Raw genomic sequence first — 71,529 nt, 5'->3', positions numbered from 1 at the left:
TATTTTATTAATAGCCAACCATCCCTACATTCAAATTATATTAATAAATGTCAACTATCGCCATCTGTGACTGTTTAATATGGATTGTAATGATCTTTGTGTTGGTTCAAAATAAGTTTGAAGGAAAGGGTCTGAAACGGTTCAACCGAATGACTTTCGATGAAACTTCAATTGACGATTTTTGCTTAGGATATAGACTCAATTGATGATTAATGATTAACTAAAATATCTGATTAATGATTTTAATAGTTTAAGGTCCTAATTGATTTTAAAGTAAATAATTATAAATTCCTTGTGTTTTTACTCAATACACTAACTCCTTAGTCCTTATGCTTGGATCAATGGTTAAACTATACTAAATAAATTTTAAAATACCAAAATTACCTTTTACTTTATGTTTTAATAATAAAACATCAATTTTTCCTATTTTATATTTTCTCTTTTTTCCTACATAATCAAAATCTCTCCAATATAAAATCCAATATAAAAAAAAATATTGGTTTTTAAAATTATTAAAATAAGAGTAAGATTGTAAAAAGTTTTTACAATTCTAATAAATTTTAAGAATAAGGAAAAAATATATGGTTTTTAAAAATTTTATAATAATATTTAATTTTAGTTTAAAGATATTATATTAAAATATAAAGAAAAAAGTAATTATAATTTAAGAAAATTAATAATACATTTTTTCAAGTATATTAATTTCGGTGTATATATAGTTCAAAAACTTCATTAAAATTAATTAGAATAATTTTAAACTAAAAGATAATTTTTTATATATATAACTAGGAGTAATTTTGGACTTTCATTTACAAAAACAAATAGAATGACTAAAAAATTAATTAAGATAAAACTTAAAGACATTATAATAATATGATAGACTTACTAGTGTGTTAAGTAAAAACATAAGGACATTATAATTATTTAATCTTGATTTTAATCTCTTAGTTTGAGGAGTCAAATGAGTATTATACCTTCATAAATCAAGGTGAATAATTTATTTCTTAATCGTTAGGGTCTGTGGTTTAATTAAGAGTTTATTTTTGGCAAAAAGTATAATTAAGCCCTTGAACTTTACATGTTTTAAGGATCAGGCCCCTAATCAATTATTTTTCTACATTAAGGCTTTGGTCATTGATTTTGTTATGGACTTGGCCCTTTAACTTTTCCGTCGAGAAATCGAGTTTAGAAAAATATACTAGAAATTAATTTCTATAATTTCTATAATTTCGTTTTAGTTTTTAATTTTTATCTCTCCTAATCAAGAAATTCTTATTTTTATTTTTCCATATCAAATAGCCAAATCACCCTAACGATGTATGCAGTCCAAACTCGATGAAAAAGTTAAATAAGGACTTAATCCATAATAGAATCAATGATAAAGGACATTATGAGGGCTCAATGTAGAAAAATAAATAATGAAAGTTAATCTTTAAAACAGTTAAAGTTTATGGGCTTAATTACGCTTTGTTCCTTTAGAGTATGGATTTTTTTATTAAGATTCTGTTGTTTATGAATTAGGATCTAGCATTTATATAAATTATGTCTTTATGTTTTTCTTATACTCCAATGCATCAAAAATGACATTACTTTATCATGTTGAGGCCAATTTTTTTTGGCATGTCTTAAGCAAGAGAATGAAAAAACTGAAGACATTAAATATGTAAAACTGAAAATTGAAGATAACGATCAAATTTTTACCCTTTGTATCTTCGATATATAGGGATCTATATCTGCCTGTCTCCGACCACGACCACAAGGCTACATTCAGCCCCTCTAGGTGTCGTTTGATAAAACTGAAAATTAAGGGCCCGTTTGTTTTACCTACTGTTTGTTGTTGCTATTTGCTGTTTCTGTTTGCTGGTTGCTGTTGAAAAAAAGCTGCTTTTCCAAAAAGCAGAGATTCTTTGTTTTTGTAAAAGGCTGCTTTTCAAGTGTAAAAGGCAAACAGGATGTCATTAACCAAACACTTAATGCTGCTTTTCAACTATAAAAGGCAAACATGAGAAGTCTAACCAAACACCTAAAACTCTGTCTTTTAAAATGAAAAGGCAAACAGGAGGTGAAAAGTAGGTAAACAAACACCCCCTAAGTACTGAAAAAATAAGTACTGAATTTTAAGTGTTAAATATTATAGGTGCTGAAATTATTAAATGATATAAGTGTTTGATAACTATTAAAAATAAGTGCCGAACATTAAATTATTAGTTGATAATGTTTAACTTAAAATTTTAAGTTAAATATTTTGACTTATCAAAATAATTGATATGTAGCTTAATTGAATAATTTAAGTGGTTAATAAAAAAAGCCATTATCAAACACATTTAAATTAAATAAGTGTTTAATTTATTAATTTAAGTGATTTTTATTGTTATGAAACGGGACTTTAGCTTCTTCTTTTTCTTTCTTTCTTTATCCTTCTCTTTTTTTTTTCCGATTTACCCCTCTTCCTTTTTTTTTTGGTCGAAGTTACCCCCTCTTTCTTTACAGGTTTCGAAAAGTTTAGGACCCCCTCTTGCTTTAAATATCTAACTAAATTACTCTTTTTTTTTTTTGGTTTTTGGTCAAAAAGCATAATCAAATCTTCAACTTTATCTGTTTTAAAGATTAAGGGCTCGTTTGTTTTACCTACTGTTTGCTGTTGCTGTTTGCTGTTTGCTGTTACGGTTTACTGTTTGCTGTTTGCTTTTTGAAAAAGCTGCTTTTTCAAAAAGCAGAGATTCTCTGCTTTTGTAAAATGCTGATTTTCAGGTGTGAAAGGCAAACAGGAGGTCACTAACCAAACACCTAATGCTGCTTTTCAGATTTAAAAGACAAACAGGAGATAACTAACCAAACACCTAAAACTCTCCCTTTTGAAATGAAAAGGCAAACAGGAGCGTGAAAAGTAGCAACCAAACGGGCCCTAAGTCTTTGATGAATTACTTTTTCATATTGAGTCATTGATCATTGATTTTGTTATGGATCTGACTTTTATTGAATTTTAGGAAAAGTATAAAAATAAACCTTGTGGTTACATCTGTTTTTGATCGGCACCCTTGTGGTTTAAAAGTTTTTAAAATGGTACCTTGAGGTTCATTCCGTTAGCAACACACATGCCAAATTGACTAACGGTGTTAAAAGTCAAATGGAAAAGAGTTAATTTGGTCCTTACATTTATTTATTTTATAAATTAACCTCATTATTATCTAATTATCACAAACAAACCTCAAAATAAAAAATAAAAATCAAATACACATTCTTCTCAATTTTTTTTAATTTTTTATTTTTTTCTCTCTTCTCTCTCATCTTTATTAATTTCTCTCTCTAAAATCAATTTATTAAAAAAACAAAAAAAACCAAGGCAGAGCTGGAAGCGGAACCAGAACTGGAAGTGGAAGTTCCGTTCACTCCAAATCTACTTCCTCTTCTGATTCTAGCTCGAGAGGAGGAAGTTGTGGCGGTGTTTTTTCCTCCTCCGCTGATGCAGAATCGAGAAATTCTAGATGGATATATTCGATTAAAATGTTTATAATCAGCAGAAGCCAAAGAGTGAAGGAAGATTAGTAAAACTAAGCTCAGAGCGAAGAAAATCTAAGGCGAATTAAAGAAAGTGAAGCAACCAATTTCACCAGGAGGCCGCATTGCGAGTTTTCTGAATTCAATTTTCAGTTCTAGTAATGGGAAGAAAGTGAAAATGTGTTCAATTGGAGCTATGGATGATGTGACTACTACTGAGAGAAAATCGAAATCAAATTCTGCTTGTTCTTCAGTGACATCATTTTCACGTTCTTCTTTAAGCAAAACTCCTCCGTCTAGTAACAATGGCGGAAAAAGATCAGTTCCATATTTTATCCAGTTAGTGTGATTGTTGATGAATATTCAAGGCCTTGTGGACATAAATCTATCTACGAAGATGATCCAGGATTGATGCCATTTCATGTACCTCAAAAGATTGGGAGGAATTCAAAAGATGTTGTTAATGGTGAAAGATATATCAGACATTATGAGAAGAAGAAGATTAGTGAATTTGGTTTCAAGGGATTTCATAGTCATGTTGATGAAACTGAGGATAGTGATGAAGACGAAGACGGTAAAAGTTGTTCAAGTTCTGATGTTTTTGTTTTAGCATTTAGTTTTTTTTTTTAATTCAATTAATTTTAGAGAGAGAAATTAATAAAGATGAGAGAGTAGAGAGAGAAAAATTAAAAATTAAAAAGAAATTTTATCAAAAAAAAAATTAAAAAGAAATTGAGAAGATGGTATATTTGATTTTTATTTTTAATTTTGAGGTTTGTTTGTGATAATTAGATAATAAAGGGGTTAATTTATAAAAATAAATAAATACAAGGACCAAATTAACTCTTTTCTCTTTGACTTTTAACACCGTTAGTCAATTTCGTCTGTGTTTGCTAACGGAATGAACCTCAAGGTACCAGTTTATAAACTTTTAAACCACAAGGGTACCGATCGAAAACAGGTGTAACCACAAGGATTATTTTTATACTTTTCCCTTGAATTTTTTCATCGAGTTTGGAAAATGAAAAGATCGATTTGGCGATTCTAATGCTGAAAATCGCAAAATGGGAGAGGAGAAGATCGAGCTTAGAATAACTTATTGGAAATTGATTTCTGTAATTTGCTTTTACTTTCTACTCACTATTTATTCTAGTCAATAAACTCTTATTTTTTATTTGTCCACGTCAATAGGCCAAATCGCCCTAACAATATGTGCCGCCCAAACTCAACAAAAAAGTTCAATAAGAGTATAATCCATCACACAATCAATGATTAATGGCTCAATGTAGAAAATTAATTGATTATGGACTTGATTCTTAAAACATATAAAGTTGACAGATTTAATTATCCTTTTTATTTTTTTAAGGTATATTTTTTTTTTTTTTGGTAAGAAAGGAAAGGAAAAAAAACAAAACCAACAAAAAACCTACACCGGGATCAGTCTAGGAAGGCTGACCCCAATCCTATCCTCTAGGAGAGAAGGCAAAAGAAAAGAAGGAGGAACAGAGAGGGTAGAAACACCTAACATTCTCCCATGCCCAGCAGCTGCTAAGCGATCCGCCACGCGGTTTTGCTCCCTAAAAATATGGGAGAAATTAAGATACTCAAAGGCAGGACGAAGCCTCAAAATAGCTTTGATGAGATTCTGGCTCTTCAGACAAACAGCCTGGCTATCTGAAATCCTGTTAATAGCCTCCAGATTATCAGATTCCACCGAGAGCTTTTTAACACCCATGCGAATGGCGAGTTTAATACCTGACAAGATACCCCAGAGCTCCGCAGAAAAGGAGGAGCCCGTCCCCAAGTTATGGGTAAACCCCGCCATCCAATTGCCACCAGCATCCCGAAGAACTCCTCCAGCAGCAATTCTGCCATTGTTAAGGCAGGAGCCATCAGTATTCAACTTAGCAAACCCTTCTCTAGGCTTACTCCAGCCAACTAGCAGGATCTCTTTATCCGGGGAGGGGCGAACAAGGAATCTCTTTCAAAGCTTTGAGTAATAACAAAGAGCTTCTTCGAGAAGAAAAACAGTAAATCAGGAATAAGGACAGCCTTACCCGCAAATAATTCTTCATTCCTCCACTTCCAGATTTGGTGACAAGTAATAGCAAAGAGGATGGCATCGTGCTCCATGTTGGCCAGCAAGTTCCCCTTGGCTCCTTGAGAGAACCAGTCCCTTTCAGAAAAGGCCATGAAGGAAGGGAGGATGTGATGAGGGAGGATCCCTTCCCAGATCTTCTTACTATTTGGGCAATCCCTCAAGGCATGGCACAAGGTTTCCACATTGCCTCTGCATCTACTACAGGCACTAGACTCAGTCAAGTGCCTTCTGTGCCTATCCGCATTCGTAAGGAGCCTGTCTTTGATACCCAGCCAAAGGAAGCTCTTGATACGGTAAGGGATCTTGAGGGACCATATGGACTTCCAAATCTCCAAGGGAGGATCAGCCCTATTAGGGGTAAAAGCTTCATAGGCCGATTTACAAGAATAAGTACCATTATTCGTCAAGGCCCAGCAATGTCTATCCTTATCCTCCTCTTGATTGCTAATCTTCACTCCTCTAATGTTAAGATGGGTCTCCAGACTAAAGAAAGAGTCGAACTTTGACCAGATCCAGTCTCCCCCCGAGTCCACCACATCAGCAATTTTCCAGGAAAGGAGATCAGCCGACGGAGGGGCATTACACACATCAATCAGCGGTTTATCACCAATCCAGGTGTCATACCAGAAGCTAATAGATCTACCATTACCCACCTCCAGGCCAATCCCCGTACATAATTCAGCAAACACGGCACTGAGCCCTTTCCAGAGGAAGGAACAGCTAACAACCCTCTCCTTCGGGCCACCAAAGATTCTATCTTTCCGATACTTCCCGCACAAGAGACGGACCCAAAGGGAGGAGGGGCATTGCCACATTCTCCAAAGAAGTTTCATTAACAGGACTTTATTATTGTCCTTTGCCTGCCTAATACCAAGACCCCCCCTGTTTTTAGGCTGGCAAGCTTCCTTCCACGGGACCAGGTGAACCTTTCTCCCATCTCCAGACTCACCCCACAGGAAACGCCGATTTATCTTATCCAGGTCACTATGGACAGGCTCAGGAAGCTTACAGGCATGCATGATGTGGTTCGGAGCAGCGCAGTTAACTGACTGGATCAAGGTAAGGCGACCTGCAAGGGAAAGAGAATTAGCTTTCCAGCTAGCACACAAACCATTAGTTTTGTCCAAAATATCCTTGAAAGAGGCTTTGGAAACCCTGTCACTGTGAAGAGGAACCCCAAGATACTTCCCCAAAGAGTTCGTCAGAGGTATGCCAGAGAGCTCACTCAGTCTTCTGCACAAGCTATTGTCCATATTTTTGGAACAAAGCATACGGGACTTTTGGATGTTAACCTTCTGGCCAGAAGCCTCGCAAAAACAATCAAGGATATCCATAACTGTTTTAATTTGCTCCTCATTACCCTCAACGAAAAGCATGACATCATCAGCAAAGAGTAAATGGGTAATAGGGGGGCAATGTCTGTTGATAGAAACAGGGTGGAGAGTCCCTTTGCACACCGCCTCTTGGATCAGGTGAGACAGTCTTTCCATGGCAATAACAAAGAGGAAGGGACTCATAGGATCTCCTTGACGAATTCCTCTGGAGGGAGAAAACTCATCCGACATGTCCCCATTGATCATGACCTGGAAAACAGGAGAGGATATACACTTCTCAATCAAAATCCTCCAGTTCTCCGGGATGCCAGCTTTGGCTAAACTATCTAGAAGAAAGCTCCAGTTCAATCTATCATAGGCTTTCTCCAGATCCAGTTTGAGGGCCACAATCCCTTTCTTACCTTTCTTAATCTTCATAGAATGGACAACCTCTTGGGCAATAACAACGTTATCCATCAATTGTCTACCAGGAACAAAGCTCCCTTGGTTCTGGCTAATTATATCCGGAAGGATCTTCCGGATTCTATTAGCCACAATCTTAGTAATAGCTTTATACAAAACATTACAAAGACTGATGGGTCTCATCTGGAGGAAGGAGGAAGGCTTAACAACCTTAGGAATCAAGACAATGAGGGTTTTATTAACCGACCTGATATCGTTAGAGCCACCAAAAACACCTAACACAAAACTGTATATGCCCTCCTTAACAGTATCCCAGTGTTTATGATAGAAACTAGCGGGGATACCATCAATCCCAGGAGCCTTAGTGGACCCTATGCTAGAGAAGGCCAGATCAATCTCTTTAAGGTCAATAGGATGGAAAGCATCTTTAATAGCCTCCTCCCCCAAACGAGGAAAGGAAATACCAGAGTGGGCACTCTCCAAGTCCACAGCTTCCTCTCTAAACAGGTCCTTGTAGAAATCAAGGGCTGAGCGACGAATGTCTTCCTCCTCAAAAATCCACTCGCCACTAGCGTCCTTGATAGCATCAATCCTATTCCTCTGTCTCCTAATGATCGTAGAGAGATGAAAAAACCTGGTATTCCGATCCCCGTCTTGAATCCAGGCCTTCTTAGACTTCTGGAACCAAAGAAGCTCTTCCTGTCTAAGCACAGCTTCCAACTCGTTCTAGAGAGCTCTAAGGTGACCATTTAAGCTATGGTCGAAACGAGCCTCCAAGCAACGCTGAACGCCTTCCATCCTCCTCAAGAGTTTATTCTTCCTCCTGATAATATGGCCAAAGATGTCTTTATTCCAAACAACCACCTTCCTTCTAAATTCCTCAGCAGCGAGGAGAACATCAGAGTGGGGATGCCAATTGGTTTTCACGAAATTCCTAAAGTCGGGATGAGAATCCCAAGCCACAAGATATCTAAAGGGTCTGTTACCTTTCAGCCGGTTACTTTTGACCAAATTAATGAGGATAGGGCAATGGTCAGAGTGACGGAAGGGGAGATTCAGCACCTTGACCTCAGGAAACCTACAGATAGCCGCAACATTAGCATACACCTTATCCAACCTCACAAACAAGCTATTTCTTTTCCAGGTAAATTTGTGGCCAGCAGCACCCAGGTCTGAAAGCCCACACAGATCCATACTACGCTTGTGGTTAAGGCACCGGTTCACATAATGATTACCCCCTCCTCTCTGATCACTTAAAAGGGCAATATCATTAAAATCCCCGGCCACCAACCAAGCCTCCACCATGTTAGAGCTAATAGAATGAAGGATCTCCCACAACCTTGTACGATTAGAAAGAACAGGATCGGCATAAACAAAGGTAACAAAGAAAGGTTTATTACCAGGGTAGCACACCTTACTATGAATGAACTGACAGTCCATACTAACAATATCAATATTAACAAGACCTGGCTTCCAAAAGAGCCAAATCCCCCCAGCCCGGCCAGTAGCCTCCGATCTGACACAATTCCAATTCTTAAACTTTCTAACCACCTCGTCTGCTTTGGCTCCACTGACCTTGGTCTCTAGAAGAACAAAACAGGAGGGGTTAAACTGTTTAATAAGATCATTAACATGAATGCGGGTTGCCTTGCTCGCCGCACCTCTAACATTCCAAACAAAGAAATCCATCAGAAAGGAAGACTACTAACACAAGCCCAAACCCTAGATCAGGTATTTATTCGGGGCTCCTGAGAGCCTAGAGGAAGTCCCAGAAGGTCCCCTTTTAGCCCAAGAGTCTAACCCATTAAGGTTCTTCTTAGGTTTCACTTTAAGTTTCTTCATGTTCATCTTACTCACTCCTATAGCTTTTCCAATAGGAGCATCCACAGGAGGATTCAGAGAAACAGCCTTACTACTCGACCCTTCCCCTGTAGAAAGGTGAGACTGGAAGCTCCCTTTATCCTTAGCATCAGAGACAAAGAGGGGATTAATAGATTTACCCCGACTAGAAATAGGCTCGACTGATTCCAGACCAGGCATGCTCAAATCAATCTGTTCATTGGAAGGGTCCGATTCCCGACCTTCCTCCAGGGACAAGACACCGAACCTAGACCCCGAGCCAGAAGCTGAGACCACACCAGCCTCACTCCTCTTCTTGATATCCGGGGGTCTGACCTTGATCTCAGGGGCAATCTGGAGCGTAGTCATCTTCCGACTAATATCTGGCGGATGAATAGAACTAACATTAGCACTTGGCTTCCTTCTCACTGACCTCTTGGCCAGCATCCATGGCCCAAAACTCCTTTCTTCCCCTTGACTTTTCTCAGCTCCACCTATGATAGGTTGCATCAACTCCTCTGCCTCCTTCCTCTTCTTAGGACATCCCTCAAATGTATGGCCAAACATACCACATTCAAAACAGATATTATGTATACCTTCATATTCAATATGAAAAACCTTATTCTGAATACAGAATTGAGAAAGAAGAGGCTTAGCAAGATCAATATCAATACAGACCCTGACAAACTTGCCTCTTACTGCCCCAATGGTAGTCTTATCGACATGGTGGACCTTACCAACCAGGCTACCAATCTTGTTCAGGAATCTATCACTATAGTATTCAAGAGGAATGTCTGGGAACCTAACCCAAGTAAGGATTCTGTTAACAGAGCAGTCATGGGGGTCAAAATTTGGGACCCAAGGTCTCAGAGCCAAAACATGATTGGAGATAATATACGGTCCACCATTGACCACCGCATTGTAATCCTCAGCCCTTGTGAATCTAATGACATAATAGTCATTATCAAGGTCAGTGATGGTAACCTTCCCTTTCTTAGCCCATTGAGCCTAAATCCTCTGGGCAAAGTAGTTGAAACTGATTCTTTTCCCCAAAACAGTGACAATTAATGCCAATTTCCACTTGGATCTCATGACCCGCTTGTCTTCTGAGGAAAGACGGATGCTAGGACACAAAGGGTTCTCAGGCTGACCATCCTCAGAATTGGAATCGGAGAGAAAATCCCCATCATCGTTCTCAAAAGTATCCTCCTCCATCATGGGTTCCTCCTCCACCACCCCTAACAACTTATCCCTCCAGGAGGGAGCTCCCCCATCCTTTTGATAACCTTGGGCATGCTGGCCCTGAGTAACCCGAGTGCCTAGGGATGAAACACCTTCCATAGTTTGTCCCGGAAGTAAAAGACTTAAGTCCCCCGGCACAAATGCCTGCGCGGCCTGCGCTGCCTGCGTGGCCTGCGCGGTAAGCACGGCCTGCGCGGCCAGCGCGGCCTGCGCAAGCCGCAAAGAATACCCTGCTTGTGCGGCCGGCACTCCCAGAGCACCAAGCGCAGGACGCGTCCCCCCCATCACAACGTTCTGCTCAACCCCACGGTCCACAGCCGAAAACATCGGACCTTCTCCTTCCCCAACGCCAGACGCGGCAGCCGCAGAACCCTCCCTTCCTTGATCCAGATCGGCCACCCCAACCACTGAAACAGGCACCGAATTAACCAGATCTGCCTCCCCACCATCAGCCCACTCCGATCTACTACGATCCCTGGACCGATTCCTCGGTCTTTCGTTACTCCGCCGTCTACCCCGAGGAGATCCTTCTGATCTCCCATCATCAGCCGCCCAAGCCTCCTCCTGTACCAGATCTGCACCCAGCCCGCGCCCCGCAACCGGACTCGCCAGATCCAACACCGGCCTTCCGCCCGCCTTCACCGACCAATCCACCCTTCCCTTCGCAGTCGCCTTCGTCATCGCCACAGAGAGAGAGAGAGAGAAAAGGAAAAAGACTCGTATTTGGAGGAGTCTATTTTATTAGATATAACTAATTGAGAGAGAGAGAGAGAGAAAAAAAAAATTGAGTTATAAAATTGATCCTGTGTTTTAGAGAGAGAAGAGAGATCTGAAAGAGAGGAGATAGATCTAAAAGAGAGAAAAAGATCTAAAAGAGAGAAATAGATCTGAGAGAGAGAATATAGATCTCAAAATTCTCCATCTTCATAAAAATTCTTCACCATGACAACAGATCTGAGAGAGAGAAGATAGATCTGAAAAAGAGAAGATAGATCTAAAAGAGAGAGAAAGATCTAAAAGAGAAGAGATAGATCTCAAAACTCTCAATCTTCATAAAAATTCTTCACCATGACAACAGATCTGAAAGATCTGAAAGAGAGGAGATAGATCTAAAAGAGAGAAATTTTTTAAGGTATATATGTATTCGTGGTATTTTTATTTTATTTTTTAAATACATATATATATTACTGGATTATTTTTTAAATACATATGTATATTACTGGATTATTTTACACTACTATTATCCACACACAAAAAATATTAAACGAATTTTAAATTTTTTTTCATAATCTTTTTATTTTTAAATGAATTTTTGTGGTAGTGCCAAATTAGATTTATATAAGTTAAAAGCAATATATCAGTGCTTTAATCAACTTCACAACACTAATTGATGAAATTCACTTTAACAACTTAAATAGGAAAATGAAAAAAAGATAAGGTACATGTTTTTTACTCTTTTAGAGCAAAACTTAAATTATCAAAGTGTTACCGATTTATAATACTACCAAATTCTATAAACTTTGAGACTAAATTAGCTATCTTCTAATAACCTTAAACCTATTTTGTACATTATCGCTAAGCAAACATTTATAATCATCACATATTATAATTACGTTTTAAGAATTTAGTTTATATAGTTAATCTGATTACTCGATTCAAGACTCGTCATGCACCGTTTAGATGGATTCTCTCTCAATTATAAAGTACATCATATACATAAAGTACTCAATTCATTCTCTTTACTCATCTAAGCTCACCTACTTTCTCGTAACCCTTCTCATTACTGACTTAGGCAACGGAGCGGGGTTGTTGGTCCCTCGGTCCCTTTTTGACTCTTTTCCATCTTATTTCAGGCATTTGAATGATTCCCAAAGCTCATTCCAAATTATAACACATCAACTGGTACAAATGACAACCCCTTTGATCCTTTTATGGTTACCACGGAGATGGATCATCAAATGGAGTCTTCCTTTGGTTCATTGGATTCACATTAACGAATGTTCATGGACATAACCAAACAACTTCTCTACAACATGGGATCTCTCCATGAGTCCATGAACATTCTCAGGGCCGAACATGCCACAAAGATAGCAGTCGTCGAGGCACAGTTGCAAGAGGCTAGAGAAGTTAACTAGCGCCTAAGTAGGCTACAGAAGCTAATTGGCATCTAATTGGCTTAATACCTCAAAGATGCATCACCATCACTTCGACGAATCTAGATCCTCAAAGTGTAAAAAAATTATCCGGCAAAACTCTATTGATCTTATCATAGAAATCAAAATGAAAGATGACACTCACACTACAGGTCCAAGATCTAACGATTGACGGAGATGGGAGATGATTAAACTTCTTTGGTCATGGAAGAAATGTATAACCTCATCCGTAGGGAGCTCTAAATAGTTATGGTGGACGACATTATTGATTCCAAGATCCTCGAGGTAACAGATACTAAGGACACCACTTTGTGTAGATATTACATCTCAACCTATACCCAGAGGGTTCAAGTATCCTGTTACAAGCATGGAGTTTTCTGACCTCAATTATGCATCAATTGTTAACATTGAGCTATCACTTTATTCGAGAAAGACACACACCTCCGAGTAGAAAGCAAAGTTTTAAAGAGTCAAACGAGAACCAAATGATTAAAAAATAACTTTTAACTAGGGGAAGGATGATCGACCTTTGTCAAAGAAAATCATCCTTCACATGAGATCGACCCTTAGAGAAAAATGGCCGCGTTGAACGAAAAATCAGGGGCCATGTCACCATGTGAATACTAATTGGCCTTCACTGGAATCCCAACAAAGGTTGATCGGCCTTTGATCCTAGAAATATGGGGTTTTGACAAGCAACTATAGCTTGTCCAATCCCCACTTCTATTCTGTAAGAGGGATGCGATGATTTTCAGTAAAACGGGGGTTTTAGAGCAGAGATCGATCTCACTCATTACTCCCAATTTTTCAAAAAAGATAGAGACAGAAAGGAAAGATCAAAATAAAGAAAAAGAAAAGTCCTTAAGAGAGAGAGGGGGAAGTTCTTGAACTTCTAACAATTAATCTCACTCATTCAAACAACCAAATCATCTTCTAAGTTCACCAACATACACATAAGGCTGGGTTTGCTAAGATAACATCTCTAAACTAATGAAATAAGTTTGAACTCACCAAAAGAGTCATTTTATTCTTGTTCGAGTTCAAGGAGCTTGCTTGAAGATTTAGAGGAAGGGAATCACCCAAAATCTAGCTCGTTCTAAGCTCTAGATACACGTTACAAAGGTAACCAACTGATAGGCCAAACGATCCCATGCATTTAGTTGTGTCTTATTGTGTAAAAAGTAGGGGTGCACGTGGTCGGTTAACCAGTCCATTAAGGTTAATTCGGCCAATTAAGCATTTTTATCGGTTTTTTGAAAACACTAATCATACACTAGTCCACTAAATTCGGTTAACCACTAATCGGTTAACCAATTATTTCGGTCAGTTAACCTTTTATTTCGGTTTCTAACCATTAGTAAATAAAATAATAATAATAAAACTTCTAATTTTAATTGCGAGTGGAACGAAGGGTCAATGACGAGTTGAAGAGATTAACGACAGAGAGGGAGATGTGTGTGCATTATGTACGTATGGACTATGGATTGCACACTGCATGTTTCCCTTACATCAACTCTTTAAGGCGTTAAATTATTATATTTTTTGAACTAGAATTCTTATCATCCGTACTTTACCAACTAAGCCCTATCCATTTATATTAATTTCACTAATTATCTACTTTATGACAAATTTGATAGTACACGAGATTTAGATGAAATATTCCATCGTTGAGTCTTAATCACCGAAAATCATTACTGTTTCTTATTAAATTTTTTGCTATTGATCCTTATATTTATTTTAAGTCGGATAATGTATAAATATAAATATAAATAAATATATTTTTATATATTCAATTGAATTCGGTCGGTTTCGGTTAACCGCGGTTTTTAGAATATGAAAACTGTAACCGTAACCATTAACCACTATTTTTAAAACCACTATTTTTTAAAATTAAAAACCGTACACTAGTCCATCGGTTTTGGTTAACCTTATTTTCGGTTTGGTTTTTCGATTTTACGGATTTTTGTGTGCACTCCTAGTAAAAAGCTTGTTATTTCTCTTAGTTTTCTGAACGCGAAAGACGACCAACCTTGTCTAGGGAAGACAAAAGTCGATTGTCCTTCAATCGAGCAAAGTCAAAATAGGGAAGGAGACGAAAGACGATCGGCCTAAAAGAGGGTTTCCTCGTGTCGATTGACTTTGGGCATCAGTTTTCATGTAAAAAAATATAGATTCGTGTATCCGTATGTCTAAAGGAAGTCGAACTACCCAAACCCTAGAATTCAAAGGTAGCACAATGTCCTTTAGTTCATTTACTCCGTAGGAAACCAAAACGTTTGAAAATCAATTCATGAAAATGAAAATGTAAAAGTAAACTCCCCATTAAAAGTGGAGGTCGATCGACCTCCATAGGAAACTCAAAAGAGGTCGATCGACCTTTAATCTCGGGAAGGTTTTCTTTTGATGCTTAAGTATATAAGTTTTCATTTTATGTTGATAAATCTCATGTCTCTCGTTTGGACCCTATGATAATGGACACGAATTCATCATGAAAATGGATTCATAGGACCTGACATATCTTAAGGACTAATAAATGGACGAATCAAACGTAAAATGAACAAAGGTCCCCATAGATGTGCCATTAACGCACTCTCAAAAATGAGGGACATAATTAAATCTAATAAATCAATGAATGATTCGAAAAAATGATGGATATAACCGAACAGTTGGGTCCACCATTTCGGTCACCATTCGATAATTCGGACTAGCGGTAAACCCATTATTGGGGATTAGTTTTCTATAATACGTGTTAGTTGGATATTTTGAGTATTTTAAATACCCAAAATGAGTTGATTGAGGTGAGTCGTTAATCATTGATAGTCATTTGATTGTTGAGATTAGGGATCAACTTTTTATATTAAATTTCGATCGGTCCTTCGAATGCCAATATTCGAAACGAGTTGATTGACATTTATTATGACACTTCGAAAATATCTCTTAACAATTAATTGGTTACCAAATTAATGTTAATCATGATCCTTAGCATTCCCCATATCGTTCCTATTCCATACATTCCACATTTGTCTTTCTTAAGTCCATGTTTGAATATTGTACATGTCGAGTCCGACGTCCCAAAAGTATCGAAAATGGGCTTTGAAGCTCGTAGCCCTAACTATTATTATTTTGCATGCTTTATATATATATATATATATATATATATATATATATATATATATCCCATATTTATTCATTCATTATAAATATGTAATTAATTTCTTTATTTACCGTTTTTATTATGCCAACATCCATATTAATCAATCATTTACAGTATTCTTCAGAATCAATCAAGCATTAAAGTTTAAGCATTAAATTTACTAATAGTTTCATTCATCCCCTTTGGAACTAATCTCACATTACAAAGGAGCAACGGTTTCCTCTTCACCATATGTGGTTTTCTCACTTGTGATTTCACCTCCATAATTTTCTCTCTCCTTCCCTTCCATCGGGCGGTCAACTTTTGTCGCAACCTTTTTTCCTTTTCCTCTATCTCACCCACCCAGTATCTATGAAGGTCGAATCCTTGAGGACGATGCCAATAAACCCACTTTTCTTCCCGCTTGCTTCACCAGACATGCTCAACAACCGATGCAACCACACTATCCGAAAGCATGCCCAAAATGAAACCAAAATTTTCTAATAGTAGTGTTTAAGGACTTACCTCACTCTCTTCGCGGTAACACTCTCTAAAGCATCAGACAACAACAGTACTCATGCCCAACAACCTGATGTGGATTGACTAGAGAGTTTTTTCCCTTTTAAAAACAAAGGTGGAAAGATGAAGAGTCACACTCATTATTACCACTTATAGGAACTAGTCCCACGTGCCAGTCTAAAACAACCGTCATTTCCTGCTTCTTAAATGATGCACGCCCTATACAACACACATTTCATCATCCGATAGCCATCAATGACAACATCACATACAACATGACACTTCCACGTGTTACTTTCTCGAAAAGCACAAGGATAGGACATGACATCTCAACAACGTTATCCAATGCGCTTTGATTTTCTTTCCGGCCTCACATCTAATGGTTTGGACGCTACCGTTGGAGGGACTAATTGATGGGGATATATGGACATATGGTCCAAATCCAACCCTTTCTGTCGTACAATAGGAAGGCCCAACAGAGGAAAGGCCAACTTAACCAAAGTGTCCAATGATATTTTAGTAATTAGATCTGTTGTGCAACCTATATAAACATGAAGACCTCGTTAATGATAAATGGATCTAATCTCTTTTTCTCTCTTGCTTCGTTAGTTGTTTATCTCTTCTCAGTATTGTCTTCACCATCAGAGTATTCTCAGACTAGACCGACAGAAAAATAGTGATCGGAAATCCAATAACTCTACTAGAAATCATTGGGAACAAAAATCCAACTCCTACTATACATACTTAGGCCTTGTTTGATAACTGAAAAAAGCACTTAAATTAATATATTCAACCCTTAAATTAAATAAGTGTGTTTGATAACCACTTTTTATAAACCATTTAAATTATTAAATTAAGTTAAATTTCACTTAAAAGGATAAGTAAAAAATTTTAACTTAAAATTTGTGCTTAACACGGTAAGCTATAGGTAGTTGATTGTTCTTCAACCAATTTACTATCCTACCCTACAATTAAACGTGTTCCACTTTCCTTTTCCTAATATTTTTTTTTATATAGTTTCATTTCATTTGAGTTTATAATATTTTGTCCATTTTTTTTTAGAATGATTGGATAAATATTAAAGGATAAAATTATATATATATAAGGGTAAATAATTTATTAGTCCCTATTTGTTTACGTAACATGCCGTTTAGTCATTCTATTTTAAAAAACACATTATAAAGTACATATATTTTGTCAATATTAACAATTTGGTCCATTTGTTTATTTTCTTTTAGATTTTTAACCGAACATATCTTAGCTTTCAGGACAACCATATTATTAATATGTTATTTTCCGTCTATCTGTTTATGCCAGATAGAAGGACCAAAGAGTTAACCATAACAAAAGATAGGGATCTTATAATATGTTTCTCAAAATAGGAGGATTAAACAGTATGTTAGGTAAAAGATAGAGGACCAATAAATTATTTACCCTATATATAAAAGGATAAAGTTGTCCAATTTAGTATTTTATATTTTCTCCGTATTAAAGTTATCAAACAGATTGATAATATTCAGCACTTAATTTTCAATATAAACCAAACAGTTTGACAGATTAACACTTTCAGTTTTTATAATGTTCAGCACTTAAAATTCAGCACTTAATTTTCAGTTTTATCAAAAAGCACCTTAACGAACTTATAGGTTTCAATTTGAAATTTTTAAATAAAGTCGCATGATTGGCGCATTATTTTAAGTGATTTTGTGATTCCCTATATTTGGCATGTAGCAGTACCACCATTCATGTGCATTTTCTGCAGCAAGAAATATGTTGTCAATTCTTCAAAAAAAAAAAAAAAAAAAAAAAATGTTGTCAAAACGACGTAGTTTGAAGCCCGTCAAGACGAAAAAGCGTAACTCCTGGGAACACGTGGCTCCCAAACCTACAGTTTCGGCTCCGAAGCAAAAACCGAGCCTACGCCTCTTGCTATTCTCAGTTTCCGCTCTCGACTTCACTGTCAGTAGCAAACTACTTTTCTAATCTTCCCTTTTCTTCTCCTTCAATTCAGAGGATTCAGGAAAAAAAAATTGAAAGATGATGCACGGACAATCGGACTCCGATTTAACGAGCCTAGCGCCATCGTCTCCTCGATCTCCGAAGCGTCCCGTCTACTACGTTCTCAGCCCGTCGCGTGACTCTCACGATGAAGACAAGTCATCATCGATTCACCCTACGCCGGCTTTCAACAGCCCCATGGAATCTCCCTCACACCCTTCCTATGGCCGCCATTCCAGGGCGTCCTCCGGTAGCAGGGTTTCCGGCACGTATGGCTCTTCTGCGGCGTCCTCGACGAATATCGGGAGGAAAGGAAGGAGCAAGAGGCACGATAAGGGATGGCGTGAGTGTAATGTGATCGAAGAAGAAGGAGATTACGATGAAATGTACAGAAGTAAGGGATTCCGACGGAGGTGTCAGATTATGATCGGGATTTTTGGTTTCGTCGCTATTTTTTCGGTTTTCTGTTTGATAATTTGGGGGGCTAGCAGGCCTTTTAAACCGGAGATCAGAGTCAAGGTAATCCGATCTATATTAATATTTTATTACTACTATTATTATTAAATTATTAATTGAATAATTAAATAATTTGTTGGAGACTCTGTTCATCTAATACTGTTTGGATCTATAAAACACTTCCGTGAAAATAAAAACTGAATCTTTTTTTTTTTTTTTTTGCCGTTGTGCAGAGCCTGACTGTGCATAATTTGTATTTTGGGCAAGGATCAGATATGACAGGAGTTCCAACCAAAATGATAACTACGAATTGTTCAATGAAGATGAATGTATACAACCCTGCTACTTTCTTTGGTATTCATGTCAGTTCAGTTCCTGTGAAACTCATGTTCTCTGAGATCATGGTTGCTAGTGGTGAGGTATGATCAAATTTTTAGTGATGGTTTTGGTTATTGGGTTTAGAAATAAGGTTCAAATTAGCTTCTAACGTTTTTGTTGGGAAGTACACATATATTCTTACCTTAAGATCTGACAAAAAAAATTTAGAATAATACCCATAAAATGAAACTGTTATCTAAACCCAAGGCTGGAGGTAAGAAGGCACAAGGCATCCTCCGCCGTCGAGACCACCCTTTATCGGAGTAGTGAAGTCCTTGTCCACTCTCCACCTTTATTTGGGGATGTTGATTGCATCATAGTAGATGTAGAGTTGGCTATTGTTTTTAGCCATAGCATCCCTGGTCGATGAAGAGTTGTGTATTGTTTTTAGCTCTAGTCCAAGTTAAAACAATCGCATTTTGGTCTTGATAGGGATAAAAAAACAAAGTCAGCCCATATAGTGGACTACTATGGAGAGACTAGGATGAGATTTTTTACACTCCAAGACTAACTTCACCACCGTTTGGATTCAAAATTGTTCTACGAGGATAACCATATCTATATATATATACTTTCATTTGAATTTTATAGCATCTATAAGATAGTCTTTGGCCTGTTTGGTAAAGAGCGTTTTGGGATAAAAAGAGCGGTTTTGACCAATTTTAGAGGTTTGACCACTGAAACCGCTGATTGGAGTGTTTGGTGGAGAGAGGTTTGGGAGAGAGTTTTAGGATGAAAACGCTAATTTAGAAAAAGCTCTTAAAAGGAGTTTTTTCAATTAGCGTTTTGGAATATTAAAATTAATGGACTTCTTTAGCCCTAATAGATTGACTCCCTCTTCTCCTGCGCCAAAATTAATATCATTATTCGTCTTTTTGCACAAACCGCTATTATCAATCAGCTAATTTTTACCAAACAGGTCTACACAAACAGCTAATCAAATCAGCTAATGTAATCAGCTAACAGCTAATTCCCAAACAGGGCCTTTGTTATGCTTTTAAGTTAAATTTTAAGAAGTTTGCGGTAAAATTTAACTCAAGAGTGTTTCAATTTCGTCTTCATTATTGAGGAGCCTCCCCTTCTTATTCCACATTATTTAATTTTTATTAATAATTTATAATTTATTAGTATTTATCATTTTATTATTGACGAATATAACGATATATAATAATTTTAATGATAAAATAAATAAATAAATAAATAAGAAGTGGTTACGAGGATTATTGTTGGAGTTTGTTTTACCTACTGTTTGCTGATCTTATTTACTATTTGCTGTTGGAAACACCTAACATGAGGTCAATAACCAAACATCTAAAACTTTCCCTTTTGAAGTGAAACGATAAAAAAAAGTATGCAAATGAGTTACCAAACACGCGAGTCAATTGTTTACGACTAAAAGGCTCTTAAAGATTCTAAAGGACACCATTATATGCTAGGCTCCTAACACAAGTCCTGATATTTATATTAGGCAAAAGCATTATGAGGTTTTTTTGTTCATTAAACTTTTAATTTTTTATTTATTATTTAGATATATTAAGTCTTTAATCTTTTATTTTTGGTTATATAAAGCCTCTAATGACTAAAAAAGTCAGTTTTCAACATAAAACTCAGTTAACAAAGTGTAAAAATCTTATTGAATTGATATCGAGAAATTTTTAAGTTTTACAGTTTGAAAGCAATTTTAGATAGGTGCCTTCTATGGTTACTTTGTTTTTGACAAAGTACCATTACTTGGTGTGTTTTCACCATTAGATGATGGAGCATAAAATTAATCCAATGGTGAAAACACACAAAGTAAGGCTTACTTTGTTAAAAACAAAGTAAGCATAGTCTTTACCATTTTAGATAATATATAATGTAACTATAAAGAAACTGTAAAAATCTTATTTCGAATTGTAATTTCGATTAAATAAATAATGTCTTTTTTTTTATTGAGTTAGATGTTTACAACTAATTAATTTGACAAACCATAATTTAATGTGTCTAAATAAAAGATTAAATGCTTAATGAACTAAAAAATGAAAGGTTAGGAGTTTCAAAATGTTTTTTGCCTTCATATTATATTTGTATATTATATAAGCATAGAAATTATATAAATAAGCCTTAATATGTCGTGAAACTTTTTATATGATCAAATATTTTGATTCCCTCTTGAATTTTGGAGATACCATATTACTCTTCCGACTTAAAGTAACTTATTGACTTCTCAATTCATTAACCTAACAAATATTCTTTAAAGTGAACTATTGATTTTCTGAACTTGTTTAAAGTGTTCAATTTGACCAAATTCTCCAATTACTGTCATGGAGGACTTTTGAGGAGAGGGGAGTTCATGAAGTTAATAAGGCATTTCAAAGTTGAGGAGGAACAATCCAATTATTTGATTAAGTACAAATATCTCGGATGCATCAACTCTTTCAACTTAGTTAACTATATCACTTTAAACAAGTCAAAACTAAATGTCATCTCCAGATTTTACGAACTAATCTATTTATTTGGTCAATCTTTTTTGTGTGTGGTTGCAGTTGAAGAAGTACTATCAATCAAGAAAAAGCCACAAGACAGTGAGAGTGAAACTGGAAGGAATCAAAGTACCCCTGTATGGCGCAGGTGCAAGCTTAGTAATGTCAGATAAGAAAGGAGTTCCAGTGAGGTTACTTTTTGATGTGCGGTCAAAAGGATATGTTGTTGGGAAATTGGTCAAATCAAAGCATTTAAGGCATGTGTCTTGCTCTTTATCCATTGATTCTCGTACTAATAAACCTATCAGACTCAGAAAGCATTCATGTACTTATGAATGATTATCAGGCCTTGTCCCCATATTGAAGATAGGGTTGTTATTTTATCTATCTGGGTATGTTTTTGCAGAGATTTTGCTCCCTATTAGAAAGGGTGTTACTATCTGTTTTTTGAGGTTTGATTTTGGAAAATCAGGTATTGAATTGATACCCAGAAATAAATTTCCTTATGTATCATTTTATATTAAAGAAATCAGTATGCTGCTCCCTTCAGTTTTTTATTACATGCCTTTATTTAAACCAGAAAAGAGATTTAGTATAAATGTAATTTTATATTTGAACTATAATCACCATAAGAAATAGAGTTTTATGAAAGGAGTAGAATGGATCAATCATTTTAATATTTTAATTGATGTTTTATTTGTTTTGATAAAAAAAAGTTTAAAGCGAAATATAAGAAAAACAAAGAGTACTTACTAGTTAGTAACAATTTCATGAATTGTGATAATGCAAAAATAATTTCCTCATAGCCAATTCCAACGGAATGTTATATTATAATCGTATTATGTAATTTACATACTCCAAATGATTATATAATATAGATGCAACAAAATGATTATTGTGTCAAACAGCTCAAAGTGACACTAAGTTTTCTCTATAAATCGGGTTGTCACAGAAATTCAAACCCCCAATTACACAACCATAAGAATGGCAATCACTCAGTTAAAAGCCAAATTCGAAAATTCAATTTTCCCATCAAATCACAAGTAACTTTGTAAACTTACCACTAAATTGCTTTATAATTCACTTGAGATTTAGCTCCAATTCTGTTTTACAATACATGGCAAGTTCTATTTTTGGTCAAGACCATTAAAAAGTGGCCAACAATTTGATCTTCCTACAATAGCAGCTCCTCAATTTTTTTGCACAAAAAAATGGTGACAAAGAGTAAAGAATAATTAAGCTCCTCAAAATAGTGGAGAGGAAGGGCACTGTACCAAAAGGAGACAACAGCATCTCAGGCTAATGAACTTAGTACAGTTAGCTATTCAGATACTGGTTTGCTCTCTTGCTTGTCAACAGCACAGCCAGTTTCAACAACTGTTCCACCGATCCTGTTCGGCGGCCAATACCGAAAAATCGATCTTCCTAATATATTCTTTGCCGGAAGGGGACCCCTAAATCACCCATAACAACATTTTAGAGCTTAAAAAGAAACTTTGACCACAAAGATGAAGATATTGAAGTGAAAACGTTACCACACGTGTGAATCGTAGCTGTTATTGCGATTATCACCCATCACAAAAACTGAGTTCTCTGGTACACGCTGCACCGAAAAGTGAGTAATATTTTAGAGTCTCAAATTTCAGTCATTTTCTAAGTAGATTCATAGCTGTTTTCAAGTACTTGAGGGCAATCCATTGGTCAAAAGTCCGGGACCTTCGTCTGGGTATAAATAAAACTTAAAACAAACGCACAAGATGATAAATGTTAAGTTGATACTTACAACCGGCGTCATATCATAAGAAGGTGGTTCAAGGATAAAATTTTCATTCCGCACGACTCCATTCACCATAAGCTTTCCACCACGAACCTGCAGTCAAGCAACGACATGCATTTCTACACCAAATCATCAAACTATTCCAGCCTAAAAGAGTGCTGAACTAACAAACAGTTTCCTGTGCCTTAGTATGTCTTTCAAATTTTTAGGCAGAGTTGGTCACTGGAATCGAAAAAATGCATTGACTGAACAGAAGAGCGTTTATTTAGCAAGCTCACCTCCACGACATCACCTTCCTTGGCGACTATTCGTTTTATGAAGACATCATTATCGGTATATCCAACTTCCTGAAGAACTGGAGGGCTTTTGAAGATCACTATATCGTTGGCACAAGGCTTTCTGAAATAGTACGACACCTGAAAATTTTGAGTCATATATCTGTTATACGTCACACTTCTACATTAGAATAAATTATTCAATCAAGCCACACACATAAAACAAATCATGATTTCAGAGCATTGAAACGAATAAGGGTAACATTAACAAAAAGGAAGAACCACCTCAAAACTGATACGAATTCAATCTGCTGTCGAAATTTCAATGAAACTGCAACTAATTGCACAACTTGGTACCAGTTTTTAGGTCTTATAGTTTACCTTTTATGTTCAAATTATTTTGGAAATTGGTCGGTAACAATTTCATAGGCATTTAACCATTTTATACAGCAGTAATACAATGCATAAGTATATCAGTTGATATCCAATCGATGCTATATATTACTTACTGCCTGCACTTTTCGGACGACATTTACCTTATCCAACAACAAATTTACAATTGAAAAAAAAGCCTCCATCTTTAAGGTGCAATCAGACATAGAAAACCATATCAAGTAAGCTTCATGTACTAACTAATCACACTTTCATCATTCCTCTATGGCTCAATCCTATGTTGCACAGACACGGACATGAAAATGGACATGGAAACGGACATGGGAAACGTTATTTCTAAAACATAACCTTCATACAATAGCCTACAAACGGAAATGGACACGGACACGAAACTCAGAAACGCTACTAACTAGAAGTGTCCGTGCAACATAGGCGCAATCATTACATAATTAGAGTATCTTTAATGCTTATACTCTACAATTACTCAATATCATGCCACAACATCAGTATAGTGAACAACATTTCATTAAAGATGCTCTTAGTGCATATACAATCTTGACTTAGGGCTGTCAATTTCTAACACAATGACACGATTTATAAAGACAATCTGCTTGATACGACTCTGTATATGACAAAACAATCCATTTTGACACCCTACTTATGAATATCATATCTTAAATTCCTACCCACCAAAAAGCTAAGAAGGTGGAAAATGTTGAATAGACATAAATCTTACATAAACCTAACCCAATAAACAATTAACTCCACCACAGTTAGAACACAACTGAAAACAGGAAGCAAAATCACCTTCTCTGCAACAACTCGATCACCCACATCAAAAGTAGGATACATAGACAATGAAGGAATGAATCTAGGCTCAGCTATAAAAGTCCGAAACGCCAGCGAAACAGCAAGAGCAGCAAAAACAGTTTTTGCATCGTCAGAAGTTAAATAAATCCAGTCTGGCAATATCCCCCCTTTCTCCACCTCCTCATCATCGTCATCCCCACCTCCACCTCCACCACCTCCGCCACCACCACCAGCACCCGAATCAACCTTAGTCTTTGTCTCCTCACCGGAATCCTTAGTACCATAGCAATTAGTATTTCGAAATCCCGCGGCAAGGTTTTGGAATTGGGGCCGATTGAGATTGAAGTAATGGCGTTTAGTGGAGGAACTAAATTGGGAAGTTGAGGATCGATTCCGGCAAAAACTGATGATGGTAAAGTTAGGGGGTTTGGATAAGGGTGAGATGAAATTAGGTTTTCCGCAGGGCGAGGAACAGAGAGGGAAAATGGCAGTAGGTTTGCAGTGAAAATTGGGGTTTTGAAGAGGAGGAGGAGTGAGAGGAGGTAGAAGTTGCAGAGATGTCATATCTTAAGGGTTGGATTCAAAAAGCAGCAAAGGTTTTTCATTTTCTTGTTTTCTCTTTCGCGGTAATAATTAGACTGCATCAAATCCTCCATTCTGTTCTGTCGTTTCGTTCGGAAGTTCCTCCAGTGTGAAACTGCAGGTCGTATAGTGAGATTTTGGGTCTAAACGACTGCGTGTTTCGATGTTTATATCATAGGGTTGTCAAGGTAGCAAGATTCTCCGTTAGTGCTGGGGCGCGGAGAATCCCCGAAAAAGCTCCTTATGGAACATAAATGGATCATTATTTTTCTCAAAATTAGAACGAAAATAGAGATGGAGAATGTTTTCCCTACCTTTTGTGAATATGATCTTCATAGGAATCCCGATTTATTTATAGTGCAACTTTGACGTTCAGTCGTTCATTCGAATTCTTTAACCCGCTTCAAACTCTTAGAGAAGGGTATACACAGTTTTGTCGAGCATGAGATGAAACGTCCAAAGGTGTTGATGGAGTATTTGGACATCGTTTATCTTTTTTGGCACACTAAGATCAATGATACCTTGGATTTTGTCTAGGTTAGCTTCTATCCCTCTTTGCGAGATCATGAACCCTAAGAATTTGTCGAAACTAATACCAAAGGTGCATTTTGTTGGGTCAAGCTTGAGCTAATACTCTTTTGGTGTTTTCAAGATCGTTTCCAAGTATGAAGTATGCTCCTCCACATTTTTTCTCTTGGCAATCATGTCGTTTAAGTAAATCGCGATCTTATCACCGGTGGGATCTTTAAGGATCTTATTAACCAATATCTAGTACGTGACGCCTGTATTTTTAGGCCAAAAGGCATGACCTTTGTAACAGTAAGTTCCTTCAGTTGTGATAAAGTTTGTTTTTTCTATGTCACCAGTAGCCATAGGTATATGGTGATATCTAGTAATAAATAAATGGCATAATGTGTTGTTCAGTCAATCAACATATATATGCAGGGCATCAGATATGAATCATTTAGACAAACTTTGCTGAGGTATATGAAGTCAATATATGGCCTCCACTTGCCATTGACCTTTTTTCATTAAGACAATGTTGACCAACCATGGGGCATAACATAATACTTTGATGTGGCCGCAATTTAACAACTTATCAACTTCCACCTTGATTACTTTCTTCCTATTGGGCCCATGGTTTCTCTTCTACTATCTTATTGGTTTTGCATTTGGGTACACATCAAATAAGTGAGTTATGACATCTAAGGAAATTCCAATGACATTCATTGGGCACCAAGAAAAGGCTTGGATGTTTATCTTCAATGTTTCCACTACATCCATTTTCACTGTTGCCAGAAGTTATACTACAATTTTGACTGACTTTCCTGCGGCTAACCATACTGTTTCTATTTCTTCTACTAGTTCCACCTATTATCTCCACTCTTTCATAACTTCAAAACCAGCAGGTTTCATTTAAAGTGAGGTCATATATGTTTCCTTAGTAATTACCTTATTGCCCTGGGCAATTGTCATTCCATTTTTCGTAAGGATCTTCCATGTCAGGTGGTAGATTTCCGACTGATTCTGACAATAAAGGTCGTCCTATAATGGCGTTGTATAACACGATCGTATCTACAACAAAGAAATCTAATGCAATCTTCCACTTTAGATGACCACATCTCACTTCTATGTTAAGTTTGATGTTGCCGAGTAGAGGGACTATGTGATCACTAATACCTACTAGTAGAGCTAAAGTGGGATTAGCATGTCCAACTCTAACCATAGAGCCTCATAAGCCTTTTAGGTGATGATATTCACCGAGTTACCTTGTCAATAAATACCCTTCGGACAGTAAAGTTTTCAATGAGTACCTCAATGATTAAAGGATCCTTGTGTTTTTGTTTTGGCACATTCTTCAACTTACTGAATGAGAATTCTGAGATCAATTCATACAACCTCTATTGATCTTCATAAGCCCTCTTTGTTTTTACCGACCTATCTCCTTGAGGTCTTCCGACAATTACATTAATAACTCCTCGAGGAATACGATATGAGGTGTGCTGCTTCTTTTGCTGCAAAGTTGGTGTCTTGAAGTTTTTTCCAAAAAATGATTAAACATTCCCATCTCCGCCATTTTGTGCAACTCGATTTCCAATTGTCTGCGATCTTTTATATCATGGCATTCACTTTTTTGAAACTCATAGTATGCTCCATTGCTCTGATATCCTAAACATTTTATCTCTAAGGGGTAGTCAATGTGTTTCTTGTTCTTTTCTACCATACAACACCTTTTTTCCTGGGAGCATTAAGTGGTGCAAAGTTGCACTCAAGTTACTCTTTTGGCCTCTTACGATCTCAATCTCAATCTCATTGGTGTTGCTACTTTGACTGATTTTTCGGACCGATGAGATATCTACAATGGAGCTTTTTCAACAATGGGATAAGTTTGTGTCCACCCCATTTGACAAGATCCATAGCCTCTTGTATTAGCTATCAAAAAGATTTGAGCTATCGTGTTCTTAGTTCTTGGGACAAAGCTTTACTTCGACAATTTCATGCCATAGCGTACACGCCTATATCAACACTCAGGTGTCAAGTTTGGATTGTGATTTTTTGGAATCACTCGACCCACTCTCGAAGGGTTTATATGGTTCTTGTACCACGTAGTTGAGATCTTGGTTTGTCTTAATTTATGGTATCGAATTGATGAAGTAGAGGGAATTCATTTGCCATTTGGTTGAAGTTTTGGATTGATCTAGCTGGCAACTGTTTATACCATTAATGAGCTACCTCCTTTATGGTCATGAGGAAGATATGACACATAATAGCATCAACGTCTGTTGTAATTTCTAATGCAGTATAAAATTCTTCACATAAACGGTTGGATCTCCAACCCCATTTTACTTTTCCAAAGAAGGATATTTGAATCCTTGATGCATCAGTTTGCCCCAAAATATGCACATAAACTAGGGAGCTAGTGTCTGTTACCTCCGACATTCGAGCGTCAATCCCTACATCTGCTATGGCATTCGAGCGTCGATCACAAGTTTCTTTCCATCCTCTTTATCTAAATAGGCCTTTTCGGTAAATCGAACGTCAATCTTTAGGAGATCTTGATTCATTAGTATTTTCTGCCTTTATTTATCTCGAGATTTGGACCTAGTAGAGTTGATTCGTGTTTTTTTTCCTACCTTGTGGAGATTCATATTCGTTAAAATAACTCCAGGCTCCACGTTTATTTGGAGGAGATATTGGTATTCCGGAACGTTTCTAGGGCCTGCAAGTATTTGAAGAAGGCCAGATTCTTTCTTGAACCTCTATAAGATATTTCCATATGCTCTCATTGTGGGACATTGCATGTGGCCTAGAGTGATTTCTTCGGTGCTTACAAAGGCTTCACTACTTTTCCGTGGACCTTTTTTTTAGCTGGTAGCCGACAATCTGGAAAATGTCTCTCCCACAAGGACAACTTGAACAATGTGATGTCAAGTAGACATGCTGCAAAGTTCTGGACGTTCGCCTACTTGATGACTTTTTTCACCTCGTCTAGCATTTCTTCTAATCTCACAACTGTGACACCGTTTATGTTCATAACCATTTGAAAAGCTCATATGGATGAGTTGCTTAGTGATTTTTTCCATGGAATATCAGCTCACGGGATCGAACAGACTTAAGAATTCATTAAGGCGCTTATCGAGCTCAATGGTGACCCTAAAGAAATCCAAGAGGATATTCACTAACATCCACGCTGGGTTCCTGGGTAGGACGTCAGGATGATGGATCCACCGTCTTTTCAAAGTGATCCATGAATACAGTTTGTTAGATCCACGCTCACTGCACCAATTCGATACGAGTAAATCTTAGAATTGTTCCCTAACGTCAACTGAGATTCCTTTAATATCTGAGATAAGATAAAAAAAGATCAATGAGGGATTGGGGACTGGAGAGCCTATTCTGATGCTAAAGTTAAAAGAGTTTAGGAAATATGAACAGTGAGCTATTAAGTTTAAATTGCATAGCATCTGTGTATGTACCTTAGTTGTGTGATATCTCATTCTATTTATAAGGTGTTAGGGGTAAATCTGGTAGTCGGTTGGAATGTTTTCCTATATCTGTCTCTAAACACATGTCAACCTCTGATTGGCGAATGTCTATCATGAAGGAAAATAGGCAAACGTTTGGCAGCGGAAATATAAAATTTTTAACCTATTTCCATTAACCCAAGATCCGTTAGTCGTTATTTCATATAAAGAGGGATAGAAGGAAATACCTTTGGAGTTTTATCTACCGTTGACATCGTAGTGCCCACAACTCTTACTCCGAGTTCCCGAGCACAAAACAAAAACACAATTCAAAATCAAATTAGAACTCAACCGTATAAAACAACCAAAATAGATTGTCTCTAATTAATCAACACAAGATCAAGGATAAAGAGAAAGAGATGAAATCAATTGAATCAGTAGGAAGCGGTGGATTATTTCGTCCTCAACTAAGGGGTTCGAAATTCTCTCTCTTCGGTTGCACAAGGGTTGGCCGAAATTCACTTAGTAGGGGGTATAAATAACCTCTTGTATCTAAAACCTAGTTAGATAGAATTAGGTTACTTAATAAGAGTTCTATTCGGAATAATACTCTTATTATCATTATCTATAATTATATCTAAATATAAAGATAATAATAACTTATTTAGTAGGATAATAATTAGAAGTAATATAATCAAAATAAACCTCCTAGTTGAATTATCCTACAATTAATTTAATTCACAATTATAATCTAATTAAAATTGTTTAAGAATCAAATTAATCATTCATGTAATTTCATACATGAAATTCGCCCCCCCCCCCCCCCTCATTTACTGGGCCTTAGTGGACTTAATTGGGCTTCCATTAATTAATTAACATCTGTTTCTCTTTTGGGCTCCAAGTCTTATGTGTGACCCATTAGGTTCTTATTGCTTCTAGCCGTATACAATTATTAAATTAATTTCTCAAGAATTATATTTAATCTTTGCATAACGGAATGAGTGCGCGAAATGTGATTAGCAAATCCGAAACATTCCCCCAGAGCTATAAGAAGACATGTTGATTCTGTCGTTGACCTTTCCGTATTAGTTACAGTATAATTCGATCCTTTATCAACTACATCCTTGAACTGAATCTTATGACTATGGATAATGTCAAGTCACATATAGCGAGTAAACTCCAATTAGATAGGTTAAGTGAAATCTGTATTTCAAGTCTTAAGCTATCACCTTGCAAGGATTTAGAGTCAAGTCTTCCACAAGCGATCCTTGGACGTATCTCCCATTTATCGGGAGTGACAAATGCTTAATCCAATGTATAACTATCCTGCAATTACTTCCTGTGACACCCAACGTCTGCCGTTCACACCCCAGAGTCATCTCTGTTATGGATCGTGTTACAACAGGATCAAAGCATCACATTCCATAATCTAGAATCACTAATTAACATTCCTTTGAGTCTTAGGACTACTTATACCTATTAATACCAATGAGATGAACATATGACAAGGATGAATCTACCCATCCTGTTATCTCAAGTCGGGTCCCCAATCCTAATGAACTCCCTTTCATTGGATCCATGCAACTGTCCAGATTATCTGTATATCTGAAGCTTGTGAGATCAGCTCTCTGTCTTGACAGAAGACATTGTTACATGCAAGTCTCAACAGTGATATGTCAATCCTAAACATATTACTTGACTTGGGGTGGTTTTAAGTTTATTAGTTTATTATAAAGTTTCGTCTCACTTCATTCTTGTATGAACACTTTATAATCACTTTAAACAAACTTAGGGATTTCCTTTTATCATACTTATTTAGTTCTTTAAAAGAGGTTGCCTTTATACAGTTATGAAACCATATCTTATTAAAACAAATGACATAAAGAACACTTCATTTATATTTAGTTCATATCCTAGAACAATTGTCTATAGGACACTAAACCCCAACATATCATAATAAGGGCAATTTGTATCTTACTAAAATTGTCTCTCTTGATTCTAGGCACGAAATCACTGACCTAATTCAGAGTGATTTCAGAGTTCTTCTTCCGTTGGTCCATATATCTTGGCGTTTTTCACATTCTAGTTAGTTCGACCCAGAGGCTCTCCATACGACAAGAGTATTTATTTCTTCTGATGAAGACATGTGTACAACTTCTTATATTTTCCTGATATCACGAGTGAATCTATACTTTCTTAAAAATGACAAACAAATTTAGACTTTATCCTTAAAAAAAAACTACCAAATGTGTATTCACATTCATAAACATATATATTTGGGTCCTTTGATAAAAGGTCCAATTGGGTGCTTTCTCTTCAAATGAATAAATTAAGAAAGCATCCATATACTAGATTCTATGTGAAATTAATTTGTTAGGAGATTGGATTGAGATCGACTATTGATTAAACAAATTTGATATGTGGAATGAAAATTACTAGCCTAACTCATAACACAATATTTATGTGGTTCGACCAATAATACCTACATCTATGGGAGAGGAGGAATATTTTATTGAAGCAACCAATAATTGTTGATTTTTTTTGAATAAAATTATATATTTATTTAAAATACCAATAAATACTTTCTTTCATGAACAATTGTGTCTGTCGTGAATAGTCGTGTTCGTACGTAAACAGTCATGTCTGTCCGTATACAGTCGTGTTCGTTCGTGAAAAGACATATCCTTTGAGTTCTATTTATATAGAATGGATTGTCAAATTCATAAGTGGTTGAAAAGTTGTTGAAAAGGTTGTTGATAAAAAATATTCTCTGAAATTTTTCCTACTCTCTATCTGTCCATAGTGTCTTGTTTTTCTACTCCGGTGATAACGAGTCTATACACGGTTTGAGTTCGCATGCGTAATCTGTTGTATTCTGGGAGACGATCGTTAATAGCGACGACATCTGTCTTAAGAAAACTGTTAATACATGTCTCAGATTTGTCTAACTCTTTCCTTTTAATTTCTAGTTTTATTGTTCATGTGTTTTTCTGTGTTTGTTTTATTTTTTGGTTAATCACATTCTATATTTTTAAGACAGGCGTAATTGTTTGTCTAACAATAATTACAAGTGAATTAATGAAACTTAGAAACTCTATAGGAATTTCTTTGAAATCCTACCCAAGTGCATGGTTTGTTGAAACTCTCTCTCTATAGTTACTCTCTACAATAATATTCTCCTCAACTCTATCATCATCACCTCAACACCATATGCTTATTTATAGAACACTAAAATTTGGTAATCAAGTCTAATGCTCAACTTGATGAACCAATTTAACAAGCTTGGCCACCAAAACAACTTGATGTACAAGATAAATTATTTAAATTAATAGTTGAAACTAATATAATTAAAAAAAACCTAATTAATCAAAATTAAAAAGAAAAGCAAAAAAAAATAACAAGAAAAAAAAAGATTTATTTAGAAATGTTGAGAATCGAAATTTTAGTATAATTTCCATCTATTGGATCTTACCGATCAAAATATTATAATTTTTAATTTGTTTTACATCAATCATTTGAGAATAAAATGGTATCCATCCCATTTTTCATTGATCGGATTCATCCACCTAAAGCACTACTCCGCCACGACGGAACTTCTCTCATAAAAGCTTCTTTTTCTTCTCCAAGTAAGAGTGATGTCGTTGGAATTGTAAAACAGTAGACACCAATTCCCACATACCAATCTCCGGCCAAAGCGCAACCGGAGAATACAACACACTATAACTCGTTTGCCAAAGCAAAAAATTGCTGAGTCTTGTCTCACCGGATGTCCGAATCACCACATCAGGATCGGGCCCTACCTTCATATGCATATGTTTCTCTACATCTAATGGCTTAATTCCACACTTGAATTCTTCACACTCTACTTTTTCTCTGCAACATTCTTCAACGGCATATCTGTCAGAGATCATAATAAAAGCTATTATTAAGCATTAATTATAGGTTTAAACTTTTGGATCAAATGGTTTCTAGACATGGTATCAGTGCTTCGTAGACTAGGTGGTCAAGAGTTCAAATCTGGAAAGTCCCATTTATTAAAAAGAATTTCAACACATAGTAAGATGAGTATTTGTTCAGGGCCGAACTACAAGTGCCATGGAGGGTCCATCGACCCGTCTCCATAGAAAAAAATATCAAAAACTTCATTTATCGATGGAAATTTTCGTGTGAAAACATAAATTTTTTGTAGTTCCACAATATAGTAAATTTAGCGTCATCGTAGGAATTAATGAAGGAACTTTCATCGCTGATTTTAACCCTAAAAAATATGTGGTTCTTACTAAAAAAAATCTCATTGACTCCGAATATTTGACTCTAGTTCCACCACAAGCTGTATTGTGCACTCTTTAAGTAGTATGTCAGAAATTATAATAAAAACTATTATTGAATAGCTTAAGCTTTTAGCTAAATGATTTACTATAATACCTTATCTCATCGCAAGAAGTATATGCAACACAAATGAGAAGCACAAATCTACTATTCTTGGCAGTAGCTTTCATAGCCTTTTCAGCTGCAACTCGAACCCCTTCACTTAGTAGTTTCAAATTACCAATTACATACACTCTAATACCATATTCGTTCACTAATATGTCTTCCTTGCTAAACCCTTCCAACTTCTCCATCATCAAATCCATTATAAGCTTAACCTCTTCGGGCGATCTTTTCAAATTATCAATGCTAAAGGCATAAATCGTTATGTACTTTATGCCGAGTTCCCAACAATATTTGAGCATGTTCATAAGAGCTGAAGAGCCGGCTCTGTAGCCTTCACCGGGAGATAAATTCATCTTCTTCGCATACCTTCTATTTCCGTCCATTATGAAGGCGAGATGATTTGGAATCGGACCTTTGGATAATATGCGAAACACACATGCTCTTAAGAAAGTGTATAGACTCCCATATTGTACTTTGCTTGTCCTATCACTTTGTGCTTGAAACATGTTCTGTTGTCACCAAAATAGTTCGTTAATTAGATGTGCATAGCTATAAGTTTGAGCTTCAAGAAATACGAGGAATGTGTTATTTTTCGTTATAGAGTAAAATACTAATGACAAATGGATAAATTATTTATAAATTTAGGCTATCTGTTAATTATTTAAAAAGTTATCAAACAATCATACAATCAAACATATAGATATATGAGTTTTTTTTATATCATTGCCAGCAACTTGTAGCAGACCACATTGTGATTTAAGATCGATAGTTTTCGCTACTATAAGTTATAAAGACAATAGTGTCCTTTGTCTGCAACTTATAGTTGCGAACAACAAAAATCAATGGATTTTTTATTTGATTTCGCTATTATAAGTAGTGAAAACAATGTAATTCGCAAATGGATTAGAATCCTTTTAATACATCTCAACCATTCGTTAAAAAAATATATCTCAACCTTTAATTACGAAATAAATAGTTAAGATTTAATTATTTATTAAATTAATAGTTAATTTTGATAATTTAATAATTAAATTTTACTTATTAATTTTATAATTAATAGTTGAAATGATAATACCAACTTGAGTGGATTTTAATCCCAACTTATAACTGCACCAACAATAAAATAATACTTTATGTTCATCGGATTTTGTGATTGGTACATTAGTACACTTCTTTTTAACTGTCTTAAAATCGTAAATAATTTAATAAATACTTTAGATTTATAAATAATTTATCCATCTATCATAAACCGGTTTTTTACCAAAAGAAATTATATACATTTTTTTGAAGGCAATTATATACATTTTTCAAGGTTAGGAAACCGAACCATAAATATTAACCTTAGATTATGTTGAATGTTGACTTTAATAACACGAAATATTCACGTTAGTAAATAACTAAGTACTACTAGTATTATATTAAATATATTTATAGGGAAAAGTGATGAGTCTTAACTGTGACTATACCCCGATCAGGATTATCTCAACGAAGATATCTGTGGTTTAGACAAAACAAAAAAAAAAACTAATATTATGGAACTCCATTTTAATTAGTAAGTGTATAAACAATATATGATAAGAAAAAATAGGAGAGATAGGGAAATACCAGATATGAATGGAGAGCCAACAAGAGGAGGGAGGAGAGTGGAAGATGTATGAAGGAAGATTGGACTTATTTTAAATAGAGATGAAATAATTTTTAAAATTAGTAATCATTCAAAGAAAAGAAAGATAGGTAGGCTTACATACTTTTATAGTTAGATTGGGAGTCACATCCAATCCCATAAATTATTTTTAGGTTTCATTTCATTTATCTTTATTCCTTTTTAAGTTCATTATCAATATAAATAATTACCTATTGATAACCTGTCGGCCCGAAAGGATTTATGTAGTGCCTAAAAGCAACTTAGGATCCGTTTGTTTCACATGCTTCTGTTTACTGTTACTGATAGGTAGCAGATATTAGTTGATTTTTCTATAAAAAGCAGTTGTTTCGAATTTTTATTAAACGCTTTTTTGTCTCCTGTTTAGACTTAAAAGGCAAAAAACAGTTCTGAAAATTGAAAACAAACGGAAAATAGAGTAAATTGTAATAGATGCGTGTATTGTGAGTCTTATTTTATTTATAGGATACCCAAGGGTAAAGTTATCCGTCAATGTTAGAACCTCTCCTTAATTTTCACAGAGACCATGTGTCAACTTATGAGTGGTGGACATAGTTTAGATAGTTAGTGATATACCTGGATTGAGATTCTTTAATCTTAGGCATAACTGAAAGATCCTGATCCGAAGAGGATTCGGGAAGCATCTCATTGGTTCACTTGTCTTACGTAATGTGTATTCATTTTTAGTTTAATCTGATGGTCTTCCTTGCTCTGGATGACCCTATTGATTTAGGATGAGGACACGATATCACCCATCAAGGGTGGACTTAATGGTAAAGAAGTCTCTTTGTGGGGTTAATTGTACCAATAGTCATTGAAATTTGGAATTAGTTTTAAAAAAGTCACTGAACTTTATTTTATTTCAATAAATCAATGATAGTTCCTTTTTTATTTTAATAAAATAATCACTATTTTAAACAGAAAAAATCACTTAAATAGTGAAATTACAGTAGTATTAAAAATTATTAACTTTTACGTATGATATAACAGTCATTTGACAACAAAAATGAAAATTACGTTTGTTATTTATTTGATTCAACTGTTATATCGTAGCAAAAAAAAAAATATATAACATATTGTTTATTTTGGTCGTCACGTGCTATATATATATATATTATAGATAATATAGTTTTTTCTAACTTAGTTGTCATGTGCTATACATATGACTGTCATGTTATATGTAACAAAGTTTTTTCTAACATAAACGTAATACTTTTTTTCAGTAAAATTTTCTATCTAAATTAATTGAAATGATTTTATTAAAATAAAAATAAAATTTAATTATTTTATTGAAATAAATAAAATTTAATAACTTTTGAAAATTCATCTCAAATAAAACAATTATGTCTCGTATATAAGTGGACTTAAATGTGATTCTTACGGTTGTTATTGAAGTTAAAAAAATAATATAAAAGTCATCTTGTAAATTTTTAGTTGGTCTTAAAGTCTTCTCTCGATTTGCACTGAATGAGTTCTTATATTAAACATCCGGTTTTTTTTTTTTTATGTTACTTAGAAGATCACAATTTACATTTAAACATATGATAAAATAATAAGACTTCTTATGATATATATGAATCCATATTACATATGACAAATGTGGTGAAGCTCTTAGCCTAGTGGTTGAGAGCTTATCTATGCCTTGGGAGGTCATGGGTTTGAATCACATCCGGATCTGGTGGAGATTTTTCTTTCTTTTTTAATGTAAGCGAATTTTTTTTGAAAAAAAAAATTATATATTACATTTGACAAACTATATATAGAATGATATGAAAAACCGAGTGGTTTTAATAATTTCTTGTACCTAAGAGACTCTATTCCTCTTAAATATTTTATAACAAAAAAGGAAAAAACAAATAATTAAACATGATTCCAGTACTTAATAATGACACTGAAAATTCAATTAATGGTGTGATGAAAAGTTTCCAGTACTATAGTGATCAACCAATAGATGGAAAGTGATGAATAATTGTTGGCATTCTTACTTAAAACGTGTCATATAATTAATTAAATATGTTTAAACATTTTTAGAAAAACTCCACATGGTTTTATAATTTTCCGTGTTTTCATAGTATTTTTTACATTTTTCTCGTTTTTTCGTTTTCCATTTTCACCGTTTTTTCTATTTTCTCATTTTCTTATTTTTCATGTTTTTTTTTTGTTTTTAGGTTTTCTAGTTTTTGCGTTTTTGAGAATGATGAGAAGTGAGATTTAACAAATGAGAGGTTAGATGAAACTTTAAAGATAGAAATTAGGATTACTTGTTGGATGTAATGAGAATTCAATCCATTTTTTTTTTATGTAATGGGGATTACAATAGTTGTTAAACAAAATTTAATCTATAGATTTCTCATTCCATTACAACAAAGTTTTAAAGTGCAACCAAACATGGTAATGACCCTTCAATGTAATGAGCATTCCATTACAAAGCCCATTACATCTTACCAAACGGGCCCTAAGTGATAACTTAATTTTTATATTACGAGAAGAGGATGGATATAATTATAAGGGTGGATTCAATCGTAAGAAAATGATTGTTGTATTATTTCTATTTGGATTCAATTCCCTGAACACCTTCGGCTTGATCCAACAAACATATAATTTTTTTTATAAATCTCTTTACTTTTCGTTGGCTCTGAACGAGAATACTCTTCTAGGGATGAGAATATGTAAGATATCCGTGGATAATACCAATCTTAAACTTTTCCCGTTATTTTTTTAATCACTCAAGTTATCAAGAAATTAAAACACATTAGAAATAAAAATTCATTTTGATACTATGATAATCTTCGTTTTTTCCCTCCATTTAGTGTCCACATTGGTAACTTTCAAGAGAATAAAAATTTATGTGTCCATATACCACAAGCATTGGGTACCATGAGGAGTAATCTCATACACCTCTTGTACTCGTCACTAATAAATTTTTAGACCCCATAAACATCTCATACCTTTTTACGTAGGATTTAGATAATTTATTAGAATCGACTAGTGTCAATTACCCATAAAGCCCATACTTGTTGCCAACCGTAATCACAAAAAAAAAAAAAACTTTAAGCTACTGAATAACATAAGATATTGAAAGAGGATTTAGGACATATGAGTTAGTTTACACAAAATTAGATATGTAATTATAAGAATAAGATATTTACAGAATCAAACTAATTTTGACTATATCTATCTGCAAATAGGAATAGGGTTGTCTACAGACATAAATTGCCCTTCTCCTTTGGGGATCCGCCCTGATGGGGGCATGGAATCCCCAAAAAAATCTCCACGAGGCGGGATGTAGATCTTTTTGTACCTAAAACTAGATCAAGGATGAAGATGGGGAAGGTCTCCCCGCCCCATGCAGATCCGATCCCTAAAATTATTAATAAATTATATATATTTCATTAAATGATTATATTTTTTGCCGATTTATAAACGAAGACAGAATGAAGAGTCCTCAAAATATTTCGGGTACGGGGATGGACGAACCATTCCCCACCCCGTCTCGTTTAGAATCCTAGAAAGGAGCACACAATTCATTAGCATTCTTTTAAGTCCATATTCCTCAACAAGAATCAGCATTCTTTTAGTTCTTTCTCATAATGAAATCAATTTCATTACTTTGATGAAAGGTATAGGCATAAGAGTATTATATACTACAACAATTACAGTATCTACAACCTGAAGAAGAACTTCTAAGTTCATTTCCATGCCAAGAAAACTTCCGAATTCTCGCTTTTTCCCCCCGTGTTATGTACGAATCAGCAGAACAACATTTCCTCATCAGTATATGGAAATGATCCTACATGAGTTTACAAACTTCCCCCATGTTCCAACGCAACATTTTTGCTGCTTTCTGCATACAATCAATGGTTGTTTCCTGTACAAGCTCGTTCCGTTGAGGAATATGGAGTAATCACTGGTTCTGTACATCATCTGGCTACTGATTTTAACAGAAGATGATCCATTTTGCTTTGTTAGAGTTTCTCCAGGTATCTGCAAAGTCTTCGAGTAAGAAGCACTAAGATTCCGGTCTTTATATGTTCTCCCCAAGTTTTCTGCTCGAGTCTCGGCTGTCTTATGGTCAGCAGGGACTACTTGATCTTCTTCTTCCTCTTCGGTTTCTATAATCCGCTTGGCTTCGCTCACTAAACCAATGGCACGCCAGGCGTCTGCCACAAGCTGGATAGTGCTTTTCTCGAGGAAAACTCCACTTTCTTCCATCACTTGCAGCAACTCTTCTGCTTTCCATGGCTGCTTTGCTTCTGCATAGCCCCATATCAGGGTCTCAAAAGTTTTCAAATTGGGGGAAATACTGATTTCAGACATTTTCTGGTAAATCTTGATTGCATTCTCCATTTTTCCTGCACTGCACCATCCACTGATGATGGTGGTGCAGATTACAACATTTGGGAGAACACCTGACTGGCCCATGGAAGTCAGGACTAACTCAGCATTCTCGGGTTCTCCAGCTCGAACATACCCTTTCGCGAGAATGCTATATGCATGGATATCAGGCTCTATTCCGGACTTTATCATGTCATCAAAAATCTCTTGGCATTTGTCCATAAGCCCCGCCGAGCTCCACGCATTCATGATTGTGCTGAATGTAACAACATCTGGCTTCACCCCATATTCTTCCATCAAAGTCAATGCCTGCGATAACTCCGAAATTAATACATTAAACTCACTCTAATTCATAATGATTCTGACTTAAGGTTTACATCAAACTTACCTCATCGACGCCATCGCTATCGGTGATGTCAAGAAATCCTTTGATAAGAGAATTGAAGATAATAAGATTAGGATGCACTCCAAGCTCCTTCATTCTGTAAACAAACCTCAAGGCTTCAACCATATTGCCTTCTTTGCAATATCCATTAACCACTATACCACAAGTTCGCTCATTAGGCGAAACTTTCCTGTTCTGCATTTCCGTTATCATTTCTTCGGCCATATTTGTCTCGCCTTCCTGAGCATAAGCGCTAGCAAGTATGTTAAATGTGACAACATCAGGTTGCACACCGGATTCAACCATCTTATGCACAACTTTCCATGCTTCCCAAATGTTTTTCTTGTTGCACCATGCTCGAACTAGGATATTGTACGTCCTGTCATTAGGTTTCACATTTCCATCCGTTGACATTAAATCCAGTAACTTTGATGCTTCTTCAGGCTGACCGGCATTACTATATCCTTTAATGAGAGTATTAAAGGTGCTAGTTGTGGGCTTACATCCACTGTTCTTCATCTTCCGAAAGATTTTCATGGCTTCTTTTACATTTCCGGATTCGGAGAAAGCGTTAATTATGGCATTGAATAGTATGGAATCAGGCTTCATGCCATCTTCTTCTACTTTGGAGACGAGTAAACGAATGGACTTAAAATGCTTCTGCTTAGTCAAGGCAGCTACAAGAGCTGTGTATGTGATAAGAGTTGGCTTGTGTCCGTCTTCCGTTAAACTGTTGAAAATGAGACGGGCTTCATGAGGTTTACCTTTTTCAATCAAAACATTCATCAGTTTCGTTCTAGAACGAACTGTTCGACAACTGTTGTTTACTGAACAGACAGGGCAGTGAGATTGAACTCGTGAATCCACGGATGATGAAACTAGTGGAATTCGGTCCTTTTTGGGCAAACGTGTTTCCTGTCAAGCTCAAAACGATCTGATTAGCTGATGAAAATACTTGAACATAATTCAATAGAACAAACTACCAGTTATAACTATAGAGGAAGTTAGGATATTTAGAAAATGCAATCAATCAAATTGCATACATAATTATGATAACATTTTAACAATTAGTACGTCCAAAATTGCATCAAAAGCCGGTCCTAAATTGCTTGGCAAAGAACAATTCAAGTACTTAAAAACAAGTTATGAGTTCAAACTTTGTAACAGAAACAATCAAACAATGGATTGCATCAAAATGTAATTGATTCTCCAATTCAAAGAACAAGAAGGTGTTATTGTACCATAACTGCTGATGCCTTAACCAGTTTTCTGCTTGTGCTTGTTCCATCTTGCTGCTTTCCCATGATTGCAATATGAACCCTCTTCCAGCCGAAATTCAGATCCAAAGTCAAGCTACCACACCACACATAGAACCTAAAATTATGCACCAAAATCACCAATTTTAGACCAAATAATCAAACAGAAGACTTAGGTGCAACAAGTATTTCACTAAACGTCTACAATGAGCATCATCATGACATATTGGAGCAACAGCATTCTTTAAAAGTGTTAATATCAGTCAGTCAGTCCAGGGGAAAACAACAGCAACATTATCTACCGTTTTCAATCAAATAAACCTTTGAGAAACCACAAAATTAACTGGAAAACTGTTAGGAACTGATTGGTATTGATTATAATAAGCTTGACATACAGAACAACCAAATTAGATATGCAATCACAAGACTAAAAGGTTTACATGATTCAGCTATTTTTTTACTACATCCACAGCATGGATGAGCACATAATTCATTAGTAATCGACATACAACAATAAGAAAATCACATACTTTCTAAAGTCCCTAACTCTCTAAAAAGGGCAGCCCAGTGCACTACACGTCCTCGCTAAGTAAGGATCTGGGTAGAGGTGTCCCACCACAAGTGTGTATTGGAGCAAGCCTTCCCCTGCCAATTTTTGGGCCGCTCCTAAGACTCGAACCCATGTCCTCTCGGTCACATAACAACATCGTCTATGGTTGCACTCAAAGTCCCTAACTCTCCAACTCTCAAAATCCCATGAGACTCGATTATACCCAAAATCCTCACATCTATGCATATCTCAAGACCACAAGATCCAAAATAAATAAATAAATATGCAAACAACTCTTACTTATTACTTGTATATGTAATATACAAGTTATCCTAAGCACAAGCTGAAAATGACATATACTTGAGTAGCTTTACAAATTAGCACCAAAACATGTATTTAAGGCCACATTCTGCTGTAATTCAAAATAAGAAAACAGCAAGCAAGATTAAGAAAAAGCCATCCATCTTCGCAACAGTTGCCATTCTCATGAGATTTAGCAATCAATGAAAATGCCCAAAGCCCTCTCAATTGCGGGATTTTGAAGCAAATTATGTAGTAACATTAAAATGCTTGGTCACTTACAGTTAGTTCATTGAAGGAGGAGAGGAGTTGAAAAACTGAATTGAGTAGAAGGTGTTGAAATGGGGGAATTGGAAGAGAGAGGGATGGAGAAATGGGTGTTCCTTGGACATGATTGGTGAGAAACTTGTACATGAAGCACTGAAATCTCAAGGAATCAAAGTTGATGTCGTTTAGTGGGTTAGGAGTCTGTGTTGAGGCAGCCATTGGCGATTCTTATCCACAAATATTATCAGAAAACTGATTTTAGATTTGGCTATTCAATTTGGAAACAAAAATAAATTCTGTTAAGAGGACGAGAACATGCCACGCATACTTTCTTTTTCAAAAAAAGTTAGTGCATTACTTCTTGGTCTAAATACATCTATTATTGTGCTTGTTGTTCAACTCTTAACTTAATTTTTAAAAAATTTAAATCACGATATATTCTTATTTAATTACATTCAATAATTTGTATATTTTTAAAAGGATTTATTGGATATAGAGAATGAGATCGATTATAAGAAACTAACTTTTCCTAGCATCTTTTGGGATGATAATATGTCTTGTAACGTAGCCTCTTTAGAATACCAAAAAGTGTTTGTGATTTTTTGACTTACCAAGCTGCTTTAATTTTTAACTAAGCCGCCATTTACGGATGATGATTAAAGGGTTTAATACATTACATAGTCAAGATAAGGAAAATATAGAATGTTTCTATTTTTTTGCATTGCTCTTGCATTCTGTTTTTTTACATGGTATAAAATTGATACATTAGTAAGGGACTTATTTCTTACACTCAATTTCAATGGCAAACCCAATGTGAATTACACATGTACTAAGAGGATATCAAATGTAAATGTATTAGCTTACCTGTGCAAATGTAATGCAAATGAAAGAATATGAACAAACTCAAGCAAAAAAATCGTCATTGAACATACCAATGTATAGTGCAATATTTACAAAGAGTCAAATGGATTCCATGAAAGAACCAATGCTTAGGATCTTCTATATTGGAAATTCACAAGAAGAGGTAAATCAAATATGTATCTTCTTGATATTTATACGTTTGGGGCTGAGACCCTCATGTGCATGAACTTCTTTTAGAATTTTAAGCTACATTTCAGTTGAGGATGGACTATCATTACTTGAAGTTTGAAGCTGCTTTATTTTCTTTGATGATACTTTACCTTTCTTTCAAACCCATATTGTCCTAAAATTTGTAATTTGGGTAGAAAACCAACCTTATATCCTTTTGGCTAGGAATTAGGATACTAATCTAAGGCAACACAGGTAAATGATAGGGGAATATGATTGTTGTTTGAGATGTTGTGACCCTTAATGTTTCCATAGTAGATCAATACTCGTCAAGATGTTGACGAGCTTTAAGCTCTCCATCGAATTTGTATTCTAGACTACTCAAAGCTTTTGAAATACTTAGATCGTCTCGTTTCCCCTTTTTTGGAGTCTTCATAGTGTGATGATTCATGAATTACTTAAACTCATTTACCAACTTCGCAAAGGGGTTTAACCTTCCTCGGTGCTTCAATGGTGAATCAACTTGTGACAAAGTCGTTATTTGGTGTCCTCGATGTTGGTCTCTTTGCCTCATCAAATTTTATATTCATTTTCCTAATTAAGCTAACATTTGTTTGGGTCGGTCCTTCGTCAAGAGCCTCACCAACATTGTGGCTAAGTGCTTGAGAGAACTAATTCGAGAGTACAAAGATCAATTAGGGCTTTTTGGAAATCAGATGGTGCAGTCATGGGTAAAGATACAAGCATATATTATTATATCGTGTATGTAGCATGTAACGTGTATGGAGTAAATTTCATCAATGGTGTACAACTTTTACCCCATTTCACACTGTTATCATACTTTTGTGTAATGTGTCTCCGGTTAGGATTCTGGTCACTTGAAAACACAATAATCGTCAAAAAAGGGGTCGAAGACCGTCGAATCCTTTATAATGCTAAAGTCAGTTGATAACTGAGAATATCAAAGACTGAATGAAATATATCAGAGTTATTAAGAAATGAGATACATGGATTATGAGAATACTTCTTCTATTTATATAGATAATTAGAATTGCTTCTTTAGACACATGGCAACTTATGATAGGTCAATGGACTATATCTTTATGTGCCAACATATTTATGAAAGTGAGGAGCGTACGTTTAAAGTCCATTGTCTTGATTGGTCCACGTGTCTCTTGTAAATGCCCCTCTGAAGACTATGTCCGGTCACATTAAGATGACTAAAGCTCTGATCTTAATTCGAGCTTTGGTCAAGACTTATCCTCTTCTTTAATCTTTAAGTCATGTTGGGTTTTCTTTACATAAACCCAAATAACTTAATACCATAACACACACACTATGGTGTGCAATTTTCAATTTGTCTCACTAATGTGTACGAGCTTATAGATGACCTCCCACTTTGGTGTATGGCCGGTTAAAATGATCGATCAACGTGAAATCAACACGCCATGTCACCAGTTTGACCGGTTAAAAAGTAAAATATTGACCCACTAAAAAATTTGGCACCTCTCCTCCATCAATGACATTAGTTCTCATTCCTCTAATTTTATTAATTTTTGGGTCTTTATCTCCTTCAAATCTCGTTCTATGATTGAGTGTGTTGTTATGATTTGTTGGATTATTTGGGTTACTAGGAATGACATTATATGGAACCAACAATTTTCTACAACTTCTATCTTACTTAATAATGTTGTTCATTTTCTTGCAAAGTGGAAAGCCGCTCAAATTGCTTGTAAGCCTCATCTTCCTCCTGAGTCGTGAGATCTTCATTGGTCTCCGCCAGCTCCCAGTTGCTTAAAACTCAATGTCGATGTCACGAAATTTTTGAAGAGACTGGTACAGGTGGATTCAGGTGTGTCCTTAAAGGCTCTTTGGCTGAATTTATAGTTGCCGCCAATGGTTTAATTGAAGAAACATTTGATGTTGCTCTAGTAAGTACTACCTATCAGCGAAACACTAAGTTGGATAAAGGATAAAGGTTGGAACAATGTTGAAATAGAATCAAATTCTCAAATTGTTATTCAGTCTATGGCTCACACATTAAAGGCTTTATCACATTTTCATATCATAATCAACGATTGTATTTACGTGGTTAACGAACTTGTTAATAGTTCTGTTCGATTTGTTAAGAGATTGGCAAACGGTTCAGCTCAACTTTTAGCTAGAACTGTTTTTAATGTCTCTAATAGGGGTAAATGGTTTTCTAGGGTAAATTACATATGTGGTGTACAATCTTTGTCATATTTCACACTTTGGTGTACAACCTTCAATTTTTCATAAAAAAAATGAACAACATTTTGGTGACCTCCCACTAAAGTGTACAACCGGTAATTGTGACCGGTCAACGCGTCACGTCAGCAATTTGACCTCCATAAAAGTCAAAATTACTGACGTGATGCGTTGATTTCGCGTTGACCAGTCATCATTATTGGTTGTACACTTTAATGAGAGGTTGCCAAAATGTTGTACACCTTTGTGTACAAAATTGAAGGTTAAATGTCACGGGGCAAGGTCTGAGCCAGGCCAAAACCCCTAATGGCGCCTCGACATTCCACAAGTCTCGGCCAGCCAACTCCTACCGAAGGATCCCGTTAATACATCTGTCAGTATTCCATCCCGGCGGAACACTCATGTGAAATAAGACCATAGTTGTAGAGCATGGATGTAATTTACCCGGGTTTTCTATCCTTCCTCTCTCATTTGTAGTGCTCTTGTTCATTCTTATTACAAAAAAATTTAAGTTAAATCTAAATCTAAAATATTATTCTTTTAATAATATAGTATATAATTTATATATTTGTCATGGAAAAAAGAATGGAAAACAATAATTTCTAGTATTTATAAAATGAATGAGATACCCAGGTCAGGTCAGACACAGAGAGCTGCAGCCAAATTGGTCACCATTCCTCATAAAGAAATGGCTTCCTAGAACACCGTTTTCTTTCCATCTCTCCCTTTCTTTCTTTCTTTCTTCCTTTGTGATAAGATGCTGAAGCTCTGGAAATGGTACCAGCACTGTTTATCTTCTCATCCAGTGAAGACTCAGATCATTAGCTCCGGAATTCTTTGGGGCATTGGCGATGTTGGTGCTCAATACATCACTCACTCTACCGCCGTCAATCGTCTTAAGAAACCTGTAAGCTCAGTCTCCGGCATTATACTCACCTTTCGCATTCTTTTATGGATTGGGCATCCTTTAATATTCTTGATTTAATTCAAACCTATTTTCAATTTTGTCTTTGGGATTATTGAATTTGTGCTGTTTTGAAGATTTTGCGGATACAGTTTATACCCAATCCATTTCTTGGTTTTGGATATGCCTTCGTTATCATTTCTTTATTGAACTTTTTAGCTTATTTTCTTTTTTCTCCCACTTGTAATAGCCGGAAAGGTTTTCCTTTATTGAGAATCTTCTTTCTGTTTGATTTTTCTTTAGGTATTATTAGTTTTTATTCGCATTTGCGTGTGGATGGCTTCCATTTACTTGAGGTCTTTCATCTATGAACTGCAATTAGATTGAAACTCAGCACTGCAAATGATACATTAGTTGATTGCTAGCTCTTTTTTCTTTAATGCCCATTTTCTGTATGTCTATTTGAGCAATGGGATTCGATGGTGAAAGAAGTGATTATGATTTTCGAATTGCTAGCTTTAGCAACAGTGACACCATTTTCCTGATGATTGTATTTAGGGATTGTTTGACTGCTTGCTATTGTGAGTCTTCCTTTGTTATATAGCATTGTCATTCATTCGCACAACTTGGATTATGTTATCTATATATTTCATGCAATTATATATGAAATAAACGTGCCAAGAATGATTGCGTTATGTTGTAAAAAATTGCCACCCCTAGACCTATTTGAAACGTCGAGTCTGCAACTGCACCTCTATTAAAACACTAAAAATTCGTAATTTGTTGTCATAATGAGTTAGTGCCCATTTGACGTTTATGTGCAATTATGCATATGTTGCTTGATAGTCCAGTACAAATTAATATTTAATACTATGTGCAGAAAAAATATTTGCCCGAAGTCACAGGGGGATTGTAATGCTGATGTGTTATGTACAGTTGGCTGGATGTTCCAGGGCTGATTTATATCATGTGTGGAAAATAATATCCAAGGGTGCATTTCTTGGGGTCTACTTCTTTGAATGAAATCTGCTAGGCAGTTTCAATAGTGTAGTTCTGCTAAAACTGTGAAGTTTTGAGAGAAACTAATTGCCCCTACTTCGAGCCTGCTTTTTGTGCTTGTAATGTCTACCAGTCCCTTAATCTTTATTTATAGCCATGAAGTTACTAGGATAGTTTATAAATAGTTACCCTTTTTCGGTTCAAACACTGAAGCCATGGCTGCACTCCTAGCTATTCAAAGAAGAGTTCCTTCCTGTTTTACCCTGCTTGCTTCTTCATCTTCTTTGTATTTTAGTTTCAATCCTACAGAAAAAAATATATCAAAGATGTACATATATATGTTGCGGCCTATAGAAAATATCTGGATCATGTCTCTAAACACATTCCTGTCAATGTAACCATACGATTAGATTTCTCTAGTTGATCAAATGAAAGAATAATGACCTTTTTCTCATTTGCATGTATTTTTATTGTGTTATCTTTATCTTTTTATCTCAACCATCACATTTTTCTATTTCGGATGTTGTGCTATTCAGTATTTTGCTCTGTGAACTGAAGTTATAAGCACTTTTTGTACCGACCAGTTTCTTTCAACCACTAATACTCCTTCCTACTTTTTTCTTGAAGCAGGATGTAGAAACCGAATTCAAAGTCAACTGGAAACGTGCAGCTATCACTGGTCTTTTTGGTTTCGGATTTGTTGGTCCAGTTGGGCACTTTTGGTTCGTATTTCCCTTGTTACTTTCTTTTCATCTTGATCTTTGTTCTGCTGCTGCATCCTTTGTCTTTTAGGGATCATATTTACTAGAGTGCATTTTTTCGTTAGGGAGCTAGAGTAGTAGCATAGGCATGAAAATGCTATTAGATCCAATTAATTCGATGCTTGATGTTGTGATTCTGTATAGCTGTGAAGCCATTGCCACCTTGTTGCAATAGAGAGTAGCGATTTTCAATTGTAGTCTTGGTTGGATCAGTGGTGGAGCCAGAAACAAATATTTGGGGGTCAATAGACCAAAATATGTAAAAATTGCAGATTTTTTTTGGAACTAAGTATCAGGACGGATAATTCCGTTGTAGATACCGTCTCTGATGCCAAACCCGTGCAGATTCTAAATAGAGTGAAATTACCGACGACCGTGTGACCCCCGGATGGGTCATTTTCCCCCCTTCACTTGCAAGTTTACTATGCTCTGGCCTTGACAGACTCTTTGCTTCATAGTCCATCAAACAGAAGCTGAATTATATTTTTTTATCGGTCTTGAAGTATCATCATTTAGGCAAATTATTTTCATGCTATGTTCTTGAGGACAAACAGTTGAGAACAAAAATGAATAGGATATGTTTTGCAGAATAACACACTAAACTTGAGAATTGAGATGCCTGTATCTGAATCAAGCTTTCCTGACTTGTACTTTTTTCTTTTTCGCTTGCAGGTATGAAGGCTTAGACAAGCTCATAAGGTTGAGACTTAAAATGCCACCAAAGTCTATACGATTTGTCGCTACGAAAGTGGCAGCTGATGGCATAATATTTGGGCCCATAGATTTGTTTGTGTTCTTCACATATATGGGATTTTCCACGGGAAAGAGTGTCGATCAGGTGAAGGAAGACGTGAAGAGGGACTTCCTCCCCGCATTGATATTGGAGGGTGGAGTATGGCCAATAGTTCAGATTGCAAATTTCCGATATGTGCCAGTAAGGTACCAGCTCCTCTATGTCAATATGTTCTGCTTGTTAGACAGTGCTTTCTTGTCGTGGGTCGAGCAACAAAACGATGCTCCTTGGAAGCGATGGTTTACATCTTTTCGGTCATTAAAGGAAGAAGACGATGAGGAAAGATTGTGAAATCGCCTCAGTTTCCAAATTGACAAGATTGAAAGGAATATCAGTAAAGAATTACAGAAAACTCTAAGTGTCAACAGGGTTTTAGAAGATGAGATTAGATTTAGGGGGGTGAATTAATTGCTTTCTACTTGTAGATTGTTGGTTTAAATTTTTGACCCAAATGTAATGAAACACACAGCATCAAGCCCCTGATTTGGCAGCCTATCTTTTGTGTCTCTGAAACTAGACTAAATCCTCCGGTCTCGCCATTGTTGCCACTATAGATGATTTGAAAGTGGATTTGTTCCAAGAGTTCTCAACTTTTTTGGAATTTGTGAATATTAGTGCATGTTTGATTTTGTTCTTTTACTTCAAAGAGTAGATATAGAGCATTTTATTTGATTAGTATTGAGAAATATCTAATGATAGCTATTTTGAAAATAAATCAGTCAATATCTATCAACAACAATAAACAATAACATAAACAATAACGGTCAGTCTCTTGCCTTTTCTCTTTTATACATTAAACTCGTGCATGTAATTAGTAGGTTAGGTTGATGTTAGGTTGGAGTCGATCGGATCTCCAAAATTACTTTTATGATCCATCAATCCAATCTTTAAAGATCCGATCTCCACAATTACTTTAACGATCATCGGACGGACAGGATAGATTACACATGATCTTTTAACTTTTTTACCTTCTTTAGGATCTTTGAATTTCAAAACTAAATATAAAAGTTTTGAACTTTTTTTTTTTTTTTGAATTGAAACTCATACTTTATATAACTGAGGCATTAATATCCTCATCAATTACACTTATTAGCCATTCCGGCAAATAAAAAAATGAATGAAAACTAGCATTGGAACGAGCATGCATAGCTACTTTGTGTGCAGCTCTATTCGCTAGTCGCGGAACAAAAGACACAGTAAACGTCTTGTTACTTAATAATTCTTTGCAATCTTCGATTATGTCTCCAAACTTTGATAAATCTGACTCATTTGCATTAACTCCTCTAACCACAAGCTGGGCATCCATTTCAAATTCAACATTATCAAGTTCCACCTCTAATGCCCAGATTAATCCTGACCTCAACGCCAACGCTTCTACAACCCGAGCTGAATGAATTCCTCTTACTACTCCACTCGCTCCTGCCATAAACAACCCTTCTTCCGATCTGACCACTGCCCCCCATCCGCATTGCCCCGAGTCTGCAAAAATTGCCCCATCCAAGTTGCATTTTAGTCTGCCATTGCTCGGCCTTTGCCAACGTCTTTTCTGTTGCTGAATCGACTCCCCTAAACACATAAAAGTTTTGAACTTTGCATTTACTAACATGCAAATCCCTTGAACCATTATTTGCATTTACCAACAGACAAATCCCTTAAACCATTAACTACTTGGAATGTAATCCTTCATTGTAGAGTTCGTAGAAGTAATATTCTAAGCAACTTTAATTCTTAAACTTTTTGGTTTTGATATCATTTAAATGTTGTTTGGTTAGAAGAGAGAAATTGAAAACGTGGTATATACATGTAAGAGCATGTAATATATAAATGAAGGAATACATAATTTACTTTTTGAAAAATTGGGCTCTGTTCTGTACATCTAATTATAATGAAATTACAGGGCATAGCTACATAAATGAACTATAACCTCCCCCAAGGGGTACTCTTGGCTTGAATACACAAGATACCTTCAAACAGTGGCAAATATTAAAGCCGATGCTCTGAAACAAATTAAGAAAAAAGGATTAGTAAACTCACATCAAAATTGTATTAACAATATCAGAAAAGAAATTGGTAAAATGAAAGCAATCCAATTTGCAGGGAATACCATTGTTTGGTTTGTTTCAATATGAAAGGATAACTGGAAGAGCAGTGAACTTACAGGGATGCTCAGTAACCGTCCTCGATGATCTACTAGAACAGGTAAGCTTCTTCTTGCAGCAACCGGAATAGATTTCAATGTCGTCAGAGATCTTTCTGCTGAAAATCTCAAATAATCGAAATACAGGTTTTTCTTCTCAGTTTTTGGCTCCATTTCATAAATTATTTCCTCATCTAAATCATTCAAACTTGGACATTTTGACAACTTAGCAAGATATAGCCAATCAGATTCGATCATAGGCCTCACTTCAGCGCCCATGTCGCGATCGAATTTACAAAACAAAGAACAATGATCCGAATTCGCCCTTCTAGAATCCCCTTCATAATAAGTTTTCTCCAGATCAGTTGTGTCATATTCCCATTTAACTAAAAATCTGTTTATGAAAAAGCATGTCTGCCCAGGTCGGATTGTTTGCCTCAAAGATGCAATGATAGATTGGACCTCATTCTTTGACTCACAGTCAACACCATCTTTGAGTTTGGCCTTGAAATGTTCGAGTTCTTCCTTCTGTAAGGAAAGAACATTCCTATACGTCGATTCACTGATAATATTGAGCCTTTTGGCTTCAGTTAGGACTGATTCAGATGTAGATTCTAAAAAATATACTTCTGATGGATCTGGAGAAAAGTGATCTGAACATGATTTTGCATCAGCTATAATTTTCTCCAATTCACATGGGACATACTGTCTTTGCTCTTGATCAGAATCTATGCAAGTCAATTCCATTTTTGAAGGCATAGGACAATCAACAGAGCAGCAAACAACTACTTTAGTTCCCCTAGATCCGGGTGCTGGACAAAGGTAACATCCAGCAGCAGTGAGGGAGGTCTGCAGAATTGTCAAAAGAGGAGTTATTACTGACATAAATTACCAATACCTAACAAATATGGAAGCAGATTCCTTTAAGTTAAAATATTTTTTTATGGAAATGTGATATTTCCAAAATAGTGTCAGCCTAAAGCAAGGAAGCAGTTTTATAAAAATATGAAGCAAAAAAGGAAATCAGGTTTCCTTCTTTTCTTATAGATTTTTCCCTTCCAAAGAATTTTGGTTCGAAACAAAGTCAATTCCAAGTTTGTCCAGTTAATCAGGGTCCTGTTGATGGAAGAACAAGATGTATTCGTTTCTACTCTTCCTTCCTCATCCCGAGTTCATATTAAAACAGATAAACACAGAGAAAAAGGAACCAATAAAATTTAGTCCTGCTCAGCTTAGACACATTCATGCCTGCCCTTAAATGTTCTACCACTGTACATTAAAAACTTCAACAATTGCAAGTTTTCAACAGAGAGAAACAATTGTGGAGAAAACAGATGTACCTTGCACGGGAATCTACGAAGATAGTCCAACAACAATTTGGAAGTAGTGCCTCTTACTGGCCTGTGCCTTTGAGAAACAAACTGAATGAAAATAGGATTATAAGTTCTACCAAATGATTGTAGATCTGAATGTTATTCAAAAAATTAATCAGACCTGTTACAAGACCAAAAAAGTCCGGTAATACCTGTAAGATCAAGGTGACAAACTTTGCCAGGCATACGTCCATAATTTTTGATGGATTAAGAATCTCTAAATCAATGATAGCATATCCATGCTGCTGAAGCAATTAATGCAGGCACCCACCCATTCAAAAAGGAAGGATGAGAAGCACAAAGTGTTAAGCAAGTTATTAAAACCAGGGAATATTTAAGGGGTAAATTTCATGAATGGTGTACAACCTTTGCCTCATTTCACACTTTGGTGTACAACCTTCAATTTGTCTCACTAATATGTATGACCTTATAGGTGACCTCCCACTATGGTGTACAGCAGGTAAAAATGACCGGTCAACGTCTGGTCAACGCGCCACCTCAGCCATTTGACTGGTCAAAAAATCAAAAATTGACCTACCACATATGTAATTACTAAATTGACTTGGATTTTCTTCCTAAACCCACCATTAACGTGGATTATCTTCTTCTGTCTTACTTTTTTCCCACTTTGCTGTTATTCTCAATTTAAAAAAAATGGGTGATTAATTAATTAATTAATTAATTAATGTATGAGTGATCTGAATTTGTGAATTGCAGGTGGGTTCAAATTAATGAAATAAAGAATTTTGGAATTCATGTTTGAAGAAGAAACTTATGAAACAAAACTATAATCCTTTGTCTTACTTCAAATTTCAATCCAGTGCAGCAAAATTCAACCATGGCTGTCCATCGCTCAAGGCTCTTTCTTTTTGCAGCTTTTGATCCTCTCTATATAAACAATAACAAAACACTCTTTGAACCTTGTCTCTTCAAATTATGCATAACCCATCTTTCTCATCTACTCTCCTTGATCAGATCTATCGTTCTATCTCTGAATCTGACTCTAATAACCATCAAGATCCCAAATTCTACACAAACACAATGCCTAATAAAACCAAGGTTCCTGGGAACGAAGTTCTACAATCTATTGGCCGATATTGCACCAAATGTAGGCGAGAGGGTTTTGGGTCACGGGAAATGGTCATGGCTTACCGATCTAGGCACCTGAATGTCGAATTTCCAGATTTCAAGTTTTGATTAAGCAAAACCACACCTTTGGCAAAAGAAAATCAATCCTTTAAATCTTCCTTTTGTGTTTAATGATTAAAGTTAGAGAGAGAAGGTTCAAAGAGAGAAATGAAAAGCTAGAGAGAGAAACTATTTACAGAAAATAAATGAAGGAAAGAGTATATTTTTCTATTTTGCAAGGAAACCCATTAAAGGGTATTTTAGTAATTGTAAATGTGGTGTATTTAATTTAAGTTGAAAAATGGTGAGGTGGCGCGTTGACCAGACGTTGACCGGTCATTTTTACCTGCTGTACACCATAGTGGGAGGTCACCTATAAGGTCGTACATATTAGTGAGACAAATTGAAGGTTGTACACCAAAGTGTGAAATGAGGCAAAGGTTGTACACCATTCATGAAATTTACCCAATATTTAAGCAAAATTATCACTGAAAAAATAACATAAAAGTAGGCATTAAACATAAGCATCCAACAGTAAAACATGCTTACATGATTCAAGGTCACTGCCTGATTTACCAAGTTAGAACACATTTGATCAACAAAAGCACGGGTTTTTTGACAGGCAGAAATTACTGCTTGCAGTTCATACTTGAAAGCAGCTGGAGAATAAGAGCAAGTTATGTCAGAAGGTTCAGTTTTTATGGTTGCACTGAAGAAAGTCAAAGATGGAGCTCCCTATATCAGGACAGAATTCACATGTACCAACATGATGACAACTCTTTTAATGACATTCGAATCCTATTCCGGGCATACACTGGGCTTTGATTTGTTGGATCTTCTACCCAGTCATGACCACCTGCTTGACATACCTGAAAAGGATAGAAAATAAACAGATGGCATCATGGCACTAAAAGTATAGAAGTATAGTGGCAACAATCTTAATATTGCTTTTATCTTAAAGCATTTTTCTGTCTGACATCTTTTTTATTGCTAACCTTGTACATATCTTCTTTAGAAAAATCGAGGAGAGGCCGCACTACAAGTATGCCTTCATTTTTTGAATCTTCGTCATACATATGTGAGCTTGAAAATAACATTTGAGAAACAAATGCCATGCCAGCAAGTCCAAGCACACCACTATTACGAGATAATCTAAGAATGAACAACTCAGCCTGCAAGAGCAAAAAATCAATATATCTCTCGTTCTACTAACCAACTAAAAGTGTGAAAGTGTTTTAAGCCATAACTAACTGAAGGTATGATAATCTCTTCAGTTTAGCTTGACCAGAGCTACAACTATAATTCTATTAACATGCACACAAGTGCATCATCATTTAAGGGAAGACATAGAAAGAAGAACTAAAATGAACTGCAGAGCAAACCTGGTCATCTGCATGATGCGCAATCAGTAAAACACCAGTCTGGTGTTGAATGCAAACGTTCTGTAGTTTTTGGTACCTAAAGTCCAAGCAAAGGAAAAACTATTCAAGTTATTGCAGGCAAGCAATAGATATCCTTGTCCCAAACTTTGAAAGGAAATAATCACCTAATGTCCCTCGCCTCTTCTTGTAAATGACCCTGTTTTGGTCTCCCATGCGGCCAACTACAAGAGGCAATCTCGCATCTGATTCCTAAATGAATTTCACGTTAGCATCCATGGTCGAAGGAATCATCAAGTAATTAACATATAAAAAAATGGTGCAAAATTCAAAATAAGATATACCCATTTCAGAAACTCGATGGGACACAGTATATGCCTCTTCTTTGCTCTCTGAACGTAGACCATGATCAACAACTATAGCCAAAAGACCATCAACAAAGCCCTCACTCTTGCCAACAGCAATACAACCCTCAGTTTTCCAAGCAGCAGTTAGGAAACAAAGCGCCATACTGTCAGGGCCTCCAGACACTCCTATAGCTGAGGAAAGAAACAAAAACCAATATCTCATTCCATTTCCACCTTTAGCTCGAGTGATGGATCCATGATTCAGTGACAAGGGTGCTCCAATGTCTATGAGTGCTTAATTGAAATTTTTTTAGGTGCCATTACCCTAAAATTAAAGCTGAGGTTCAATGGAGTTTTCCAGCAACCAGTGGGTTGTGAAGCCCCCTTCCGACCCCCTAATTCGTCCCTGTTAATCAGCTATATATGGCTCAAACAGAAGAAAACTCAAAAATTCCACTTCTTTCCTCTCCAGATTTTAGCAAGAACAAGACCTATAGAAATTAATAATGTAAAACTCGGCCTAACTAATTGTTTTACAGCTTCCTCACCCTAAATTCCCCAAAATTCAAACACCAATCTTCTACATAAATAGAATAAATTAACTTAACAAAAGCCGGAACCAATTGATATGCAAGTGACGCTACAGATAATCGAATTAGGGTCTTTAAAGCAGGGGATATACTGACCAATGCGGTGGTGAGGTTTAAGACCAGCCATAGCCATCCGCCTAGAGAAAGCTTCATTGTAGTTGGCCAACTCGATTTGGAGTTGCACTGGAGAAGATTTACAGCAAAATAAACGAATTGGGGTCCTACAGAGAGGTGTATGGAGAGGAAAAGAAGTGAATATTGGGCATCGCCATTTAGGTAGGGAAAGTGGAAGTCTGGTTATGGTGGCTCTAGTTTGCGATGAGAAAACGAGCCCTCGCGACATGCCTTGCACTGCTCACTGCTCCTGCACTCCAGCTTGAACTATCTATCCACTATGTGAGTTTTTTTTTTTCTTTTTCCTCTTTTCTTTTTACATTAGATTATTTTGGCTTAATATAATTAATGGGTGTGCAACGGTAACCCGACCGAAATAATTGAATACCAAAATTATTAAAACAATTGACATCAATACCAAACCGAATAGCATGTAAAACCAAAATATTCGGCTCGGTTCGGTTTTAAACCGAACAACCCGAATTAGTTAAAAAATAAAAAACAACGCATAAAAATTACTATATTTCTTTATTAAATTTATCTCAACAACCAAAAAAAAATTTGACTTCAAAAAAAAACAAAAAAAAAAAATTTGAAATAAATTCAAAATATATCTATATTGGCTTGTTATCTCAACAATATTAAGAAAAACTAAACTTGTAACATCTAATATATGTCTATATATGTTAGAATAACCGAATGGTTATTATTCTGTTTTAGGAAATATTGTTGTAGAGTTATTTGTAGTTAGTAGGTTGATTTGTTTCCTAGATTAGCTCCTAAAATTACTCCTAGATTAGCTTCTAAAATTACTCTTGTTTCCTAGATTAGCTCCTAAAATTACTCTTGTATATTTGTATATATGTCGTGTTAGGCTTAAGAAATAATCAACAGATTATCTTCTATTATGGTATCAGACTAGACCTAGTTTTCTTGCCGGAGCCGCCGCCCTTTTCTTTGCCAAATCCCACAAAGTTATCCACCATATCATTCTGAATGGTAAAGCCGTTGCCTCTCCCTCCGATGAGGCTGTCAAAGATCAGTGGGAAACCTTAGATGCCACGGTTCTTGGGTGGATTTATGCCACCATTACTCATGATCTGTTAGAGACGATAATTGAGTCGGATGCTACCGCCATGGAGGCGTGGAATCGTTTACGTGACATCTTTCAGGACAATAAGCATTCCCGTACAGTTTCAATTGAACAAGAGTTTTCTCATACTCTTATGAAGGATTTTTCTTCCGCCACTGCTTATTGTCAATGTCTAAAGGAATTATCGGATCAACTCCGTAATGTGGATTCCCCGGTGTCGAATGACCGACTTGTTCTTCAGATGGTTTCGGGTCTCACTGAAGCATATAATAGTATCGGCACTATTATTCGACAAAAGGATCCTCTTCCTTTATTTAATCAGGCTCGATCGATGGTTATATTGGAGGAGGCCGGTTTAGCGAAGAAGGCCGCTACTGCTTCGACGGGGACTGTTTTGGTGGTGGCGGGATCTTCTCCCTTTTTTCCTCCGTCTGCTAATCCGTTTGGGTATATGCAGCAACAATCTCGTCCGATTCAAGGAGGCAATCGGGGACAGAATAAGAAAAAGGGGCGCTGGAATAATAATAATAATTCTCGTGGTGGCGGCAACGGCGGTGGCCGTGGAAATAATCCGGCGAACCGGCCGGGTAGTGGTGGTTCGACAAATCAGTGGCAGCAGCCATCCTGGGGAGGTTCACAACAAGGCTCTTGGTCTTAGGTTCCTTGGCAGGCCCCTCCATGTCCATATCCATCTCAGTCATGGGCTCGGCCCACTGGCAATTACACAGGTCCTCCTCCGGCCCAGAATGTAGGGCTGTTAGGCCCCCGCCCACAACAAGCCTTTCATACTGCTACCGATTCCGAGCCTACGGATATTGAATCTGCTTTGTACACTTTGAGCCTCAATCCTCCGGAAAATCCATGGTACATGGACACAGGCGCTACTTCACATATGACGTTTGATAAGGGTAAACTCTCGTTTATTTTTAATATGAGCAATAATCATGGCATAATTGTTGGTAATGGACATTCAATTCCGATTCATGGACTAGGGCACACAAACTTAACTCACCCACATCCACTCTTAGCCTTGAGAAATGTTTTATATGCTCCACATATTATTAAAAATTTAGTCTCTGTCCGTAAGTTTACTTCTGACAATTCAGTATCTGTCGAATTTGACCCGTTTGGATTTTGCTGTTTTAGCGCCATCCTTATGGCATGACCGCTTAGGACATCCCGGCTCTCCGGTGTTAGATGCTCTTAGACAAAATAAATTTATTGAATGTAATTCTCTTCGTAGTAGTTCAATTTGTCGGTCTTGTCCTCTTGGAAAACATATTAAGTTGCCATTTATTTCATCCAATAATAAAACTTCTTTGCCGTTTGATATTGTTCATTGCGATTTATGGACGTCTCCTATTTTAAGTTCAATGGGGCATCGGTATTACATTGTTTTTTTGGATGATTTTTCTAATTTTATGTGGACATTTCCCTTGCATAAAAAGTCAGATGTTTTCTCTATCTTTTTACAATTTCGAGCACTAATCCGTACTCAATTTGAAAGGGAAATTAAAAATATCTAATGTGACAATGGGATGGAGTTTGATAATAAAGCTTTTTGGGATTTTTGTAATGCTAATGGAATTTCTTTTCGTTTCTCGTGTCCTCATACTTCGTCTCAAAATGGGAAATCCGAGAGAAAACTTTGTAGCATCAATAATATTATCCGCACACTTTTAGTTCATACTTCCATCCCATCATATTTTTGGCATCATGCACTTCAAATGGCCACTTATCTTCTCAATATTCGTCCAACTAAAAATTTAGAATTCCAATTCCCATTATGTGTGCTCTATAGGACCGATCCTGTGTATTCCCATTTGAGAGTCTTTGGGTGTTTATGTTATCCTTTATTTCCATCCACCACAATTCACAAACTCCAAGCTAGGTCCACTCCTTGTGTCTTTTTAGGCTATCCGTCTCATCACTGGGGGTATAAATGTTATGATATGGAGTCTAAGAAAATCATAGTATGTCGTCATGTGATCTTTGATGAAACTCAATTTCCTTTCGCCACTATTCCTCCTCCACCCACTGTGTCTAGTTATGATTTTTTGGATCATCGACTTACACCCTATGTGCAATTTCATCTCACTAATGGGCCTCCTCTTGACACCCCGCCGGTTTCTACCCCAACCCGAGCCCAAAATAGCCCTCCTATTAGCCGCGGGCAGCCACTGTTATCCGGCCCTCTCTCACCTAACCCATCGGTCCTCCACCTGACCCATGCCGCTAGTCCATCGGAACCATCCTTGCCAAGCCCAAATCTGACCCCATCTGATATCTCGGCCTCTCCTTCCCATCATACAAACAGCCCACCTCTACTTCCCTCACCGATCCCAACTCCACCACCATTACCTCCTCTTCCCAATATGTCTTCCCGTCCTGTTACTAGGAGTCAACGTGGGATTTTTAAACCCAAGAGTCAATTTAACCTAAATACCGTCGTGTCTAGGTCTCCTTTGCCTCATAACCCTGTGTCTGCTCTTCATGATCGGAATTGGAAAACTGCTATGGATGATGAATTTAATGCTTTTATTAAAAATAAGACGTGGGTGTTGGTGCCTCGTCCACCTGATGTTAATGTTATTCGTTCTTTGTGGGTTTTTGCTCATAAAGAGCATTCTGATGGCTCTTTTGAGAGGCATAAAGCCCGTCTTGTAGGTGATGGGAAAACTCAACAGGTGGGCGTTGATTGTGGTGAAACGTTTAGTCCGATTGTAAAACCCGCAACTATTCGTACTGTTCTCAGTTTGGCTCTCTCCAAGCATTGGGATATCCATCAATTGGATGTCAAGAATGCTTTCTTACATGGTGAATTGAAAGAAACTGTGTATATGCATTAACCGGTTGGTTATCGGGATCCTGACAAGCCGAATCATGTATGTCTGTTGAAGAAATCCTTGTATGGCCTCAAAACAAGCCCCTCGTGCTTGGTATAAGCGATTTGCAGATTTTGTGTGTACTCTTGGATTTATTCATAGTACTTCGGATCACTCCTTCTTCATTTATCATCATGGGTCACATATTGCTTATATGTTGTTATATGTCGATGACATCATCCTCACAGCTTCCTCTGATGCTCTTCGTAAGCACATTATTTCTACTCTTAGCTCCGAATTTGCTATGAAGGATTTGGGTCCCTTGAGCTATTTTCTTGGTATTGCGGTTACTCGTAATTCCGGTGGTTTGTTTTTATCTCAAAAGAAATATGCCAAAGAAATTATTGAGCATGCGGGAATGTCGTCTTGTAAACCTTCCTTCACGCCTGTGGATACTAAGTCCAATCTTTCTGCTACTGACAGTCCACCATATGCCGATCCTTCCCAATACCGGAGTCTTGCCGGAGCTCTTCAATATCTGACTTTTACTCGACCCGATATCACTTATGCTGTTCAGCAGGTATGTTTGTTCATGCATGATCCGAGGGAGGTCCATATGCACGCTCTCAAGCGTATTATTCGGTATGTTCAGGGTTCTATTTCTCATGGTCTTCATCTTTTTCCGAGCTCCACATCCACTCTTTTGGCCTATACCGACGCTGATTGGGCGGCTGTCCGGACACTAGACGGTCAACCTCGGGTTATTGCGTATTTCTTGGGGACAATCTTATCTCTTGGTCTGCTAAACACCAAGCAACTCTTTCCCGATCCAGTGCCGAGGCCGAATATAGAGGGGTTGCTAATGTTGTTTCTGAGTCATGTTGGCTACGTAATCTTTTACTTGAGCTTCATTGTCCTATCCAAAAGGCCACGTTGGTATATTATGATAACGTCAGTGCGATTTACCTGTCGGGCAATCCTGTTCAACATCAGCGAACCAAGCACATTGAGATGGATATACATTTTGTTCATGAAAAGGTTGCTAAGGGCGAGGTACGTGTTTTGCATGTTCCTTCACGTTATCAAATAGCTGACATCTTTACCAAAGGCCTTCCCCAAGTTCTGTTTGAGGATTTTTGAAACAGTCTATGCATTCGTCCTTCTCCTGCTTCGACTGATTGGGAGTGTTAGAATAACCGAATGGTTATTATTCTGTTTTAGGAAATATTGTTGTAGAGTTGTTTGTAATTAGTAGGTTGATTTTTTTCCTAGATTAGCTCCTAAAATTACTCCTAGATTAGCTCCTAAAATTACTCTTGTATATTTGTATATATGTCGTGTTAGGCTTAAGAAATAATCAACAGATTATCTTCTATTAATATATATAAAAGATAATGTAGAATATGTGCAATTCGGTGCGGTGCGATTTTTTTTACATTTTTTTATCAAAATGCTTCTAAAACCAAAACTGACACCGAACTGAAGTGTAAAAAAACTGAACCGAAAAACCAAATTCAATCGATTCGGTTTGGTATATGGTTTAAACCAAACCGACGCACCCCCTACTTGTATATGAGAGGGCTCATGTATTTAGATTTCTACTTAATTTTCTAAACTTGCTTAAAATATCTCAATAGTCCCTTGAGTCTCTATAGTAAAACAAGAAGAAATTCATATAAATTTAAACTTATATCACTCTAAGTAAGTTTATAAAGCTAAAAGATTATTGTAGTGATCTTAAGAGAGGAATGAATCACTTTAAGCTAAGTATGAAAAGTTAACATATAATATAATTAAGTTTGGGAGATTAATGAAATATCTCTAAAATTCAGAAGCCAATCGGATAATCAGGTACTAGATGTCTCTGGTATATTAAGTCTATGCAAAATTTTTTGCTATTTGAAATCATGTATTTATATTTGGACCTATCATATACTAAAACTTATAACTTTTTAGTGTATGTCACCGTCAATTTGTCAATTTTTTTACCTATAACACCCTTATTTATTGACTTGATATACCTCAAATTCATGGGGTCAAACAGCAAAAAGTTACAAGTTTAAGTATGTGATAGGTTCAAGTATAAATAGAGAATGCTAAACGATACAATGTTACAAAATGAAGTGTGTAATTATATATTAAATTTATTATTTTCATTGTATTTTTTATCCATAAACAAATCGCTTAATAACTCTTAACTCCCGAGTCTTCTCAGACCTCTGTTCAGAAATATCCACATTAACCTTTTCTTACATCAATATCCAAGTTAAGATTATGAGATGAATCTTCTCATGTTCAAGCAATATATAAACAGAAAAAGAAAGATAATTTAGTCGAGAAACTTTGACATTTTAGTTAGTGGAGATACCAAGAAAATTGTGAGAGACTAAAAAGACTACATAGGTTTCGGCCCACACTCAAGTGGAGTCGACCATGTCATTAAGTTAAATTGCATCTGATTAGATGGACGCTAAAACGATTTGAAGTTTCACAAAAAACATGGAGTTACCACCTCGATTTACTCTATAGTGACTTCAAATTAATGTGTAAGGTTAATTCGCAAAGTCCGATCAACTAATTAGAACGTTGGTTAGAACTTGAAAACTCGTAATTTCAAAAAATGAAAATAATAAATTTAATGTAATCCCCGTCATGGGTCACATTGAAAACACATAGAAAACCAAACAATTATAATAATTAAGCATAAACGCCAACATAACTACATAAAGGCTTCCAATTTAATTCCGTCTGCCAAAATCTCATAACCAAAGGCTAAATCACCAATCAAATAATTCAATTCATCAATAATATTCATTTAAATTTATTAACAATTAGTCCAATCCAATAATATAATAAATCCTAATGAATGTCTATGAAATTGCTAATGGGAATGAGACGCTTGTGCTGGTCAGCTTGAATGCAGGGTAAACCTGAAAATCTAGCAAATAGGAGAACCTCTGAACCTAGCCTGAAAATTTCAACGTGGCAAGGGGTGAGCTGCCTACTCAATAAGCATAATTACCTAGGGATGGCAACGGGTAGTGTACCCGCGGGTACCCGACACTACCCGACCCTAATGGGACTACCCGTACCCTATATAAAAGGGTATGGGACGAGTATGGGATCAAAATCATTACCCGTTAGGGTAATGGGACGGGTATGGGAATACCCCCTAAGGTACCCGGTACCCGGTACCCGTCATAAAAAAAATTTATATTAATAAATATCATTGTTTTTTAGATGTAAGACATGAAATTTAAACCCCAACCATTTATTTTTCAACAATTGAGTGTACTACTAAGCTACTTTATTCTTATTAATTAAGGTTCAATTTATTCAATTTTTAGATTGATGATTTATTAAATTTATAGTTTGTTAAATTTGTAATATTTTTTATTTATTTATTGATTCTTAACGGGTAAGGGTATCCGCGGGTACCCGCGAATTAAATGGGAAGGGTATGGGATACAAAAAGTATACCCTTTAGGGTAATAGGACGGGTACGGGTAATTAAAAAATAAAAGGGTAAGGGTTTGGGAATGGCATTACCCGCGGGTACCCTACCCGTTACCTATGTTTATATACATAAATATATATATATATATAATTAATTTCAAGCATCTTAACATTTAATAAATCAAACAATCAACCATCGATCAATAAAAAATAAGATATAAACACATCATTTTGTATGTGACTCGATTTACTTCAAACAATAAAATTATTTTATAATTATCTTTATTTTTAAGGGTCCAGCTAGACCTAAGTGAAATATATCCAATGGTCTCATGGTTAACAATATTCCAACTATACGCTATCGCCCCCAGTTTCAGGGCACGTACCCCTTTTAACCTCATAATGATTTCTTTTTCCTTTTTTTCCAATAATACGGTACTGCTATCGTCCCCAGTTTCAGGACACAGTACACGCTCAATTAGAGCAAAACAACACCATACCCGGGTGCCTGTGATCACAGTATCAACAAACCTCCAGACCATTGAATATACCCACCCAAACTAACTATTTATGTTTTGTACTAACTCAGACATAAACCAACACAATTTCATAATTCTTAATCTTCTGAACTCATATGCATTCTCATTCTACCATGGTATAATTTCACAGCTAATTGCCTCAATAGGTAAATACATGAGTAACACGATTTCAAAAGAACAAAACATTATATCAATAAATTCAACCATACAGGGAACATTTGAAACTCTAATCTCAAATCACCATATATATAAATCAAGTAATAATTAAATGATAATCAAATACTCAACATTCATCATTCAATATACATTTAATTATCATATAACAACATATCAATAGACACTCACATAAATATATATATATATATATATATATATATAAACATAAGAAATTAAGTTTGCTTCTCATCCCAAAAAGCTAATCAAATTATTCGGGTTCTAATTGACTCGTTACTGGCTCCCCGGAGTTTCGCCAGAGTGCGGTGGTCGGCCGCCGGAAGTTCGCCGGAGATGTCGGAATCGCGAACTGAAACTATCACGAGATAGGCAACGATCAAGGGAGTCCAAAAGTACACTACTTTCACCACTAAAATCGCCTAAAATGTTGAGATCTAACACTTTGCCGGTGCGAAATACCCGCTCCGGTCACCATACTTCTTACTCAGAAAAATATCAATATTGGTCTCAAAATGTTCCTCACGAAATAAGGAATTTAATGGTATGATTTTCGTTTTAAGAGGTGACCGGAATATGAAGTTATGAAGAAAACTATAATAGGATGAATTTACAAAGAAAACAGAAAAAGATGAACTGTCGCCTCCTTTATAGCAAAAACAATTCTACCTCCTATGTACTGACCTAATTCGAAAATAATAATAATAATAATAATAAATAAATGAGTTATAATTATAATAATAATATAAATATAAATGTAAAGATAAAATAAAATAGTTCTAGATAGACTAATAATAATTTTATAATTTGTTTTTTTATTCTAATTTTATAATTATAATATATATAATATAGTTTTGTTTTATAAAACGTTTTCTATAAAATTACGGATGTTACAGTTCTACCCCCTTAAAAGAAATTTCGACTTCGAAATTTTATATCAAACATTACCTTCAAAAGTAAGGAACATGATGACCTATCATATTTCAATTACGCTGCTTTAATTTTCTCCTGCTGAAAAACACCCACTCCAGTTACCATATTTTTCAGTAAAAAAATATCAATAATGGTCTTAAATTCTTCCTCATGAAATAAGAATTTAATAGTATGATTTTCGTTTCTAAAAATGGCCGGAATAATAAGTTACAAAAAAAAAGGATTGAAGAAAATAAAAATAAAAAGTTTAAGAAGATGAATTGCAGTTTTCCACATAGATTGTTCTGATCCGACGTTTTAAAAAAAATGAAAGATAATAATAATAACAATATATGGTAGCGGGATCCATTTAATTAAAACAATTTAAAAAAAATTAATTTGTTTCAATATTATAACTACAATTTTATTTTATAAAATAGACTATATCAATTACGGACGTTACAGTTTTATCATCCTTAAACGATGAAATTTCTTTATCAGACATCATCTTAAAAAGTAAGGAAAATTATGACCTACGTTATTTCCGATACGTTATCCTACTAATTTATTAACGACTCTATACTAGGTGTGTGGCCAGCACCAACATTTACATTGGATGATATGATTCTTCAATGTGGATACTAAATGTAATGTTCATGCATGAATGTTATATCATGTTCTGGATCCTAGGAATATCACAACATACCTAAAACTCCCTAGGAATCGTAAAACTGACGCTCTGATACCATTAAATGTAATCCCCGTCACGGGTCACATTGAAAATACATAGAAAACCAAACAATTATAATAATTAAGCATAAACGCCAACATAACTACATAAAGGCTTCCAATTTAATTCTGTCTGCCAAAATCTCATAACCAAAGGCTAAATCACCAATCAAATAATTCAATTCATCAATAATATTCACTTAAATTTATTAACAATTGCTCCAATCCAATAATATAATAAATCCTAATGAATGTCTATGAAATTGCTAATGGGAATGAGACGCTTGTGCTGGTCAGCTTGAATGCAGGGTAAACCTGAAAATCTAGCAAATAGGAGAACCTCTGAACCTAGCCTGAAAATTTCAACGTGGCAAGGGGTGAGCTGCCTACTCAATAAGCATAATTACCTATGTTTATATACATAAATACACACATATATATATATATATATATATATATATAATTAATTTCAAGCATCTTAACATTTAATAAATCAAACAATCAACCATCAATCAATCAAAAATAAGATATAAACACATCATTTCGTATGTGACTCGATTTATTTCAAACAATAAAATTATTTTATAATTATCTTTATTTTTAAGGGCCCAGCTAGACCTAAGTGAAATATATCCAATGGTCTCATGGTTAACAATATTCCAACTGTACGCTATCGCCCCCAGTTTCAGGGCACGTACCCCTTTTAACCTCATAATGATTTCTTTTTCCTTTTTTTCCAATAATACGGTACTGCTATCGTCCCCAGTTTCAGGACACAGTACAAGCTCAATTAGAGCAAAACAACACCCTACCCAAGTGCCTGTGATCACAGTATCAACAAACCTCCAGACCATTGAATATACCCACCCAAGCTAACTATTTATGTTTTGTACTAACTCAGACATAAACCAACACAATTTCATAATTCTTAATCTTCTGAACTCATATGCATTCTCATTCTACCATGGTATAATTTCACAGCTAATTTCCTCAATAGGTAAATACATGAGTAACACGATTTCAAAAGAACAAAACATTATATCAATAAATTCAACCATACAGGGAACATTTGAAACTCTAATCTCAAATCACCATATATATAAGGGAAAATTACAAAACTGGGTCAAATGGGAGGCCCATTTACGAATTCTACTACATATCTAGACTGATTTTGTGTGACTTTCCAAAAATACCCTCAATATTTACGCGAAGCTCGCCCCATCCCGTCTGACTTCGCATATTCACCCATATGCGAAGCCTGCGAAGTTAATGTTTTAATTTACTTAATGAATTTAGTTCGCATATGCGAAGCCTGCGAAGCTGAAGTTTGTTTTGCTTGGTGATTTTAGTTCGCATATGCGAATGCTGGATATGATTTGAAGCTAATACGCGAAGTGGTATATAACAAAAATTGGCAAACAACAACGGATTCGAACATTAAAATCATAACATTATCAAAATTTACAACAAGATTGCCACAATAACAACATTCAAATCATAACATTATCAAAATTTACAACAAGATTGCCACAATGAACTCTACTAACCAATCATTTTAAAGTGAAACTAACTAATCCGGTACCAATTTTGAAACGAAGATTACTCATCCGCTTCAAAATTGGCACCGGATTCCACTTTGAAGATTGGCACCATGGGATGGACGTGTCCCATGGTGCACCCCAAGATTGACACAACCTCTCCTAACGAATCATTTCAGGAGTGAATATGTCAATCTTGGGGAAGTTCATCCCTATAAAGGAAGGAAAATCATCTCCTTTGCAGCCCAGTACGCCGCCTTCCAGAAAGGGATGTTACGTATTCAACCATCTATAGAAAAAATTAAACGTGTTAGTTATGAAAAAGGACGATTTTGGCTTCGCGAAATGACAATTAGCGAAGCATGCGAATGTAAATGTGCAGGGGAAGAGGTGATTTTACTTCGCATGTCGATTTTTTCGCGAAATCTGCGAGGTCTGAAATGTGACTATCTACGTCGCATATCGATGCTTTCGCGAAGTCTGCGAGGTCTGAAATGTGAGGATCTATTCGCAGACTTCGCGAACTAATCGATTCGCGAGGTAGATCCATACGTTTCAGGCTCGTTCTCTTCGCAGAACTTCGCGAAATCATCAATTCACGAAGTAGATCATCACTTTCCAGGCTCGTTCTCTTCGCAAAGCTTAGCAAAACCATCGATTGCGAAGTGAATTCATGAAAAAACGCAGAAAAAAAAAACAGATACTTACATTTTTCGCCCCTTTCACCCCCAAAAGCGACAATAACAATATGATAACATGGGAAGAACAAAGGAAATAACATAGAAAAACCATTTCTTTGATGGTAACAAGAAGAAAGAAACCAAGCAATGAACAGGAAGATGAAAAACCATTTACTCGTTTTCTAGGGTTGGGAAGTTGCAGAATCAAGAGATGAAAAAGAGAAATTCATTATCATTTTGACTAAATGGTGCAGATTTTGTGCAATTTAAAGGAAGAAAGGAATATCAAAAGTCTTGAAATCATTAATGATGGAGTAACTTTTCGCATAACCAAGGAGATAGAGGGAGCGGGGATTCGCAAGTGGTGGAAGTGGGAAGGTCAGAGGTATTTTTGGAAAGTCACACAAAATCAGTCTAGATATGTAGTAGAATTAGTAAATGGGTTTAATATGTAAATGGGCCTCCCATTTGACCCAGTTTTATAATTTTCCCTATATATAAATCAAGTAATAATTAAATGATAATCAAATACTCAACATTCATCATTCAATATACATTTAATTATCATATGACAACATATCAATAGACACTCACATAAATATATATATATATATATATATATATATATAAACATAAGAAATTAAGTTTGCCTCTCATCCCAAAAAGCTAATCAAATTATTCGGGTTCTAATTGACCCGTTACTGACTCCCCGGAGTTTCGCCGGAGTGCGGTGGTCGGCCGCCGGAAGTTCACCGGAGATGTCGGAATCGCGAACTGAAACTATCACGAGATATGCAACGATCAAGGGAGTCCAAAAGTACACTACTTTCACCACTAAAATCGCCTAAAATGTTGAGATCTAACACTTTGCCGGTGCGAAATACCCGCTCCGGTCACCATACTTCTTACTCAGAAAAATATCAATATTGGTCTCAAAATGTTCCTCACGAAATAAGGAATTTAATGGTATGATTTTCGTTTTAAGAGGTGATCGGAATATGAAGTTATGAAGAAAACTATAATAGGATAAATTTACAAAGAAAACAGAAAAAATATGAACTGTCGCCTCCTCTATAGCAAAAACAATTCTACCTCCTATGTACTGATCTAATTCGAAAATAATAATAATAATAATAATAATTAATAAATAAATAAATGAGTTATAATTATAATAATAATATAAATATAAATGTAAAGATAAAATAAATGGGTGTTTGTTTACCTACTTTTCACCTCCTGTTTGCCTTTTCATTTTAAAAGGCAGAGTTTTAAGTGTTTGGTTAGGCTTCTCCTGTTTGCCTTTTACAGTTGAAAAACAACATTAAGTGTTTGGTTAGTGACCTCCTGTTTGCTTTTTACACCTGAAAAGCAGCCTTTTACAAAAGCAGAGAATCTCTGCTTTTTGGAAAAGCAGTTTTTTCTAACAGCAACCAGCAAACAGCAACAGCAACAGCAAACCGTAACAGTAAACAGCAAACACAAACAGTAGGTAAAATAAACGGGCCCTAAAATAGTTCTAGATAGACTAATAATAATTTTATAATTTGTTTTTTTATTCTAATTTTATAATTATAATATATATAATATAGTTTTGTTTTATAAAACGTTTTCTATAAAATTACGGATGTTACATTTAAAGAGGATAATGTTCTTGAAAACTTTTAATTCTTGGACTTTGTGAGTTAGAGGAGATTTTGAGGGTGAAAAAAGTGGTTAACATGGGTTGTTTAGAAAAAAGAGATAAAACATTGTCTAGAGAAAAAAATTCCAAAACTTCTCCATTAGAAATTCGAGATGGTAGACTCTAAGGAAATGAGAGTATAAGAAATTGTAATTCTTTCTTTAAAAAAATGTAACTTTTAAAGTTTTGATTTTGGAGAGATTTAAAAGACAAAAATGAAGAACGAAGTTTCTCATCGGAAAAGATGAACATGGTGAGGAATAGACTTGCTCGGATTTAAAAATCAAATTTCAAACCCAACCTATATAAATCCACCTAAAAAATATATATAATTTTTAATAATAAAAAATAAAATTTATACTTAACAATACATATTTAATATATAAATTTATTAATCAATATTAATATGTCGGGTTGGTCCAATCCGTGTAATTTTTTATAATTCCAAACCCATTCAAAAAATAAGTATATTTTAATGGATCGGGATCGACCTATGCTTAAGGTCATTTTTCTTATCTAAATTCGACCCAAGAGACACGAGTCTGGAAGGGTACCCAGACCCGTAAACAAGTCCAGTGGAATAAAGTTTGAGAGATAAAACGAGAGTTGGGATTTGAGAGCATCTTCATTCTGCAATTGTTTTGTAATTACATAGTGTGGGTTCATACTGTCATACAAGCATAAATTCAATCTCGCTTTTAAATACATTTCAATCTATAATTGTTTTACAATTAACATCAATTACGAAACTTAATTTATAATATTAAATGTAATATTTTATTCTTTAGCAATCTAAAGCAACTTTTCTTCCTAAATATAAATTTGATGTTGTCACATAAGCATTAGCAATCCATTTTACAATTGAATATGTAAGAAGAGTGAGATAATAAGATTAGTGAGAGAGAGGATATATTATTATTTTTATTATCATACGTTTTTCTATTTATAGGTGAGAAAAAGAGAGAAAATGACAAAAAAAAAAAAAAAAAAAAAAAAAAAACCACTTTACTCAGTGATAGATATCTATCTATTACGAGATAGGCGACCGTCCTTCTTAAAGAGGGGCCAAATAAGAGTGACAGAAGAAAAAAAAAAATTCTACGAGATAGTCACTCGACTATTAAGAGATACTTTATAGAGTAACATGAGAGACGACTTATAAGGAGGTTTGTGAAGAAGAATGACTTGCCTTCTTATAACGGGTGGTGGTCCTGATAGCTCCCATTTGTATAGGGTTTTTAGACCTTTTTTAGTTTATTTTCGCTTTATTTTTTTTCGGTTTTCTTATCGTTTTGTTAGCTTTTAGTTAAAATAAGTAATTTCGAGTATTTATGGCATTTTCTGTGTTTTTAAGCTTATTCGAGTATTCCCGAACCAAACCCGAGCCTTGTGGAGCAATTCCGGACAAATCAGGGACCGTCGGAACACTTTTGGGATTCATCAAAGACTATTAGAGCGGAATTCGGAAGCCGAAGGACCAAAACAGAGAAAAGCCGGTCTTTTTGCCCCTCAGGTTGCCTGTCTCGCCGAGACACTAGGCTGTCTCGATGAGACAGCCACTCGTCTCGACGAGACAGCCTCTGTCTCGACGAGACGAGGCGGGAGAGGCGCAAAA

The 71,529-nt window shown here is 35.8% G+C and overlaps 6 protein-coding genes and 1 pseudogene across 9 annotated transcripts; 3 read left to right on the top strand and 4 right to left on the bottom strand.

Annotated features, from left to right (window-relative positions):
• LOC136203884 (protein BIG GRAIN 1-like A) overlaps nt 1-4,128 on the top strand; it is a 7,746-nt pseudogene extending 3,618 nt beyond the window's left edge.
• Nucleotides 4,129-18,169: 14,041 nt separating this feature from the next.
• Nucleotides 18,170-22,058, top strand: LOC136202231 (uncharacterized). The gene is made up of 3 exons (XM_065992734.1): nt 18,170-18,738; nt 18,909-19,094; nt 21,579-22,058. Exons 1-3 carry the CDS (start codon nt 18,259-18,261, stop codon nt 21,852-21,854), a joined length of 942 nt encoding a protein of 313 aa, XP_065848806.1. The 5' UTR covers nt 18,170-18,258; the 3' UTR covers nt 21,855-22,058.
• A 324-nt stretch (nt 22,059-22,382) lies between these two features.
• Nucleotides 22,383-25,454, bottom strand: LOC136204222 (chloroplast processing peptidase). Its single transcript, XM_065995433.1, has 5 exons — nt 24,768-25,454; nt 23,571-23,708; nt 23,299-23,385; nt 23,051-23,118; nt 22,383-22,969 (listed from the first exon to the last, which is right to left on the bottom strand). Exons 1-5 carry the CDS (start codon nt 25,332-25,334, stop codon nt 22,837-22,839), a joined length of 993 nt encoding a protein of 330 aa, XP_065851505.1. The 5' UTR covers nt 25,335-25,454; the 3' UTR covers nt 22,383-22,836.
• Nucleotides 25,455-32,712: 7,258 nt separating this feature from the next.
• On the bottom strand, nt 32,713-35,463 carry LOC136201904 (dehydrodolichyl diphosphate synthase 6-like). 2 transcript variants are annotated; one of them, XM_065992282.1, is made up of 4 exons: nt 35,357-35,463; nt 35,207-35,246; nt 33,743-34,260; nt 32,713-33,214 (listed from the first exon to the last, which is right to left on the bottom strand). In XM_065992282.1, exons 3-4 carry the CDS (start codon nt 34,255-34,257, stop codon nt 32,917-32,919), a joined length of 813 nt encoding a protein of 270 aa, XP_065848354.1. In that variant the 5' UTR covers nt 34,258-34,260; nt 35,207-35,246; nt 35,357-35,463; the 3' UTR covers nt 32,713-32,916. The 2 variants fall into 2 exon arrangements, with proteins under 2 accessions (XP_065848354.1, XP_065848355.1); XM_065992283.1 differs by lacking the exon at nt 35,207-35,246 and having other exon boundaries at nt 35,357-35,449.
• A 3,458-nt stretch (nt 35,464-38,921) lies between these two features.
• On the bottom strand, nt 38,922-42,735 carry LOC136203409 (pentatricopeptide repeat-containing protein At5g25630-like). Its single transcript, XM_065994562.1, has 4 exons — nt 42,523-42,735; nt 41,376-41,508; nt 40,138-41,049; nt 38,922-40,058 (listed from the first exon to the last, which is right to left on the bottom strand). The coding sequence occupies exons 2-4, from the start codon at nt 41,436-41,438 to the stop codon at nt 39,186-39,188; spliced, it is 1,848 nt and encodes a 615-aa protein (XP_065850634.1). The 5' UTR covers nt 41,439-41,508; nt 42,523-42,735; the 3' UTR covers nt 38,922-39,185.
• Nucleotides 42,736-46,364: 3,629 nt separating this feature from the next.
• On the top strand, nt 46,365-49,861 carry LOC136202502 (uncharacterized). 2 transcript variants are annotated; one of them, XM_065993166.1, is made up of 3 exons: nt 46,365-46,672; nt 48,296-48,390; nt 49,102-49,861. In XM_065993166.1, the coding sequence occupies exons 1-3, from the start codon at nt 46,523-46,525 to the stop codon at nt 49,511-49,513; spliced, it is 657 nt and encodes a 218-aa protein (XP_065849238.1). In that variant the 5' UTR covers nt 46,365-46,522; the 3' UTR covers nt 49,514-49,861. The 2 variants fall into 2 exon arrangements, with proteins under 2 accessions (XP_065849238.1, XP_065849239.1); XM_065993167.1 differs by having other exon boundaries at nt 46,366-46,672; nt 48,299-48,390.
• A 545-nt stretch (nt 49,862-50,406) lies between these two features.
• Nucleotides 50,407-56,579, bottom strand: LOC136202501 (uncharacterized). Of its 2 annotated transcripts, none has more exons than XM_065993165.1 (11): nt 56,273-56,579; nt 55,584-55,778; nt 55,407-55,491; nt 55,243-55,318; nt 54,856-55,032; nt 54,627-54,729; nt 54,410-54,519; nt 52,885-52,974; nt 52,700-52,780; nt 51,381-52,208; nt 50,407-51,219 (listed from the first exon to the last, which is right to left on the bottom strand). In XM_065993165.1, exons 1-11 carry the CDS (start codon nt 56,517-56,519, stop codon nt 51,127-51,129), a joined length of 2,085 nt encoding a protein of 694 aa, XP_065849237.1. In that variant the 5' UTR covers nt 56,520-56,579; the 3' UTR covers nt 50,407-51,126. The 2 variants fall into 2 exon arrangements, with proteins under 2 accessions (XP_065849237.1, XP_065849236.1); XM_065993164.1 differs by having other exon boundaries at nt 50,408-51,219; nt 52,885-52,977.
• Nucleotides 56,580-71,529: the final 14,950 nt, after the last annotated feature.

Source organism: Euphorbia lathyris, chromosome 8, assembly GCF_963576675.1.
Source record: "Euphorbia lathyris chromosome 8, ddEupLath1.1, whole genome shotgun sequence".
Classification (NCBI taxonomy): domain Eukaryota; kingdom Viridiplantae; phylum Streptophyta; class Magnoliopsida; order Malpighiales; family Euphorbiaceae; genus Euphorbia; species Euphorbia lathyris.
The sequence above is the reverse complement of the archived record's forward strand: the minus strand, read 5'-3'. Positions and strand labels throughout refer to the sequence as shown.

Coding starts and splice junctions, on each gene's coding strand:
- LOC136202231 (XM_065992734.1), top strand. CDS start 18,259: ATGATGCACGGACAATCGGACTCCGATTTAACGAGCCTAGCGCCATCG. Junction 18,739..18,908: donor AACCGGAGATCAGAGTCAAG/GTAATCCGATCT, acceptor GCCGTTGTGCAG/AGCCTGACTGTGCATAATTT. Junction 19,095..21,578: donor TCATGGTTGCTAGTGGTGAG/GTATGATCAAAT, acceptor GTGTGGTTGCAG/TTGAAGAAGTACTATCAATC.
- LOC136204222 (XM_065995433.1), bottom strand. CDS start 25,334: ATGACATCTCTGCAACTTCTACCTCCTCTCACTCCTCCTCCTCTTCAA. Junction 23,709..24,767: donor ATCGAGTTGTTGCAGAGAAG/GTGATTTTGCTT, acceptor CAAAATTTTCAG/GTGTCGTACTATTTCAGAAA. Junction 23,119..23,298: donor CTTATGATATGACGCCGGTT/GTAAGTATCAAC, acceptor TTTTCGGTGCAG/CGTGTACCAGAGAACTCAGT.
- LOC136201904 (XM_065992282.1), bottom strand. CDS start 34,257: ATGTTTCAAGCACAAAGTGATAGGACAAGCAAAGTACAATATGGGAGT. Junction 33,215..33,742: donor ACTTCTTGCGATGAGATAAG/GTATTATAGTAA, acceptor GATCTCTGACAG/ATATGCCGTTGAAGAATGTT.
- LOC136203409 (XM_065994562.1), bottom strand. CDS start 41,438: ATGGGAAAGCAGCAAGATGGAACAAGCACAAGCAGAAAACTGGTTAAG. Junction 41,050..41,375: donor TTAAGGCATCAGCAGTTATG/GTACAATAACAC, acceptor TGAGCTTGACAG/GAAACACGTTTGCCCAAAAA. Junction 40,059..40,137: donor ATAGCGATGGCGTCGATGAG/GTAAGTTTGATG, acceptor GAGTTATCGCAG/GCATTGACTTTGATGGAAGA.
- LOC136202502 (XM_065993166.1), top strand. CDS start 46,523: ATGCTGAAGCTCTGGAAATGGTACCAGCACTGTTTATCTTCTCATCCA. Junction 46,673..48,295: donor TCAATCGTCTTAAGAAACCT/GTAAGCTCAGTC, acceptor TTTTTCTTGAAG/CAGGATGTAGAAACCGAATT. Junction 48,391..49,101: donor GGTCCAGTTGGGCACTTTTG/GTTCGTATTTCC, acceptor TTTCGCTTGCAG/GTATGAAGGCTTAGACAAGC.
- LOC136202501 (XM_065993164.1), bottom strand. CDS start 56,519: ATGTCGCGAGGGCTCGTTTTCTCATCGCAAACTAGAGCCACCATAACC. Junction 55,492..55,583: donor CCATCGAGTTTCTGAAATGG/GTATATCTTATT, acceptor AAATTCATTTAG/GAATCAGATGCGAGATTGCC. Junction 52,978..54,409: donor AGGCAGTGACCTTGAATCAT/GTAAGCATGTTT, acceptor TAATTGCTTCAG/CAGCATGGATATGCTATCAT.